Below are 72089 nucleotides of genomic sequence, written 5' to 3'. Positions count from 1 at the left end.
ATTCCACTCCTGGGTATATGCCCCAAAGAATTGAAAGCAAGGACTCAAGAGAGTCCTTGACAACCATGTTCAGAGCAGCATTAGTCACAAGAACCGAAAGACAGAAGCAACACAAGAGTCCATAAACAGGTAAATGGACAAACATAATGTGGTATATAGAATATTATTCAGACTTCAAAAAGAAAGGAAATTGTGATGCATGCTACAATAAAGATGAACCCAAAATGCCATTACGCTAAATGAACAAAGCCAGTAACAGAAAGACAAATACTATCCAATTCCACTTATGTGAGGCATTGAGAGGAGTCAAATTCACAGACAGAAGGTAGACCGGTGGGTACCAGAGGCTGGGGGATGGGAGGAGTGGGAAGTTACTAGTTAATGGGTATAGCCTTTCAATTTTGCAGGATAAAAATAGTCTGGAGATGGATGGTGGTGATGGTTGTAGGACAATGTGAATGTACTTAACAGTACAGAACTGAACACTTCAAAATGGCAAAGATGGTAAATTTCGTGTTACATATTTTACCAGAATTAAATTTTTTAAGACAATATTTTTTTTAAAAGAAAAAAAAAAAAAAACCTGTTCTCAAAGCTAAGCCCCTCTAGAGGAGGGCATGGCAACCCACTCCAGTATTCTTGCCTGGAGAATTCCATGGACAGAGGAACCTGGTGGGCTACAGTCCATCAGGTCGCAAAGAGTTGGACATGAAAGACCATTTAACACTTCCACTTCACTTTCTCCTGTTTAAGGCCACTGGTGTCTCTTAGCTGGTTACTCTTCAGCTTAACTAGTCTTCCTGCTCGAAACCATTCTCCAGAGGACAACTAGAGTGAGGTTCCAACGTTAACTATGAGCATGCATCTGTAGGCCCATATCGTCTCAACTTTGTTTTAGGAAAACTAGTTAACCGGGCCTGAATTTAGCCACGGTGAGATCACTTAATGGGCTGAGATGCTCAGTGACACAAAGTCTGAATGATAGCCACTAACTCTTGCTCTGAGATGGCTTCACGGAGGTGAAGACAGTCCACCACAATGCCACCCTCACTTTGCTGGCTACATCTAAATACCTACCCTCATTCTCTTTCAGGTTTTGCTATGAATTCAACTCTTCTATGGTAGAAAATGATTCACTAAATTGAATCTAACAAAAGCTCTACAATTCTCTTGGCATTTCTCACCCAAAGGAAATGAGTGTAGTTCAGTCACCTGTTCCTTAGCGTGTTTCTGCTGCTCTCTTCTGCGTTCTTCTTCATCTACTTTGCTGATAACAATGTATCGCTCTTTCTAAAAGACATAAGGCAGATATTCAATTTTCTGGAAGCTACCCGACCCGCCTCACCCTCTTGAAATTCAGGTTCTGCCACCATTAGAAGTTATAACTTTTTATCAGTGCACAGTCTTTCAGGGGAAAAACACATTCAAAGTATCTTGAAATGCCACCAAAGTTGAGTTGTTGCTTTACAAACTAGAACTCATCTCCATGTTTCCATGACATTTTCCTATGATTTATTAATTCACCCCAACAGAGTCAATTATAAATATCAAGAGACTGTGAGAGTAAGACACTCCATAATGGACACTAAGATGTTGTACTTGAACATGGATTTCAAAATAGTTGGTTTTAAAATAAAAATTCTATGTAACCCATATAAATTTAAATCATTATATTATATACCTAAAACTAATACTGTAAGTCAACCCTACCTCAATTTAAAAAATTTCTGTATTGTATCTTATTAACATAAGAGAAAAATCCTGGATTTTCCAGTAACTTGTCGGGTAACTAGCATCTTCTTTCTCACACTGCATTCTGGATCAATCAAACACCACAAAATCTCCTGTGTCAAAGTTTGAGATTTATCTTCTAGCAAGATTTAATACATAATCTCTTAATTATACATCTCACTTAAGAACAAGAACCAAATTCTTTTTTTTTTTTTTTAAAATACTGAGTTTATTTCACATGTATATTTTTGTCTCCGCACCATTTCCATCTGTCTGACCACCACTACTACTATTCCTATCATAACATTCCATACATACTTAAAACCAAGCAAAGGGTGGAGTTCCATCTTTAAAAACTAAACAGGCATTTTGGACAACACATTCTTGGCAATGGAACGTGGACAACATTTATCAGACACGGTAGGAAAAGTTCTCACTCTGCATTATAAAAAGGACAGCCAGATATCAACTGTTACAGAAATGAAATAAATTCTAAAATTCTATAGTTCCGTCAAAGGAACCCACCATCAGCCCACCATTACCCATTTCGGTTCTATCACTGCTCTCTGGGAATACATGATGACAGCATGCTTATGCCCCAGATTCTAAAACCTAATTTTAGTGGCCCATGTAACAAGAAGCAATTACTCCAGGAGTACCATGCATACCAGCTTTCTGTGATGATGAGAACACGTACTAACATTTGCATGCTCTCAAGTTTACAAAGTTCAGTTCCATCCACTACTTTTTAAAAAGCCGTGAGACAGTAGAGCTCATCATCACCATGCTCATGAGTGGATTTACAAATGAGGAAACTGAGGCTGGCAGCGGGGAAATGACTTGTCCAATGTCGCCCAGCTCATGCGTATGGGAGTCAACTCTGATTTTCAACTTCCTGATCTGACTGCACTTTGTATTTGATTACTATGGCACTGGTTCAGTGCATTTAATGTTGGCCCTGGATAAGCCTTGGGGTTACCTTTTCAGTTTCTAAAGTCTCAACATGAATGCCTTTGGGATACCTAAAGAAAAGAAAGAAAACGTGCTTATCAATAGATGAGATAATGACAGCTAAGACCCTAAAGTACTTTTAAAACAACTATATAGCTATAATTTCATTACATCAGTTTTATTAAGTATGCAATAAATATCACTACAGGAAGACTGTAGAGTAAGCCTATTCCATAATATTTCAGTTTCCAAATGTTTCCCTAGCTCTGCTCTTAGAATACAGCAATGTATCTCATTTCAAATTAAGTTTTTAGGACTTAGACAGTTTCTGAAATGTCAGGCATCATATAATACAGTCAACACATTACTTCACAGCCAAATCTTGCTTCTAAATGTCACAATGCTTACTTCCTAAGTGAAATTTTGAAGGTCTCTTTAGATGGTTTGGGGCACACACAGGGGAGGTTTGAGATGAGTAACTCTGTGGTAAGCTTGCACAGTAGTTGGCATCTGCCAAGGAGAGGAATCTGGAATCCATAGGGAGTATGTTGCAAGGATAACATGAGAAGAAAGGAGCCTGATCAAATAATAATGGCCCTTTTCCTGGTCTCGTCAAAGTAAATTCACTGGCAGATTCTAACGAAAGAACAAGAACCCCAAACAAAGTCAAGTGCAAACATCCATCTCTCCAATCCTGACCTTCAACTGCTAAGTTAAGAGATTTACTTGAAAATATAACTAAACTAATGGAAACACCTCCGGAAAAAAACACATACAAAATTTTGGACATTATTTCAGGAGATTCACAGGCCTCCTGAAACCCACCCATGGTCTAATCCCTGCTTTAGAAAAAGCATTCACCTTTCATTTAATCTACTTTATTTCAGTATTTCTTATAAAAGCAAAAGTATGAAATTAAAAATTTTGTGTACAATGCTACTGAAATATAGTAAAGAAGGCAGCCTAATATAATTAAGTATTTTAAGCTGCATAAATTAAATGACAAGAATCTAAGTAAAAATTATCCTGTTTCAAAAAAGAAAAACAAAGACCATTCACCTGAGTATTTCCCAGGTCTTAAAGCCAAACTTTATTATATACCTTCAAAGGTACTACACATACCTTCATATACCTTCAAATAATACTTCAATTTAGGATATGCCAAATCGATCATTAAAAGAAAACTGTAAAGCCTTTACAGCAGCTACTAAGAAGCAAGAGCAAATAAATTAAGCGGGTATTTAACTTAAGAAATTGGGGGGAAAACAGTAACAAAATGAAGCACTGCCCAAGAACACAGTATGGTCAAGTCACCAAAACCAGCAGAACATCAAAAATGAAATAAAGGCTAAAAAACTGCTTTTAATTTTTTAATCCTGGGTCCCTCACAGAGCCCTCATGTATAATATAAACACTTACTTCCAGCTCAAAGTCTGATAAATCAGTTTTCTTTGGAACCTACGAAAACAAATGAAAAGGTATTAATTTGCAATCATTGAAGCAAAATTCAAACTGACCAAGCACTGGTTGGGAAAGACCACATAAGTTTTAAAAGAGGCTTCATTAGAAGTGACAAAAAAAAAAAAAAAAAGAACAGAGAGGATGCTTGAGGTGGGAGGATTCCTCACCACCTTTCTTCATCAAAATGCTCTTTACTGGGACTTCCCTGGTGGTCCAGTGGTTAAGAATCCACTTTTCAATGGACAGGACTCGGGTTTGATCCCTAGTCGGGGAACTAAGATCCTATATGCCAAGGGGCAACTCAGTCCACACACCACACAAGCTGCGAGACAAGCCCGTGTGCCACAACTGTGTCCCGACACAGCCGAATCAATGAACTGAACGTGAAAGTGAAAGTCGCTCCGTCATGTCCAACTCTTTGCGACCCCATGGAACAGTTCATGGAATTCTCCAGGCCAGAATACTGAAGTAGCCATTCCCTTCTCCAAGAGAACTAATGAATTGAAAATGCTGTTTATCACTGCTATTATTATACTGCCTTTATAAAAGAGGCAGAAGTCCTTATCAAACCAAAATATTACCTCCTGTGGCTGTATGAAGAGAATTTTAAGTAGACAGATGCATTAAAACACTTCTGTTGAAGCTAGTCACAAAGGAGAAGGAAGGAAAGCAGGCTGTTTCAATTACTGACTCTTTTTGAAACACCGATGCTTTTTACTGCAGAGAGAAATGAAAAGGACAGAAATAGCCTAACAATGGACTCTGGCTCTTCTGAAGTCTTTCTGTATGAAGCACACATCAAGGCTACAATAATTACGCACTCTTGAGCATGTCTTAAGGCAGAGGTGCATAACAGTTTTCTTCCCTCCAGGACAGGACAAAGCACTCATTCAGTGTCTCAATATACCATGCTCCCCACTGCGTTAACACTAAAGTTAGTGCTGAAATCTTGGGAACATACCTATAATAAAAAGACTATTTATGAATGTTTTTAAGAGACCAAGAAGAGCACATGCCAGAAATCATCTACCTTTCCCAAAAAAGAACAAGTGAAATATTCAAGGCAACTGACCCAGTACATGGCTCTAAATCCAAGTTCTTGTCCTCTTCACTTTGTAATAAATCTTCTATTTTCTTTCTGAAGAATTAGAAGAAAAACATGACCATCAGCATCATTAAGGAACGAAGTCATCAATCAAAAGAACGACCATACTCAAAAGCAGTAACATATGACAATGTAATTTTACCAAATCATAACTTTTTAGTTCAGTAAGGCTTAAAATACTTTACTTTGGCAGATTCTTTTTGTCATTGTTATTAATGAGTTAGTGACAACTTCTCAAGGATTCATTGATACAAGTGATTTACATTTTTACTTTCCTAGTCAAGTAGTTTTGTTATTCAGTCGCCAAGTAGTCTATTGTTCAGTCGCCAGGTTATGTCCAAGTCTCAACAACATGGACTGCAGCATGCCAGGCTTCCCTCTCCCTCACCATCTCTCAGAGTTTGCCCAAGTTCATGTCCATTGAATCAGTAATGCCATTCAACCATCTCATCCTCTGTCACCCTCTTCTCCTTCTACCTTTAATCTTTCCCAACATCAGGGTCTTTTCCAATGAGTCAGCAGTTATACTGATAACTAAACTAAGCAAAACCAGACGCTCCTCCCATGGCACATTTGCTTGTCAGAACTTCACCACAACAGAAAAAAAAACACAGATATGTTGCAATATCTGGATGGGCCTCTGCCTCTGGGGGAACAGTGGCTGTCAGGCCTGTGGTCCACACAAGAGGTCTGCCCCCTTGCCAAGGCAGTCTCAGGCCTGGTGACACATGGCAATTCTGCGCACAGTACACAAAACTCCATTTACAATTGACAGCAGATGGTTGGATGGCATCACCAACTCAATGGACATGAGTCTGAGCAAACTTCAGGAGACAGTGAAAGACAGAAAAGCCTGGCATGCTGCAGTCCATGGGGTCGCAAAGAGACGGACACAACTCAGCGATTGAACAACATATAACACAAACTCAGGTATGCCACAATTAAATCCTGCCCTCACATCACCCTCTGTGTGCGCTGTGTGTGGGTATCACAAGCCTGAGATACAGGCATCGATCCTGCCCCAAGACACACGTCTCATCGCACGTCTGCTTTCAGTTTAGGAACTTACACTACTTGGTCAATAAACTTCTTCTGATCGTCAGGAATTGTCACGGGACACTTTGAAGTGTTAGGAGACGTGTAGGACAGAGCACCTGCGCCGTTGGACTGCAAACGCTTCTCATCATACTGCTCTCTTAACTGTCTTTCTTCTTCCTGATTTAAGTACGGAATTCCTGAACAGAATTTTTAAAAGTGTGTATTAGCAGAAGTCACTGTTTATCATAAAAAATTTTGTAACAAACCACAGAGTCTAAAATACTTGGGAAAGACCATATTTGACTACAGCTCAAAAAAAAAAAATCAATGGAAACAGCAAGTGATTTTGAAATGTATGTGTCTTATTTCATTCACTCCATGTGCTCATTCGTTCATTCATCTCTCAATAAATTGTAATTTGGCATGTACACTGTGCCAGGCACCATACCAGGTGCCGGTGAGCTAATGATGAACAAGGTAGATGCGTCCTGCTCTGTAGTGAAGGGAACAACCTTAGGACGACCAAAGAAGGCCACCAGGCAGGAGGACCCAAAAGGTGAGCATGGATCAGACACGCAGGAACTGGGGGAAGAGTATTTCAGGCAGGGAACAGACATAAATGCCCAGAGGACAGAAATGGCTTGGACTGTTCCAGAAACAGTTCCAGAGAAGGAAGCTGTAAGCAGGAGAACGGAATAATGTCAGGCTGCAGAGGATGGGGCAGGATTACACGGGCCCTTAGAGGCCACGGTAAGAATTTACTTATTCTAAGGACAACGGGATGCTGTTGCAAGGCTTTAAGCACAATAATCACATTATCTGCTCCGTTATTTTCATGTACTTTTTTTTTTTTTTTTTTTTTTTTTTTTTTTTAATTTTTTATTAGTTGGAGGGCTAATTGCTTCACAACATTCAGTGGGTTTTGTCATACATTGATATGAATCAGCCATAGATTTACACTATTCCCCATCCCGATCCCCCCTCCACCTCCCTCTCCACCGATCCTCTGGGTCTTCCCAGTGCCCAGGCCGGAGCACTTGTTCTCATGCATCCCACCTGGGCTGTTGATCTGTTTCACCATAATAATATACATGCTGTTCTTTCAAAACATCCCACCCTCACCTTCTCCCACAGAGTTCAAAAGTCTGTTCTGTACTTTTGTGTCTCTTTTTCTGTTTTGCATATAGGGTTATCGTTACCATCTTTCTAAATTCCATATATATGTGTTAGTATTCTGTAATGTTCTTTATCTTTCTGGCTTACTTCACTCTGTATAAGGGGCTCCAGTTCATCCATCTCATTAGGACTGGTTCAAATGAATTCCTTTTGACGGCTGAGTAAAATTCCATGGTGTATATGTACCACAGCTTCCTTATCCATTCATCTGCTGATGGGCATCTAGGTTGCTTCCATGTCCTGGCTATTATAAACAGTGCTGCGATGAACATTTGGGTGCACGTGTCTCTTTCAGATCTGGTTTCCTCAGTGTGTATGCCCAGAAGTGGGATTGCTGGGTCATATGGCAGTTCTATTTCCAGCTTTTTAAGAAATCTCCACACTGTTCTCCATAGCGGCTATACTAGTTTGCATTCCCACCACAGTGTAAGAGGGTTCCTTTTCTCCCACAGCCTCTCCAGCATTTATTGCTTGTAGACTTTTGGTGATAGCAGCCATTCCTGGGACTGGTGTGTAATGTACCTCATTGTGGTTTTGATTTGCATTTCTCTGATAATGAGTGATGTTGAACATCTTTTCATGTGTTTGTTAACCATCTGTATGTCTTCTTTGGAGAAATGTCTGTTTAGTTCTTTGGCCCATTTTTTGATTGGGTCATTTATTTTTCTAGAATTGAGCTGCAGGAGTTGCTTGTATATTTTGGAGATTAATCCTTTTGTCTGTTTTCTTCATTTGCTATTATTTTTCTCCCATTCATGAGGGCTGTCTTTTCACCTTACTTATAGTTTTCTTTTTTGTGTGCAAAGCTTTTAAGTTTAATTAGGTCCCATTTGTTTATTTTTGCTTTTATTTCCAATATTCTGGGAGGTGGGTCATAGAGGATCTTGCTGTGATTTATGTCGGAGAGTGTTTTGCCTATGTTCTCCTCTAGGAGTTTTATAGTTCTGGTCTTACATTTAGATCTTTAATCCATTTTGAGTTTATTTTTGTGTATGGTGTTAGAAAGTGTTCTAGTTTCATTCTTTTACAAGTGGTTGACCAGTTTTCCCAGCACCACTTGTTAAAGAGGTTGTCTTTTTTCCATTGTATATCCTTGCCTCCTTTGTCAAAGATAAGTGTCCATAGGTTCGTGGATTTATCTCTGGGCTTTCTATTCTGTTCCATTGATATATATTTCTGTCTTTGTGCCAGTACCATACTGTCTTGATGACTGTGGCTTTGTAGTAGAGTTCTGAGTTCAGGCCAGGTTGATCCTCCAGTTCCATTCTTCTTTTTCAGATTACTTTGGCTTTATTCGAGTTTTTGTATTTCATACAATTGTGTGAAATTCTTTTGGTCTGTTCTGTGAAAAAATACCCGTTGGTAGCTTGATAGGGATTGCATTGAATCTATAGGATTGCTTTGGGTAGAATAGCCATCTTTGACAATATGATTCTTCAATCCATGAACACGGTATGTTTCTCCATCTGTTTTGTGTTCCTCTTTGATTTTCTTTTCATCAGTGTTTTATAGTTTCTATGTTATAGTCCCTTTGTTTCTTCAGGTAGATATACTCCTAAGTATTTTATTCTTTTTGTTGCAATGGTGAATGGTATTGTTTCCTTAATTTCTCTTTCTGTTTTCTCATTGTTAGTGTATAGGAATGCAAGGGATTTCTGCATGTTAATTTTATATCCTGCAACTTTACTATATTTGTTGATTAGCTCTAGTAATTTTCTGGTAGAGTCTTTAGGGTTTTCTATGTAGAGGATCATGTCATCTGCAAACAGTGAGAGTTTCACTTCTTCTCTTCCTATCTGGATTCCTTTTACTTCTTTTTCTGCTCTGATTGCTGTGGCCAAACTTCCAACACTATGTTGAATAGTAGTGGTGAGAGTGGGCACCCTTGTCTTGTTCCTGATTTCAGGGGAAATGCTTTCAATTTTTCACCATTGAGGGTGATGCTTGCTGTGGGTTTGTCATATATAGCTTTTATTATGTTGAGGTATGTTCCTTCTATTCCTGCTTTTTGGAGAGTTTTAATCAGAAATGAGTGTTGAATTTTGTCAAAGGCTTTCTCTGCATCTATTGAGATAATCATGGTTTTTATCTTTCAATTTGTTAATGTGGTGTATTACATTATTGATTCGGATATTGAAATCCTTGCATTCCTGGGATAAAGCCCACTTTGGTTCGTGGTGTTATGATTTTTTTAATATGTTGTTGGATCTGTTTGCTAGAATTTTTTTGTTTAAGGATTTTGCATCATGTTCATCAGTGTATTGGCCTGTAGTTTTCTTTTTTTGTGGGCTCTTTATCTGGTTTTGGAATTAGGGTGATGGTGGCCTCATGGAATGAGTTTGGAAGCTTACCTTCATCTGCAATTTTCTGGAAGAGTTTGAGTAAGATAGGTGTTAGCTCTTCTCTACATTTTTGGTAGAATTCAGCTGTGAAGCCATCTGGTCCTGGGCTTTTGTTTGCTGGAAGATTTTTGATTACAGTTTCGATTTCCTTGCTTGTGATGGGTCTGTTAAGATCTTCTATTTCTTCCTGGTTCAGTTTTGGAAAGTTATACTTTTCTAAGAATTTGTCCATTTCATCCAAGTTGTCCATTTTATTGGCATAGAGCTGCTGGTAGTAGTCTCTTATGGTCCTTTTGTTATTTCAGTGTTGTCTGTTGTGATCCTCATTTTCATTTTCTAATTTTGTTAATTTGGTTCTTTTCTCTTTGTTTCTTAATGAGTCTTGCTAATGGTTTGTCAATTTTGTTTATTTTTTCAAAAAACCAGCTTTTAGCTTTGTTGATTTTTGCTATGGTCTCTTTAGTTTCTATTGCATTTATTTCTGCCTTAATTTTTAAGATTTCTTTCCTTCTGCTAACCCTGGGGTTCTTCATTTCTTCCTTCTCTAATTGCTTTAGGTGTAGAGTTAGGTTATTTATTTGGCTTTTTTCTTGTTTCTTGATGTAAGCCTGTAATGCTATGAACCTTCCCCTTAGCACTGCTTTTACAGTGTCCCATAGGTTTGGGGTTGTTGTGTTTTCATTTTCATTCATTTCTATACATATTTTGATTTCTTTTTTGATTTCTTCTATGATTTGTTGGTTATTCAGAAGTGTGTTATTTAGCCTCCAGGTGTTTGAATTTTTAACAATTTTTTTCCTGTAATTGAGATCTAATCTTACTGCACTGTGGTCAGAAAAGATGACTGGAATGATTTCAATTTTTTTGAATTTTCCAAGACTAGATTTATGGCCAGGATGTGATCTATTCTGGAGAAGGTTCCGTGTGCACTTGAGAAAAAGGTGAAGTTGATTGTTTTGGGGTGAAATGTCCTATAGATATCAATTAGGTCTAGCTGGTCCTTGTGTCATTAAAGTTTTGTGTTTCCTGTTAATCTTTGTTTAGTTTGATCTATCCATAGTTGTGAGGGGTATTAAATTCTCCCACTATTATTGTGTTACTGTTAATTTCCCCTTTCATACTTGTTAGCATTTGGCTTACATATTGAGGTGCTCCTATGTTGGTTGCATATATATTTATAATTGTTATATCTTCTTCTTAGATTGATCTTTTGATCATTATGTAGTGTGCCTCTTTGTCTCTTTTCAACAGCTTTTTATTTGAAAGTCTATTTATCTGAATGAGTATTGCGACTCCTGCTTTCTTTTGTCTCCATTTGCTATGAAATATTTTTTTCCAGCCCTTTCACTTTTAGGTCTGTATGTGTCCTTGTTTGAGGTGGGTTCTCTGTAGAACAGCACATATGGGGTCTTGTTTTTGTATCGCATTCAGCCAATCTTTGTCTTTTGGTTGGGGCATTCAACCCATTTACATTTAGGGTAATTATTGATAGGTGTGGTCCCGTTGCCATTTACTTTGTTGTTTTGGGTTCACGTTTATACAACCTTTCTGCATTTCCTGTCTAGAGAAGATCTTTTAGCATTTGTTGAAGAGCTGGTTTGGTGGTGCTGAATTTTCTCAGCTTTTCCTTGTCTGTAAAGCTTTTAAATTCTCCTTCATATCTAAATGAGATCCTTGCTGGGTACAGTAATCTGTGTTGTAGGTTATTCTCTTTCATACTCAGGACGGTCCTGCCATTCCCTTCTGCCGGGAGGGTTTCTATTGATAGGTCAGCTGTTATCTTATGGGAATTCCCTTTCATTGTGTGTTATTTTGTTGTTTTCCCTTCTGCTTTTAATATTTGTTCTTTGTTTTTGATCTTTGTTAATTTGATTAATATGTGTCTTGGGGTGTTTCGCCTTGGGTTTATCCTGTTTGGGACTCTCTGGGTTTCTTGGACTTGGGTGGCTATTTCCTTCCCCATTTTAGGGAAGTTTTCAGCTATTATTTCCTCGAGTATTTTCTCATGGCCTTTCTTTTTGTCTTCTTCTTCTGGAACTCCTATGATTCGAATGTGGGGCGTTTCACATTGTCCCAGAGGTCCCTGAGGTTGTCCTCATTTCTTTTGATCCTTTTTTCTTTTTTCCTCTCTGCTTCATTTATTTCCACCATTTTATCTTCTACCTCACTTATCCTATCTTCTGCCTCCGTTATTCTACTCTTGGTTCCTTCCAAAGTGTTTTTGATTCTATTCATTGCATTGTTCATTTTTAATTGACTCTTTTTTATTTCTTCTAGGTCTTTATTAAGCATTTCTTGCATCTTCTCAATCTTTGTCTCCAGGCTATTTATCTGTAACTCCATTTTGTTTTCAAGATTTTGGATCATTTTTATTATCATTATTCTAAATTCTTTTTCAGGTAGATTCCCTATCTCCTCCTCTTTTGTTTGACTTGGTGGCATTTTTCATGTTCCTTTACCTGTTGGGTATTTCTTTGCCTTTTCATCTTGTTTAGATTGCTGTATCTGGAGTGGGCTTTCTGTATTCTGGAGGTCTGTGGTTCCTTTTTTTTGTGGAGGATTTACCCAGTGGGTGGGGTTAGACGATTGGCTTGTCAAGGTTTCCCGGTTAGGGAAGCTTGCGTCAGTGTACTGGTGCGTGGAACTTGATTTCTTCTTTTTGGAGAGCAATGGAGTGCCCAGTAATGAGTTTTGAGATGGGTCTATGTGTTAGGTGTCACCTTGGGCAGCCTGTATGTTGACATTCGGGGCTATGTTCCTGTGTTGCTGGGGAATTTGCGTGGTATGTCTTGCTCTAAAACTTATTGGTCTTGGGTGTGGTTGGATTTCAGTGTAGGTATGGAGGCTTTTGGACGGTCACTTATTACTTAAATTTCATGTAGTCAGGAGTTTTCTGGTGTTCTCGGGTTTTGGGCTTAAGTCTCCTGCCTCTGGATTTCAGTTTTATTCTTCCTGTAGTCTCAGGACTTCTCCAGCTATACAGCACTGATAAGAAAACTTCTAGGTTAATGGCGAAAAGATTCTCCCCTGTTAGGCATACCCAGAGAGGTTCACAGAGTTACATGAAGAAGAGGAGAGGGAGGAGGGAGATAGAGATGAGCAGGAGGAGAAAAAGGGGGACTCAAGAGGAGAGAGACAGATCTACGCAGCTGTCTGTTCCCAGAGTGTTCTCGTATCTCAGACACCTACAAGGATTCACAGAATTGGATGGGAAGAGAAGGGGAAAGGAGGAAATAGAGGTGTTCTGAGGTAGAAAACAGAGAGTCAAGATTGGGAGAGAATAATCTTTAGGTTTAAAGATAGGGCTTCTCTTTTTTTTTTTTTTTTGTAAGGTTATAGTGTAGTGAAAATGAAAATGAAGAGTAGTAGAGGAGTACTAGAGGACTTAAAAGAAATAAGAGAAAAAGAAAAATAGAAAATAAAAGAGAAAACGGAAAGGAAAAAAAAGAAGAAAAAAGAAAAAAAAAAAAAGAAAGAAAAAAAAAAATTTTTTTTCCCCTAATTAAAAAAATCGTAAAAATCTATGAAAATGAAAGTTAAGGAGTAATGGGGGAGTAATAGGGAATTTTAAAGGAAAATAAAAGAGGAAAAATAAAAAAGAAAAAATATAAAAAGAAAAAAAAATTTTTTTTTTTTCCTTACTTAGAAAAAAAAAAGTAAAAATATATCTAGGAGTTTCTCTGGAGCTGTTGCGGTCAGTGTGGGTTCGGCTCAGTTTCAGATAGCTCCTCGTTCCAGCTTACACTTCTCGATATCTACAGGGCCCTTCCGGTGAAGTCGGTGTTTTCTACAGGGATTTAAATCTGTTGCACCAGTCCCTTCTGAAGCGGTTCCCTTTGTTTATTTGGCTTCTGTTTGCCGGTCTCTTCAGAGCCTCATTTCCGCCCTGACACAGGCGGGCGGAGGTGGACTCTTATTCAGTTAGCTAGTTCCGTTGCGCTGCTGGGAGGGGCTGACGCTGCGGGGATGGGCTGGCGCTGCGGGGATGGGCTGGCGCTGCGGGGATGGGCTGACGCTGCGGGGAGGGGCTGGCCCTGCGGGGGCGGGCTGGCGCTGCCGGGAGGGCCTGACGCTGCTTTCTCCATCTGCGCTGCTCAGGCTCCCGGCTGTTCTATATGGAGCGCGCCCCGCGCTGCGCTAGGTTCCAGCCCTCGGGTGTTACACAAAAGCGCCGAAGGAAAAGCTGCGCCTGCTCTCTGTGCCTTCCCCGTCAGAGCGGTCCAGGCAGCGAGGGGCTTGATGGGCGCACTATCCCCAGGTGTGGCGCACTCACTCCCTTCCGCGGACCTAGTCTCAGTTTCCGCTGGCGCCAGTCGGGTGCGCGCGCCTTCCGCCCTCTGCGTCCCCAGCCCCAGTCCCCGCCCGCGCCGGTCGGTGCCTGCGCCCTGTGTCTCGCCGCGACCTTCCCCTCCCCCCTGCCTCCTGCCTCCGGCGGGGCTGGGCGGGTCCGCAGCCTGCGACCTCTTCTTGGGACTTTCTCCGTCCCTTTGTTCTGCGAACAGCCGGCAGTGTGTTCCGGCCGGTTAATTTTCTCTCTTTTGGTCTCCCACAGTTCAAGTTGGCACCTCACAGAAGCTCCCTCCGATTGTCCTCAGGGCCCTCAGGCCCGGACCCTAGCCCAAGCAAGGCCGCCTAAGACTCCCTTCCTGGGACGGGTCTCCGTCCTTAGCTCTTTTGTCTCACTTTTTATCTTTTATATTTTGTCCTACCTCCTTTCGAAGACAATGGTCTGCTTTTCTGGGCGCCTGATGACCTCAGCTAGCGATCAGAAGTTGTTTTGTGAAGTTTGCTCTGCATTCAGTTATTCTTTTGATGAATTTGTAGGAGAGAAAGTGGTCTCCCCGTCCTACTCCTCCGCCATCTTGGCTCCTCTTAATGTAGTTTTTTAAAGTAGTTAAATTTATCAGTCTTTTCATTTGTAGGACTTGCTCTTTGTGTCTTGTTTTAAAATCCTTCCCAAACCTGAGGGCATAAAGATATTCTCTAACATTTTCTCCTAAAATTTTAAATGTTTACCTTTAACATTTTAAGTCTTTAATCCTTCTAGAATTGGTTTCTGTCTATGATACAAGTAGTAACCCATTTTTTTCCAATAGAGACAGCCAATTTCCTAACACTTTCTATTGAATACTCCATTTTTCACTACAGCCTGAAATATGCCATATATCCTTCCATGTACAAATGGGTCTATTTCTGGACTCTCTTTTCTGTTTCATTAACCTGTTTATCTCTCCATGAACCAATTCCACATTATTGAAATATTTGCACAAGATTTATAGTAGAATCTGTTTCCCATCTCATTATTCTTCAGCAATATATTAGCCATTTTTAATTCTTTGCTTCTCAATTTAAATTTTAGAGTAAGTTTTTCAAGGTCACCATAAACTCCTTTTAGGTTTTTTACTGGAATTTTATTGAACCTAATTGATTGGAGGAAAAATTGCTTTTTAATATTATTCCTTCTATTCTTGAAAATAATATGACTCATCTTTAAATATCTTCTAGTAAATTTTTATTATTTTCTCCATAAAATTCCCACATATCTTTGGTGAGGTTCATATCTAGGGACCTTTTATTTTGTTAGCTAATATAAATGTTAGACATTAAAACTTTGTTTTTTAAACTATTTGCTGTTGATATATAGAAACACATATGATTTTTGTATAATAGTTTTGTAACCAGCAATCTTATAAAATTCTCTTATTAACTCTAATAATTTTCTATAGGTTCTTAGAAGCTAAACAATCCTATCATTTGAAAATAATTACAATTTCCCTACACCCTTTCAAATTCTGTATTTTCTTTTCTTGGCCTGTTATTTGGATAAGATATCTAGTACAAAGTTGAACAGAAGTGTAATAGCATAACTCTTCCCTTTTAAACAGAATGTTTTTAACCGATCATCATTAAATATTGTGTCAGTTCTTCACCAGACCCACCTCTTCACAGTCTGCTCTGTGATGCCAAGGCTGGGAGCCTATTAATACATACTACATTTCCCAGACACCAACTTTTTGTTAGACTGCCAATGAGAGATTGGAAGGCAAGAGAGAGGAAGACATGACTTCCTGTTTTCCAGTTCCTGTTGACATTCCTCCTACAGATGACAGCTTCAGCTACTAAGTAAGACTCCTGACAACTCAAGCACTAACCCCCAGGATGCCCCCTCAGTGAGCGAAGCATTAGTTCTGCAGCACCACCTCTCAATCGCTGACTGTACGGGCCCCTTTTGAGCCGGAAGGTGGCCTTACTTAGAGATATTAAGATATGCAAGCATGTTAAACAAGTTGAGAATATTCCCTCTTTTTCTATTTCTAAAATAGTCTAAATGTGATTAATAATGTTTTCCTTAAATGTTCAGTAGAACTTGCCAGTGAAGCCATCTGGCATGGTGTTTTCTTTCAGGGGCAATGTTGAACTACTGATTTAACTTCTTAAATCGTTATAAGACCATTTAGGTTTTCTATCTTTTCATAGAAAGAAAGACTCTTTTGAGAATTTGTGTTTTTCAAGAAATGTGTTCATTTAAGCTAAAAAATTTATAGGCAAAATGTTTTTCATCATGGTGTTAAATTTTCTTTTTAACCTGTACATCATCTGTGGTGATAGTCTCTTTTATTCTTCCAAATATTTTCTTTTTGTGCCTTCTCTCCTTTTTTAGTATTCTTCTCAGAGGTTTGTCATTTTATTAATCCTTCAAAAATACAGTTTTGTCTCTTTTGATACTTTCTATGATATCTTTGTTTTCTATCTATTATATTTTTATAGCAGATATCTACATGCTATCTGCTATATTTTTACAACATGTGTGCATTCATGACTATATTTTTTTTCACAGTACTGTTTTGGCTTCATCTTACAAATTATTTGCTTTATGTTATTATTTAGCATTTTGTTTTTATCATAATTTCTTCTTTAACCCATAAACCTGATTTGGTTTTTTTGTTTGTTTTTTTCATTTATTTTTATTAGTTGGAGGCTAATTACTTTACAATATTGTAGTGGTTTTTGCCATACACTGACATGAATCAGCCATGGATTTACATGTATTCCCCATCCCGATCCCCCCTCCCACCTCCCTCTCTACCCGATCCCTCTGGGTCTTCCCAGTGTACCAGGTCTGAGCACTTGTCTCATGCATCCAACCTGGGCTGGTGATCTGTTTCACCCTAGATTATATACATGTTTCGATGCTGTTCTCTCGAAACATCCCACCCTGGCCTTCTCCCACAGAGTCCAAAAGTCTGTTCTGTACATCTGTGTCTCTTTTTCTGTTTTGCATATAGGGTTATCATTAGCATCTTTCCAAATTCCATATATATGTGTTAGTATACTGTATTGGTCTTTATCTTTCTGGCTTACTTCACTCTGTATAATGGGCTCCAGTTTCATCCATCTCATTAGAACTGATTCAAATGAATTCTTTTCAATGGCTGAGTAATATTCCATGGTGTATATGTACCACAGCTTCCTTATCAATTCGTCTGCTGATGGGCATCTAGGTTGCTTCCATGTCCTGGCTATTATAAACAGTGCTGCGATGAACATTGGGGTACAAGTGTCTATTTCAGATCTGGTTTCCTCTGTGTGTATGCCCAGGAGTGGAATTGCTGGGTCATATGGCAGTTCTATTTCTAGCATAAACCTTTTTTAGATTTGTGTTTTTTTAATTTTACAAGATTATGGGTACGATATTCTACCTATGTCCTTTAGACTAAGATTGTCAATTACATTGCTAACATCTTCAATTTTGATTTTTTTATCTGCTTAATTTATTAATTACTGGGAGAGAGAGGTTATAATCTCCAACTCAGCTACCAGATACGCCTGGCAGCTCGACCTCTTTGTCTTTTTGCCTTTCTGTCAATTCTGCTTTATATATTTTAAAGTATGTTGTTAGTGTGTATCAGCCGAGAATTTTCATATCTCCATGGCGAACTGAACCTTTGTCATTATGTGAAAACACTCCATCCTAATAATAAATACTCTTTATCTTAAAGTCTCTTTTGTCTTACTTGATATAGTATATCCTCTTTCCTGATTCTGTGAACTTTATTGTATTTATCAGTCTACGTAAGGAATTGAAATGGTAGCCATATCCCAGTCTCTTTGATCAAGAGGCCCAAATGACTCCGCAGCTTTTTCTCTCCTTGCTAAAGCAGATAGTGTCCAAATGAGTATGGGTGGTTTCTCCTTGCAAGTACGTTCTAATAATCACCTTTGCCCGCGTGGCAACAGGCAGACTTCCCTCCTCCACGCTTCCATTCGGTGGCCCTATAGCAATCTAGATGCCAATATCCACTATGTTACAAATGTAGGCATTGCTCCATTATCGCTGGTGACCAAATTATCACTGTCTGAAAGCTGCATTGGATGAGGTTCCATCTGCTCTGAGTAACAAGGCCCCTAAAAGGGTCCTATACTTACAGTTGTCTTTTTTATCAATTAAAGCATACAAATAACCTCTTCAAAATATCTTAAGTTGAAATAGTATCCTTTTACTAACTCATCTATCAAGATTATTATCAACATAAATCTACTAATCTTACCGAGTAAGATGGCTACCATACCTAATTAAATGAATGTGTTAGAAGATAGTTGACTGAAATCTAAATCGCCTTGGATATCAAAAAGCTATCTTCTAATCGTGTGTCTTCATGGTGACATGCAGTGAGTGTAAGGCATAGCAGAGATGACATAATAAAGTGGAGGGGAAAGTATGCTTCAGAACAAAGTCTCAGTTCTCTGATTTGGCAGCTGTGTGACCTTGGGCATGTAATCTCCCTTTCCTAGAGTTCCTCATCTGTAAGATGAGGATAAAAAGATATACCTCAAGGACGTCCCTGGTGGTCCAGCAGTTAAGACTCCGCACTTCCACTGTAGGGGCACAGGTTTGATCCCTGGTTGGGGAACTAAGACCCCACATCCACACAGCCAAAAAAAAAAAAAAAAAGATATATCTCAAAAGGCTGGTAACGGACCAGCTCCACCCCTTGCCTGTCTTTACTGAAACAAGTCCAGATTATGCCTAAGCAGAACAGCGCAGACTTAAAAATCCAATGAAGTCTTGCCAGGCCCACAGGACTGAACTATTAGCTGACACTTGATTCATCAAATTTTAAGTTAAAAAACAAAAAGACTCTGCTGGTATTCCTCAATGCTAAATAAACTCCACACTCACGTTTTTTGAATTGATAAAGCTAAAACAACTAATAGCTATGACCTGGCCTGAAACCTTGGCAGCTTTAAGTTAGGATTCAGACGACGTTAGAGAGCGACACCTGCTGGCAGCCTGAGATACTGCAGCCCACTGGGTCTTTGAGAGAAAAGTGAGGCCCCTGAAAATCCTTCGTCCCAAAAGTGGTCCTACATTCATACGGGGGGCAGTCCTCCCGCCCATCTCTCGATCACCCCTCCATAACCGAGACCGGCCTGTCTGCCTCCCAAACAGCTCTCAGAGTCTCCCACCTTCCACCCTTGGTCCCCATGCTCACCACCCATCCCAGTCCAAGCCGCCACCATTAATTACCTCCTGGATTCCAGGAACGACCTCCTCAGTGATTCCCCAGATTCCAGGAAGGACCCCCTCAGTGATTCCCCAGATTTCAGTCTGTTTTCCACTGGAAATTGTCCTTTCTGTGTGGCCTTTTTTACACTGCACCGTTATGATCCTGTCCCTCCCTACACAGCAGTTTCTTATGAAGAGGTTAATCTTTTACTGAGTTACCAGATTTTTCTATTCACCACGGCCGTCCTTCCTCCCCCCAGCATCATCTCTCCACACGACTTCCCTCCGCTCTCTGCTCCAGCCGCAGTGAACATCTCTCAGGTCTGGTCACCTCACACACACCCCCTGAATCCTGCTCTTCCCCCCACGTCCTATTATCCCCTTCACCTTACATCTCTTCATCCCCATCCCACTCACCTAGCTCTTACTCACCCTTCGCCTTAACTCTCCTTCCCCTGGGAGGACTTTTTTGACCTCTCTAGAATGGATCAGGTTCACTTGCTCTAAATTTGAAACTGTTGTTCACCTGATAAGCCTGCTGTGTAATTGTCAGCCACGCCCTCTGGAATGCAAGCTTCGTGAGGACAAACAGGTTACTATTTTGTTCACCGTGACAACTTCAATACATGGTACAGTGCCTTAGCAGAAACTTAATAAATATTCGTTAAGGTGTCGAACTGAATTGAAATCTAATATATATTCAATTGAACTACATAAAATCGCCTTTCTAAGGTCAAAATGGTCAAGTATTGACAAGAATATCTGCTCACCTAATAAATGCACCTAATAAATGCTGTCTCTTTGGGAGAAGAAAGAGGCCTTAAACAATGGATAGACTTACTGAAAAAAAATCAATAAATGTCTTTCTAAAAAGGTACTTCTAGATTTTCACTGAAATCCATATCCTGGGCCATATGTGTGTGCATGTTCTGTCTCTTCCGTCGTGTCCCTCTCTTTGCTACCTTATAGACTGTAGTTCACCAGGCTCCTCTGTCCATGGGATTCTCCAGGCAAGGATACTGGAGTGGGCTGCCATGTTCTCCCCCAGGGGATCTCCCTGATCCAGGAGTTGAACCAGCGTCTCCTGCATTGTAAGCAGACTCTTTACCACTGAGGCACGGGGTAGCCCATCCTGGGCCATATACATGACTAGAAATCCATGAATTCGGAAAGTGACCTTCAAAAGGAAAAACCAAACGTCTGTACTAGCCCTTAAAAACGCAACTACCAAAAGTTAATTTTCTGACCTTCGTGAGTATTTTTGCTAAAAACGACCTTCTGACCTCACTGTGCCAAAGTGCCAACCATAATTGGCCATGCGCACAAAGGAGTTAAATCTAGAACATTTCCCATTCTGCCAAATGCTCATTGCAGCTGTTACCTTATCCGTCATTCAACATGTCTCCCAAGTGGACATCGTCACTCATCCTGTCCAGCCCCGGACCATTTCCTTCATCTGAACAGGCAATTCAAAAGAAGCAAGCCTCTGCTTAAATAAATGCATCTGTATTTCCTCTGGAATTTGTTCATACTTTCAGATAAACAAGCTCAGTGAGAGAGAACAGGGTAACAGGCTCCAGGACAAAAGAAAGTCTGTCAGGCAGATGTTGCTCTGTGCGGCCGACTATGCCTTAAAAGCTTCACATAAGACTAACAGAAGGCAGAGGGCCAGGGCAGAAGGGAAATTTTTTTAGCCTATTTAGTGCTTTCTCTACTTTTAAATGAAGAGGGAGCCTGGTCCAATTTCCAGGTACAATGGATTCCTCACAAACTTTCAGCGATTGGGATACTTTTATGTATTATAGTCCATATTTTAAATTCCACATTTTAAATTATGTATTCTTGCTAAAATATACTGGCTTTCTACCTCTGTTTATTACTGTTATGGCTGAAAACAGATTTTCTTACTTAACCTCCATTCCCTGGGTCTTATTGTTCCCCAAATAATTATCGTTTATGCTAAAACTTATCCCACTTTCTTCCCAAGGGAAGGATGTAGAAAAAAAGAAAGACGAGCAAGGCAAAGCCTTGGGGGTCACCAACATTTAGAGGCTGGTTAGAGATGGAAAGGCCAGTAAAGAAGATGGAAAAGTAACAGCCAAAGTAAATCATTAAATTGTCCTAATTAATAACTTAAAAATGAAACCATCTAAATGTCACAAAATGTCATATATTCAATCAAGAATAGAATACCTGTGTAAATGAAATCCATGAAGACATTAAAATGATTATTAAGACCTGTGTTTATTGACTTTGGGGGATAGTTATGAGACATTAAATGAAAATGTGAGTCTCAAAACAGCATATATAATATGATTTCATTTTTTTAAGTTAAAAATCTGGAAAGATATATGCCAAAATGATAGTGATAGGTTTTTGCAAATGTTCTGTTTCAGGTTTTCCTACAAACAACATGTATTGTTACACAATAATAAACTTCTTTTATTTATTTGGTTTGGGTAAGGACAGAAAGGGCTTCCCTGGTGGATAATAAAGAATCCCCCTGTCAGGGCAGGAGGCTCGGGGTCAGTCCCTGAGTAAAGAAGATCCCTTAGAGAAGGAAATGGCAACCCCCTCCAGTATTCTTGCCTAGGAAATCCCATGTTCGAGACTGGTGAACTATAATCCATGCATGCATGCTCGGGCACTTCAGTCCTATCCAACTCTTCGAGACCCTATAGACTGTGGCCCCGGAGAAGGCGATGGCACCCCACTCCAGTCCTCTTGCCTGGACAATCCCATGGACGGAGGAGCCTGGTGGGCTGCAGTCCAAGGGGTCGCAAAGAGTCAGACACGACCGAGTGACTTCCCTTTCACTTTTCACTTTCATGCACTGGAGAAGGAAATGGCAACCCACTCCAGTGTTCTTGCCTGGAGAATCCCAGGGACAGGAGCCTGGTGGGCTGCCGTCTATGGGGTCGCACAGAGTCGGACACGACTGAAGCGGCTTAGCAGCAGCAGCAGCAGACTATAACCCACCAGGCTCTCTGTCCAACTGGAATGGGTTGCCATACCCTCGTCCAGGAGATCTTCCCGACCCAGAGATTAAACCCGAGTCTCCTGTCCTGCAAGGGGATTCTTTACCCACTGAGCCACCTGGTAAGCCCTGGACTATAGTCCATGGGGTCGCAAAAGAGTCGGACATGACTTAGTGACTAAACAACAACAACGAAGGATAGAAAAGGTCTCTGTGCCTGCAAAGTTAAGGGCTTGTCCATAGCAATGCCCTTAAATTTCAACCATGGAAGTTTAGCCTTGATTAGTCTTAATCTCCCTCACTGAGCCTTACATTTCATAGGTTGCAGTAGAAGTAACTAAAGTTAGGAAAGTTGGTAAAAATTTAAAATGCACCCATATCCTCTAAGAGGATAATATTTTATACTGGCATTTTTCAGATATTTTTAGTCACAGAAGGTTTATTTAAATTAAATATTTTAGGAAATCCAAAAGTAGGCTAAAATAGAACTACTGCAACTGAGGGGAGTAAGGAGAAAGTAGACCCCAACCGGTCTGAGTTCCCATGGGAAGAATAACAACAACACAATAATAAGAGAGAGGCAGTATCGTGTAAGGGACAGAGCGTACATCCAGGAGCAGATTGCCTGGGTTCCAGTTCTGGCCCCACCGCTAACCAACTCCGCATGTTTAAGCACTTACTATCCGCCAGGCAACGCACTAAGTCCTTTGCATGTAGTGTCTCAGTTAATTATCAGAGGACACAGAGAGGTTGATTAAATTATTCTAGATCCCACAGAAGAGCAGGAACCTGAATGCTGGCATCTAATTTCAGAGCCCATGCTCCTTTTTCCCCTTTTTTCATTGACGTATAGTTGATTTACAATGTTGTGTTAATTTCTGGTATTCAGCAAAGTGATTCAGTTGTACCTGTATGTTCTTTTTCTCCTCCAGTATGGTCTACTACAGGATGTAGTTCACTGTGCCACACAGTAGGACCTTGTTGTTTTATCTATTTTATATGTAGTGGTTTGAAGCTGCAGGCTTTTCTGTAGTTACACTGAGCAGTCATTATAAGTAATTGGAAACGACCCGGAGAAGGAGCAGAACAAAAACAGGTTGTCTCCTCATAGTATTTTCATCTGTAGAAGGGCTCCAAGTAGACTTACATCAACTTCATAAATCCTGAGAAGATGAAGTTTCACTATTGTATTTAATTAAGCTCTCTTACAAGTTCTCATCTCCCTTCTAAGCAGAAAGAGGGAACGAGACATTTTAGTTCAAGCCTATAATCTCAGTCCAATGCTCAGATCTGAACAAAGTCCTCAGATAATTTGATGTCTTTGGGATAAATGTTATGCACTTTCCAGGTGGCACTAGTGGTAAAGAACCTGCTTGCCAGTGCAGGAGACGTAAGAGACACAGGTTCGATCCCTGGGTTGGGAAGATCCCCTGTAGAAGGGCATGGTAACCCACTTCAGTAGTCTTGCCTGGAGAATCCCACGGACAAAGGAGCCTGGCAGGCTGTGGTCCACAGGGTCACAAAAAGTCAGACAAGACTGAAGCGACTTAGCATGCACAGGATAAATATTCAGGTTTTCAGATGTCCTTGCTTCTTCTCTTCCCCAAAATGATGTTCAAGGAAGGGGAGGAATCCTTGGTTCCAGACGGTGTCCCCTGCTTCAAAATGCCCAGCCTGGACTTGTTCTGAACTGATAAGCTTTAGGAAGCAGACAGCTGCTGGAGGGTTCTAGTGTCTCCTGCAGAAGACCCTAGCTGAGCAGCTCCACCATGGCCGGGTGGTTCTCCCTGGCTGACTCGCATGAGCTCTGCCACATCCTTCCTCTGGCTGCCTGTCTATGTGGCCAAAGCGGGGTCGCCTTCCTCTTGTACCAGATGCCAAGGCAGGCCCTATGACTCTCATTCCATTTGGTCCCCTTCCCCATCTGGTCAGGGGAGGCACATGGCCCCTCCTCAATCTCCTCCATACCCCAGAACTTGATGCAGGAAATGCCTGGGAGGAGGAGATAATCCAGTCACCTTCCAGAGTCCCAAGACTAAAATGAACCATCACCCTGCATCCTGGTAGGTAATGACCCAACATACCCATATCCCACCTGCCTCCTTTTTTTCTTTCCAAAATCCCTGAAGCCAGGAGAGGTGAATTTTTATTTACCTCCCTTTCCTCACTTGCTAGGACTTGCCATCATCGCTTCTTCTCCTCCTCCCAGATTCCAGGCTCATGGCTAAACCTTCCTGGAGAATAGAATTCAAGAGAGGAAAAGATCATCTTTACCAACTAACAGAAACCAAATTTGAAGTTTTATCATAAAGATGAACCTCATTATTCTGCGGAGAAAAGATCACTACCAAATTCTCAGAGAGCTCTCTTAAAACCAGGCAAGCAATGATTTGAGGGTATCCTTGTATAAAGTCAACACAAATGGCATTTGAATTTGCACATAATTGGGGTGCATAAGTATATCTATAGCAACAAGATGTGCAAAACTTGTGAATCCCCTGACTCGGACCACAGGAGAACAGAATGTGACTATTATGCTAATGGGCTCATTAATATCATGAGTACAATTAACAAATGAAGTTGATTATCACTGGCAAGCCTTCATTACAAAGAGATAAGCTACTGTGCTCAACCGCACAAGTAACTATTTTGCTGTGTTTGTCCGGAAGCATTCTTTTCATCTTTGCTCATTTATTACTGTTAAATGGATAAATGCCTGGGAATGTGGGCTCAGCTCATTACTTATATATATTACCTTGATTATAATTTGACCTCATGCACATTTCAGTTAGAAGAACCCTACAAAATATCACTTCTATTTATAATACAGCCGCATCCACCAAGTCTACAGAGAAATAACATCCTAATTGGAAAGAATAAAGGTTACCTTTGAGCGTAAACTGCACATTCATTTAGTCATCGATTTTATTCCTTTCTAATTATTGGTGGTTGTGCATCTCCTAGTAACTGAGATAGAGCTGTTTTTCCTCCTAACAACTCCTGAGAAATGGAAACCCTAATGATCAGATAAGTGGATTGGGAGGATATAGTTTTAACAAGCAGTTTATTGGGGCCGTCGAAAATTAAGAAATGTGTAGGATTCAAACTTTAACTTCCTTAAGTTCTGTGGCCAAAGGTCTGCTTTTACATCACTTCTTCTCTATCTGTGTCATTAGATATACATCTTCTTTACAGTTCAGAGTAAAATAATGTTGCCAATACACCCAAAATTAAATATGCATGCTAAGTCTCTTCAGCCTTGTCCAACACTTTGCGACCCTATGGACTGTAGCCCTCCCGGCTCCTCTGTCCATGAGATTCTCCAGGCAAGAACATGGAGTGGGTTGCCATGCCCTCCTCCAGGAATCTTCCCGATCCAGGGATTGAACCTGTTCCTCTTTATGTCTCCTGCATTGGCAGGCAGGTTCTTTACTAGTAGCACCACCGGGGAAGCCCTAAAATTAAATGCACATCTTGCCAATGGCAGTTTCTCTTGCTACCCATCTATAAGCAGTGAAGACATGGTTTGCAGCTGTGGGTTTTGAACTCTTTGAAGAAAAGAATAAAGTCCATCTCCACTGGGAAACTTCCCGATCGCCAACCCTCAGCACCGTCCTCCTGCACAGTCACCTAAGTTGTCCCTGCCCATCTCATCCTGCCTCCCATTCACCGAATCACCCGCTGTATTAGTCTGCTCAGGCTGTCGTAACAAAACACCACAGGCTGGGTGGCTTACATGGCAGACAGACACTTTCTCGCAATTCTGGAGGCAGGAAGACCAAGACAAGGGTGCCGGCATGACTGGGTTCTGGAGAGAGCTGTCTCCTCAGCCGGTGGATGGCCGCCTTCTCGCCACATCCTCCCGTGGTGAAGAGACGCCTCTGAGGTCTCTTCCTCTTCTCATAAGGGCACCAGTTCTATCAGATCAAGGCCCCACCCTTGTGACCTCATTTAAACAATCACCTCCTTACAGGCTCTGTATCCAAGACAGTCACACAAGGCTTGGGGCTTCCACATATGAATGGAAGGGGGACACAATTCAGCCCACACCTCCTCTGGCCTGGCATCCTTAATTACAATCGATACCCTGAGTGGGGAGATTGGCTGGTAGGGAGCAAGGCTCAGCCAACTCACCATTTTTGCCATTTGGCTCCTGAAATAACTTCTCCAGATGGCCCCTTGCAGAGATCAAGACATAAATTTCTCAAGGAAATTGTAAGGGTTGATGGAGTATGGAAGGTGTCAGTTAGCCAAAAGACTTAGGTGTGATTATCTGAGCAAAAAATGGCTCTGACTGTGGAAGGGTGAACACAGGGTTACACTTCAGAGTGGACTGTCACCTGCATCCTAAGATCTGAGAAGCACTGGCAATGTCCTCTAAAAATATTTCTCTCATTGGCCTGATGCTTTCAGCATTAGAGATGTATTCCATTGGCTTAAGGAAAAGAGGTCCAATGTAGCTCTCAGTTAATAGAACATGGAGGAAGAAGAAGAGACTGTTTCTTAATTTTTTTTTTTTTTTTTTTGTAAGAGCTTCTAGGAAAGGAACAGCATTTTGCTCACCTTTGAGCCCTCACTTCACCTACCATGGTGCCTTGCACAAAAATGGTGCTCATTAAGTATGTCTTGAGTGACTGCATATTATCCTGAAGGAATTGAATTTCTTTCACTCCCACAAGCCAAATGCTGAGCAGAAACTATTCTCTTCACTGTTCTCTATGTCTCTGAATATATTTGCCCATTTCATTTTCACTTACTGAGCCAAACTGAATGTGAATGCCATACAAGGTCAAGCAATAAAACCACCTAAGCAGTCACATATTAATACTCACTTATTCCTAGACTTCTCCCCACTTTGTGAATATGTTAAATAGAACACAAGTTAGTTCCTACTTGGTGTGGATCTGTATAACTGAAAGTCACTGTGGGCCACAGGATAATCACAACCATTCACGTTGCAAATAAATCTACTCTTTAGCATTCTAACCACTGATTCATTTATCATATTTTCTGGTTGTTTTTATATCGGACAGCTAAATGTTCTGCCTTCTTCAGTTTGGGGCATTGGAAAAATATTTCTGTTTTGAAATTGCATCTCTTAGCTAGAGGAGTTGCTACTACAAAAGAGTGGACAATTTAACATGGCCAGAAGAAGGTCTTGTCCCCAAAGGCACAGACTTGGTGTTTCTGACGGGGAGATGGGGCAGCAGGAGAAGGTGTCAGGCCATGGCCAAGGGGAGGTGATGCTCGGTGACTTGGACCCCATATTGAGCTGTTCTCTAAATGCTAGTTTTTGACCCATCTGGTTGAAAGGAAGGAACAGAATCTCCCTCAAATTAGCTTAAGAAAAGCATCTCTGTTCAAAAGGTATATCTCTTGGGGAATCCAAGGACAAAAATAGGAAAATAGGAAAATCAGGACAAAAATAAAAGCAGACCTCAGAGGACAAAACCAGAGCTTGTTGGGGACCCTCTGCAGCACAAGTTTCCTGATCTTTACACCAAAACCACAGTAACAATGTCTGGGCTCTTACTTCTGTCTGTCTCTGTGACTTAGTCCCTTCAATTGCTAAGTGTGGCCCTGGGACACACATCATTGCATCACCTAAACTTGTCAGAATGCAGAATCTCAGGCCCTACCCCAGCCCTACTGAACCAGGATCTTTTAGCAAGATCCTTGGGTGAGGAAAGAGCGAGAGAGAGAGAGATACATAGAGAGAGAAATGATATAATAGGCGGGCTCCTCGGCAATGGACTGACCATCCCTGAGGCAAGAGGTCACACTTGGCTGAATTATCTTTAGGGTGTATAAACCAAAGGCCATGAACAAGAAGAAAAGAGAGGCACGTCAGGCAAACTGGCTTCCCTGCATGTTTGAAATGCGTTTCTGAGCTCAGCGGAGCCCGAGTACATTTTGAGTGTTTCGACCCTGAGAGTCTCCACTGCGGGCCGTTTCCACCTTTGTGCCCATTTCCTGATTAGGCATCTTTGTCTCTCAGGTGACAAGCAATGTCAAGTGTCATTAGCAGAGTGAATGTTTGTGAGCACTGCGGTCCCACCAGAAAAATACATTCAACGCACACAGAAAATGAAAGAGAAAAGGGAGCTCTTTATAATTCTCACCACTTCAGTGATGCAGTAATGAGCTCTCACCGCCTCCTTTTTTCTAAAATCCAAATCCTTCCAGAGCAGGGTGTGCACTGATGCTTTCATCTTGGGTGGTGGTTTCTATACCTGCAGGTACGGAACGGGGCTCGATGTCATTTTCTCCTGAGGGTTTAAACCTAACTTGAGGAGGCAAGCCTGTGGGTAGCTAATTAATAGATTTTTTTTTTTTTTACATTGCATGTATCTGGAATTTTCTGATTAAATTTCTGAGCCAGTTAAAAACGAGACCAAAAAATTAATAAGCGTTTTCTTCCTGCCTTGTGGAGTTGAAAACTGGCTGGGGAAGCCCCCAGGCAAACTTCTGAGTTGGGAGACATGCCATAATAGAGTGGAAGGCTGTGGGCACAAGGGTTCAAAATAGACACTGTTCTCCCTCTTTCTCTCTCTCTCTCTCTTCCTCTCCCTCTCCCCTCCCCCACCCAATAAAGCGCTAATCTCTCTGTATCTGTGCTGTAGTTTTCAGCACACAGAAGCTTTTTTCTTATCTACTAACAGCCAGAAATACAGAACCCTCCTCCTCCCCACACCCCAGGATCACAGAATTTCTACTCTACCCCAAAAGTCCACTTATTGTGTCCTGCCAGTCAACACACATTCAATGGCTCCTGCTCCCTGGGGACAGACAGCCTGCATCCTGCCTTATCCTCCTGGGGCTCCCGCCCTGAGCACACCCTCTCTTCTTATCAGAAGAGACATTGGCAACTCACTTTTGTTAAGAATGTTCAGAAGCAACCATGCGCTAAAGGGAGATTAGGACCTAACAGAGGCTCTCTCTATGATGTCATTTTTATAAATATAAGGAGTCAGAGGGAAGAGAGCTTCAAAGAAAAAATGTACTAAAATGATGCCCAGAACAGCATCTGCAGGTTAATACTTTTTCAAACCATGTGGTTCTAGTGGATGTTCCCAACATGTCCCAAGAGGAGGGTGCCTGACCCAAGATGGGCCAATCATAACATCTCCATCCTATCTCTGGGATTGGCCCAGGAATAGACGTGTGACCCAAGTCAAGCCTATCAAAATTTTATTCTGGATTTTTTTCAAACCTGAGAGGTGGAAAGAGTCCTTCCTCTCCAGTCTTGGAATGTAGATATGCCAGGTTGGAACTACAGCCACAACGACCCCAGGCACACGAGAAGCCAGTCTGAGCAGACGAGGTGATGCTCAAAGAACCCAAGCAAGGCCGAGCAGGAGGAGCCCTTGCCACGCCCGAGTCCCTGGGGCCAGCCTCCCCCAGGGCCCGCTCTGGTCTGCTTTCCCTAGTTCAAGCTCCGTTTCTTTCATTTGCTACCAGGAGAGTAGGAGGTAACAGGTCCAGGACCTCCACTGATGCTAGAGATGCCCAGTGAAACCCCGCCCTCCCTTGTCAAACAGAAATGCTGCCTTATGAGCAGGCAGAGATGATAGAATTGTAAAGATCTACATCACAAGGCAACAGAAGATTTGAAGGGATAAGAAAAGCTGAAGAAAAACCAAAGACAACTGTCCGAACATTTTATGTCAAGATCAAATTGCCATTTTACACACGTCTCTATCATGAACGGAATATGCCTAGATTTTTCTACTTATATGGATTACACACGGCACACTCACCGTCACGTCACCCGAGAGCATTCAGTAGTGAAAGTGTGTGTTAGTCCTCAGTCGTGTCCAACTCTTTGCAATCCCATGGACTGTAGCCCACCAGGTTCCTCTGTCCGTGGGATTTCCCAAGCAAGAATGTGGGAGTGGGTTGCCATGCCCTCCTTCAGGGGCTCTTCCTGACCCAGGGATTGAACTCAGGTCTCCTGCATTGCAGGCGAATTCTTTGCCATTAGGTCCTTGCCACTGCAGAGGATAGAGGGCTGAACTGAACATCCCGTGAGTTCAACAGAGATCATGAGTCAGCAGAGAACATTGACTTTGGTGACCAGTCACTTAACTCTGCGACTCTGTTTTCTCATCTGAAAAAGGACTTTAATAAAGAAGGAAATTGGTGGGGCGGGGAGAAGCTGTTAGAACTAATAAATAGGGACTTCCTTCGCAGCCAGTGGTTAAGACTCCACACTTTCACTGCATGGGGCACAAGTTCAATGCCTGGTCAAAGAACTAAGATCCCACATGTTGCATGGTGCAGCCAAAAAATAAAGAAAAAATTTAAATAATAAAGTAAATTTAGAAAGAGCTGATAAACTCAGCAAATAGCTGGATATAAAGTTAACACACAAAAATCAGTTGCATTTCTGTACACTAACAGTGACCAATCTAAAAAGGGAATTATAAAAATAATTTCATTCAAAATATTATCAAAAAATAAAATACTTAGGAATTGATCAAGTAGGTGAAAGATTTATACAATGAAAACTACATAATATTGCTGAAAGAAATTAAAGAAGACATGAATAAATGAAAACATCCTTTGGATGTGATAACTTCATGGATTGGAAAACTTAATGTTGTTAAAATGTCAGTATTACCCAAAGCAATCCACAGACTCAGTGCAGTCCCTATCAAAATCCTAAAGATATATTTTTAAGAAATAGAAAAATCCATCCTAAAATTTATATGGAATCTCAAGGGAGAGTAAACCCAGGTTCATGCATTCTCAGGCCAACTCCAAGCCAGAACAAACCCTTTTACAAAAATTTCTAAGGGACTTACAGCAAAGATGTCTAGGGCTATTTCATCCCAAGCAGGCTTCACAATTTATTATAAAACCAAATTTATTAAAACAGGATGGCACTGGCCTAAGACTCAAGATACATCCATAGTTTAGAGAAGAAAACTATGAAAAAAATCTTAAAAGTTAATGTGGGGACTTCCCTGGTGGCCCAGTGGTTGAGAGCCTGCCTGCCAATTCAGGGGACACAGGTTTGATCTCAGTTCCGGGAGGATCCCACATGCCATGGAGCAACTAAGCCCACATGTCAGAGCTCCTGAACCCATTGCTACAACTACTGAGGCTGACAAACCTAGACCCCATGCTCCGCAACAAGAAAAGCCGCTGCAATGAGAGGCCAGTACGCAGCAACGAAGACCCTGTGTGGCCAAAAATAAAACCAAATAAATACAAATAAATTGTTTTAAAAAAGAATTAGCATGGCTTATTCCATAGACTTAGGTATAAATTCAGTTACAGCTCTTCTACTTTTCTAACTAACTGCTCAATTTCCCACCTGTCTATTAGTGAGAAATTCATAATCTTCTTCAGATTTTCCTTCATTCCAGCCAAATTGCTCAGGAACTGCAAAGGCCTGTAGCGTCCAAGAGAACTGGGGTTCAGTCTGCTGCCCTCATCCTAGCAGAACAGGAACTGGGTCTAATCAAGTCACTACTTCCATTGTTTCTCACTGTAATACAGTAGTCTTACTGAAAAAAAGATCCTACGTATTTTGCCAGCTGTTGCTAGCCCACTGCTACAATAAGATTTTTGTGGATCCAGATTTCTGCATAGGCAGCTTCTTCAAAGAATACTCTTTGTGCTAAGTTCAGTCAAGAGCACCAGGTCTCTTGGGGCTCTCAAGACTGCGGTTCCTAGTGGTCTGTTTTTTCCATTCTCCTTAGAGCCACCTTCCAGAGTACCAGATAAACACTTAGTAGATTAGAAGGAGGCTGAAGGAGGTAGTAAATAATAAAAGACTTTTGCTGGCTTTTGTCCCCAATTTCTAGGAGGTGGCCTCCTAAATCTTCAGAATTTCCTGATGATAGGAGTGTCTTTGTTATTCATGGTGGGTCCATCAGACCACGTGTGACTGTTTATGCTAACAAAGTGATTCCCAGTGGACCTCTAAGGTGACTGAGAATGGGGGCTGGCCATACCAGAAAGAACCAACTGTGTGATTAGAGGGTTGAGCTTTAAAACACATGATGTTAGCCCAATCTCTAGGTAGGGAAGGGAGACTGGAGATTTAGCCACATGTCAATGATGAAATCAACCATACCTATGTATGACACCTTGATAAAAACACCAGAGCATGGTGAGAAATGGCCATGGACCTCTGAATTTGCAGCTGGTGCTTGAAACTGAGGGCACTCTTGTAGATGACTGTGCTTTTAGCTCAAATAAATAGAGGACTTAGAATAATGCAGGCTAGAAAATGTGGCAATAGAGGTGAAAAAAAGTGGACAGGTTCAAGAGATGTAGAGTGAAATCGATAGGACTTAATGATAGATATTGTCATGTACAATCCTAAAATGCAAATTTTGAAAAAACAATGAGTTATCAATCTTACTGTTATAGAAAAAATTTTAAATAGAAATTTTAAAAAACATGGTTTTTTAAATCATAACCAAATAATACCTCTATGTATCACTGCATAATAAGGATAAGGAAAAGCAAATAACTCTAATCTTTATTTTCATGTGCACTATTTCACACAAATCACATCAGTCAGGGACTAATAGATATAACTTCAGGGAAAACAAACTATAAACCATAATAGAGATTTGTTATTTTTTAAGTCATTAACATTATAATCTCGTGTCATCTATCATAGGACTTGTCACTATCATACAAACCTCAGAACTGTGCCTAATTGACTGAGTAGAAAATAGCTTTGAATTTCTATCTCCCTTTTTCTATGGTTGAAATTTAAATCAAGCCAGTATTACAGTGCTCATCAATGAGCTTGCCCAAAGGAAAAACCTTAAGAGAAGCTTATATAATGAAAGAGCCAGCACAAGAGCCAGAGGAAAACAGGGACCCCACTGCCCAACACCACCGACAAACGAAACCTGTAACCGTGGCTCAAGAGCTTACTCTGTGCTGTGAAGTTGCAAAAAATTGAGGACACAAGGTCTTTAAACTGCAGAGGTCCTGGGACTCCCCCTGGTGGTCCAGTGGCTAAGACTCCACTCTCCCAGAGCAGGGGGCCTGGGTTCAACCTCTAGTCAAGGAACTTGATCCCACATGAGCAACTGAAGATCTTGCATGCTACCGCATGCCACAATGAAGCCTGAAGATCCTGCATGCCACAAGTGAGACCCCACGACAGCCAAAGAAATACATAAATATTTTTAAAAACACTTTACTTCTGTCAAAATAAAATCAAAGCTAATAGTCCTCAATGGCTTTGAGAATCAACTGGCCAAAGAGGCAGATTGTCACATGTGTCTATATCCCATGGATGCAATCAACAGGAAAGACTGGAAAGGAAGGCACTTGAGAAACTGTTTCTCCACAATTAGGGGCATGAGGAACTGCAGCGAAAAGGAAATGTGCAGCTTTCTTTAAACATCTGTATTTCTGTCCCTGAGTAACCCGGATGTCTGCAAACCGCACCAGCCTATGAGGTCACAGTAACAACACCACCCACACGTTGCTGTTTCCTAGCCCGGTGTTATTAGGCTATGCAGCCGCCTCTGCAAAGCCTCACCCATTCTGAGACTCTCCGCGTGTTGTTATGCTCAGACAGAAGTCTGTTCATACCCCCCTGCTCCAAATGTCCGCTGTCAAAGAGCCCCTTGAGAGAGGAGTCCTGACCCTGCCACGGCTGCCCATGGCCTCAGACTCTGAGGGCCACCCTGGGAGAATGGCCTCATGACACCCAGATTCCCAACCAGGAGCAGCTGGTTCGCCAAGGCTCGCAACATCCTTCATCGAAGTGATCCCTTCTCTTCTGCTGTCTCCCTCCACTGCTGCCTAAAATACCTTTTACTTACTCCCAGAGTCAGACCAACAGCGACAGATGGCCATGCCCATCCCAAGCCACAAAGCCCTCGGGAGCCCAAGCAGGGCTCGGTTCTGTGCAGAGACACGGGGAATAAACTGAGAGAGGGGGGGATGCAGTAAAGTACTAACACTGGATGAACCTGGAAGACAAAGCTTCTATATCTATTCATTGTTCTAGGATTCCCATTTTTCCGTAGATTTGAAATATTTCAAAATAAAAAGTTGAAGGAACAATTTAAAAATAAAAGGACTACAGAAGATAGAAATCAAATTGCTTTAATGATTACATCCTCAATATGGTTCAATATAGGGCTTTCAAGGTGGCTCAGTGGTAAAGAATCCGCCTGCAATGCAGGATATGCGGGAGACATGGGCTCAATCCCTGGGTCGGGAAGATTCCCTGGAGGAGGAAATGGCAACCACTCCAGTATTCTTCATTTTTTAATTGAAGGATAATTGCTTTACAGAATTTTGTTGTTTTCTGTCAAACCTCAGCATGCATCAGCCATCGGTATACATACATCCCCTCCCTTCTGAACCTCCCTCCCGTCTCCCTCCCCACCCCACCCTTCTGGGTTGATACAAGCCCCTGTTTGGGTTTCCTGAGACATACAGCAGATTCCCCTTGGCTGACTATTTTACATACAGTAATGTAAGTTTCCATGTTACTCTTTCCACACATCTCACCTCTCCTCCCCTCTCCCCATGTCCATAAGTCTATTCTCTATGTCTGTTTCTCCATTGCTGCCCTGTAAATAGATTCTTCAGTACCATTTTTCTAGATTCCAGATATATATGTTAGAATACTATGTTTATCTTTCAGTTTCTGACTTCCTTCACTCTGCATAATAGGTTCTAGGTTCATCCACCTCATTAAAACTGACTCAAATGTGTTCCTTTTTATGGCTGAGTAATATTCCACTGTGTACATGTACCACAACTTCTTCATCCATTCATCTGTGGATGGACATCTAGGTTGCTTCCATGTTCTAGCTATTGTAAATAGTGCTGCAGGGAATAATGGGATACGTGTGTCTCTTTCGATTTTGGTTTCCTTAGGGTATATGTCTAGGAGTGGGACTGCTGGGTCACATGGTGGTTTTATTCCTAGCTTTCTAGGGAATCTCCATACCATCTTCCATAGTTTACATTCCCACCAACAGTGCAAGAGCATTCCCTTTCCTCCATGTCCTCTTCAGCATTTATTGTTTGTAGACTTTTTGAGGATGGCCATTCTGACCGGTGTGAGGTGATATCTCATGTGGTTTGGATTTGCATTTCTCTAACCATGAGCGATGTTGAGCGTCTTTTCGTGAGTCTGCCGTCTGTACATCTTCCCACTCCAGTATTCTTGTCTGCAGAATCCAACGGACAGAGGAGCCTGCTGGGCCACAGTCCGTGGGGGTCACAAAGAGCCGGATAGAACTTAGCAACTGAGCACGCACCTGGCACACACATACAGTTTATATTCATTAAAACCGGAAATGGTGACGGCCTGGCGAGGGCAGTGGCGGTGAGCGCAGAAGCTGGATTTGAGAGAGAGGTGTCTGGCTGGAAACAAGAGGAGGTGATTTATTGGCTACGTGGGATGAGGGAGGGGGGAGTCAAGGGTGACACTATAAGACGCAGGTTGGGACAGATGATTCAAGAAGAGGACAACGCATGTGGACACGGAGCAGAGGACGCGGGTGGGAGGCACTGGGAGATCGGGACTGAGGTACGTGCAGAGTCGTGCGCAAAACACACAGCTAGTGGGAACCTGCTGTATAGAAGAGGGCGCTCAGCCCTTGCTCTCTGGGGGCCTAGAGGGGCGGGGTGGGGGGCGGGGGCCAAGAGGGAGGGACTGCATGTGTGCATGTGGCTGGTTCGCTTCTTGGTGCAGCAGAAACCAGCACAGCATTGTAATGCGACTCCACCCCCGCTCAAAAGTTAATACAAGAAGAGGACAAGAGATCAATTCTGTTTGCACAGGACATCCAGGTGGGGGTGGTCACAGGACACTGGACCATGAACTGAGCTGAATTTGTGAGGAGTTAGGAGCCAGGAGAAGCGGGAGCTGGTGCATGCATCAGGTCCTCCACAATAAGGGAGAAGGAGAAGGAGAAGAGGGGGAAATGAGGACAACCCACTCAATGAGGCTGAGGGGAATCCCTCATTTCCAAGACAAATCCCACACTCTATGTCGTCTCCCTGTATAATTCATTCCTGGGCAAATTCCACTCCTCATTAACATTTCTTCTTTCCTTAGATTGTTTTTTTATTATTTCAGTTTTATTATGCTGGTACAAAAGCCAAGTATTCCTCCTAATAAATGGCCTTTTTCATCTGTTATATCACCCAAATGAATTCAAGCGCTTATAATTAGCAAGGTTTACATAACAGGTATAATTTCTTGATAATAAAGTCAGGCCATTATCATTGGTTTTTCTTAATGGGAGCATTTTCTTTTTGAAATAAACAGCAGGCATTAACCAAAGATATCTGGATAGTAATAATATCCAACTCTGATCATAACCCGTTTGCTACTCTCTTGAAACTAATCATAATTCTACAACAAAATAAAAACATTAGGGGATTAATAAAAGCCATTTTATCAGACAAGGCTCATTCTTCTTTAGTGCTGTATTTGTCACACAAGGGGAAATTACTTTATTACATGGATAGCAATGCATTTATGACAAGGCACTTGAAAAATAAGTCTGACACTCATTTTGAAGTGAAATTCCATTTCTTAGTAGTCAAAAGCCATGCAGTCATCAAAATCCTTTAAAGAGAAAAAAAAAAACACTGCATGCTTTTAGTGCTTTTAAGGGCTTTGTTCTTAAATAAAAGGACTTAGTAGGTGCAAGTATTAACAGTTTAGACTGTTGATAATGGTTTAAGTTAAATCAGAAATGAAATTCAGTACTATGGTCATACCAGACCAAAATAATTAGGCAAAAGAAAGGATTTTTTTTTTAATTAATCAGTAATGTTATATAGGCAAGCAGATGATTTCAAGGAAGGGGGAGAGGAGAAAAGCCACTCCTTCACTTAGAAGATAAATGGATAAATCACTGGTCTCGTCACCTATGTGTCACTGGCTTACCCCACCAGCTGCTTAGGAAACTCCAAGGCTCTGCAGAGTATCAGCTACCCCACCCCAGTTCCACCCTGAACAAGTATGTCTATTCAGGATGGAAGAGACTACCTATCAGAATGCTCTCCAATTTCTCAGTACAAAGTTGTAACTGGAAAGCATCTGCCCAGCCTGTAAAACCCAGTTCCCACTCCTTTTGCACCTACGTGGAAACTCATAACCCATTCTCACTGTGAAGTGTGCCGCTTCTGGACCTGGGCTTTTAAGAAGGCAGGCGTCTCTGCTCCATACTCTCCTTCTTCCCTCCTCCACCAGCTCGATGCAGATGACAACTAGGTCCAAGGGAACTGCAGAATCTCCAGATGGAAGTCTCCTGGGCCCCTGAATCAACACATGGAGAACCATCCACTCTCCACTGGCCTACATGTGAACAAAATAGAGATTCTTATTGTGTCTGAGCCATGATGCATTTTGGGTGTATATGTTGCAGCAAGTTATCCTCTGTAAGATACCAGAGATGATGTGTATGTGCTGCTCATAGACAAGTCAAATCCACTAGCCAGTCATCTACTGCGTACCGTAGCTTTATTCTCTCCATCTTCTGCTCTATTCCTTGAACATGAGGCATCCCATTGTCAACTAGGTACCACTGCATCTACTGGGCTTCACTCCTCGTGACCTCAGTCGGGCACATCTGCCACTTCTGCTGGGATCTCCAGACTGGCTGCCACAGCCTCTGAGCACCTCCGCCTCCACTGGTACTTCTGCATAGTCCGGGTACCGCGTATGCTCTGACCTGACACCACCACCCTTTCTGCATGCTGCTGCCTCTCCAGCTAGAGCCCATAAAGTACTGAAATGCCTCCACGTTTTGTGAGGATATATAAGTGAGAGGGGCTTCGCAGGTGGTTCAGTGGTAACAAGTCCACCTGTCAATGCAGGAGATATGGGTTCGATCCCTGAGTCTGAAAGATCCCCTGGAGAAGGAAAGGGCAACCCACTCCAGTCTTCTCACCTGGAAATCCCATGGTCAGAAGAGCCTGGCAGGCCAAGGTCCATGAGGTCGCAAAGAGCTGGGCACGACCTAGTGACTAAACAACAACAATTTAAGTGAGAGTGTCTCTTTCTGTTTCAAAGTCAAACTCATTTGACTCCAAGCAACTGACAGAGAAAACCCAGTTCATGGTGGCTTAAGCAATTAAAGCATTTTCTTACCTAATGTGACAAGAAGTCCAAACGTGCTGAACGCCAGACTGGGTGCACAGCTCCCCAACACCATCAAACACCTTATTTCTTTCTGTCTTGACTTGGTCCTTCTCCTCTGCCAGCTTTTCATTCTTAGTTATCACAAGATAACGGCCACCAGCCCAAGCAGTATATCCTCATACAACATCAGTTGGGTAAAAAAATAGGAGACGTTTTTCCCAGAAGCCCAACTGCAGATATCTCCCACCACAGCATTGGCCTTACATACTTAGCCACCCTGACTCCAGAGAGCACTGGAAAAGGAAAACCCTGTCGAAAGGAATGAGATTGGCAAGGAACTTCCCCGGCAGTCCAGTGGTTAGAACTCTGGGCTTCCAATGCCGGGGGCACGGGTTCAAACCCTGGTCCAGGAATTAAGCTGCTGCATGCCCCACAGCTCCGGTGAAAAAATTTTTTTTAAAAAGGGAATGATATTGCCATTCATGACCAAAACCCATCGTGATTTTAGTCCCTAACTTGGCGCCACTGCCCCCGCCCCCAAAAAATTGCGTTTACCAAAAAGGAGGGAAATGGCGATTGGGGGTGGAGAGGCAACCCACAATGGCTGCCGGATTCTGATACCACCACACTGCGTCCCACACAGGCAGGGCAGTCGAAAGCGTCTCCGCCTCCTGTGACCCACACCTGTGCCCCTGGGGAACTGCCCAGTGGTAGACATCTGCCCTCTATGTTCACACACACATTCGCTGTGTCCGTGGTTTTGACAGTGGGTCACCCATTATAAGCCTGACTCTCTCTTAATATGATCACCCACCTGGTCGTAAAATGGCTTCCTCGCAGCAGCACCCCGCCAGTTTGAGAGATGCGCTCACCATACCTGTGTGTGCTATACCTCATAATAGTCATCATTTGGGCTCAGGCCACGGATTACCAGCCCAGTCGTTATCACCTCATTTTTGCCTTGACAGAGCTGGGCTTCAAATTGACAAGCATATCGTTTTTGACACATAGAAAAAACACTGGTCAGAATGTGTTAGGAAAAAAACAAGCCTTCTCCAAAAAGAAAATATCACTGGAGTTCAAGTCGCCTTAACAATAAACACTAATAATGACAACAGATTGTTTGTTCATTATTAACCGCATTTAACTGTGAGACAAATCAAAGATCGCCATAGGGAACACACGACTTGTTAGGAATGGTATGTTTTAATAATTCTGAGAGAAAAATTCTAATTCATCTACAACGTCAAAGGGTAACATTTCCCAGGGGAAATGAAATTAATCATAGCAAAGGAAAATGCGACTGAGTTAAATGCATTTTTTTTAATGCTATTAATACTTTTCTTCTACTTTTCTGAGTGAATTCCCAAAGTGATGGGCCCTTGTTGGCGAAAAACTCCAGCACAATCTGAGATGAGGCTGTCTGATCACCCATGCTTCCTATTTGGGCCAATTCACAGGCCTTTGAGATAAGACAGCGCCACTGACACTAGGTGTCCAATAGTGAGAGTGAATTTTTTAAAACACATTATCTATCGAGGTGGTAACAGGTAAGATGTCTTCGGGGCTTCAGTTTAGGTCGGTGATTTCTAATCTACATAAATTTCCTTGGAACTGACTGCAAACTAGTTAAATGGTTGGCTGATGACAAAAAGACGAGGAAAATAATGCATGCATATCAAGCAGCACAAAAGCTTTGGAGGGGTTTGTATCTACTCTGTAATTATGTTGGCGCATGGGAAATTAAAATTCTGGTTGGCCTCTCCCTTCGCTTTCTCCCTCCCCCCAGGCCCCCTCATCTTGTCCCCAGTAAATGAGCTCTTGGAGGAAAAGGTAGTTTGAGGTGGAAGAAAGCAAAGAGAAAGATGAGAGAGCAGGATGAAAAGACAGCCCAGCGAGGCCTCCCTGTTCCCCAGCGAGGCACGGGGCTCGCACACAAGCAGGAAAGGCTGTTTTAATTAAAACCTGTGGTCGGCTCAAGGAAGAAAGTCGTTCAGATGAATAGTTTTCCGCAGACATCCCTCATTACAGCTTGCACTTTGGGCTGTTTTTGTTATTTCTCTAGACCAGGGGCGAACAGGGACAAATCTAGCCCATCACCTGTGTTTGTATCGCCCTCAAGAACGGTTTTTACATTTTTTACATAAATATCTACATATTACTCCCAGGTTTTCCTCTTAGCCTGCCAAGTCTAAAACATTTACGCTCTGGCCCTTTAAGAAAAAGGGTTCCACTCTGTCCTCTAGTTGAGACCTCCAGGGGGCAGCACTGCTCAGTACATGCCTTTTCTTTTTTTAATCTCTTGGATTCTATAATGCCTGATGGTTAGATTTTTTAAAGTTCCAAAAGAGAATCCTGAATGCGGGAAGACATGAAAAAGAAGAAGAAGAACCTAAGGCTTACAGGTGCTAATTGGCTGGTCAAAAGTCAGTAAAGGGAGACCCAGCCGACTCCTACCTTGGAAGAATCTGTGTCCCAACTTGGAGAGGATAGTAAGAAGTTTTATAGTAATGGTGCAAAGAGGGTGTGATCAGCTTGTGGACGTCCATCTGATGGATTGGTGGTGAGGTAAGTAGGAGTCAGCATCACCAACCTTCAGGTTCCTACTAGTCTGGGGTCTTAAATGCTTGTGGGCAGAGTACCATCCTTAATCCGTAAACTTCTCCCACCTGTAGTGGGTTTCAGAGATACTGTAGCTCAGCTGCAAAACAGCCCAAAGATACTGTTGTGTGTATCCATTGATAGGGAAGGGCTTCCCTGATGGCTCGGTGGGTAACGAATCTGCCTGCAATGCAAGAGACACAGGAGACGCAAGTTTGATCCCTGGGTTGGGAAGATCCCCTGGAGAAGGAAATGGCAACCCACCCCAGTATTCTTGCCTGGAAAATCCCCAGAGGAGCCTGGCAGACAGGCCACAGTCCAGAGGGTTGCAAAGAATAGGACGCGACTTAGCAACTAAACACACTTTTTGATAGGGAACCAGGACCTTGCCCTAGAGTTGCACTATTGTTTCTCTTGACTGTTTCTCCCTGGTCTCCCTCCTTTCCCTAATTAGCAACTGCTTGAATATGCCCATTGGGATTCAGGGAAGGTCATGGAGGCTGAATGAAGACTGTTTCCAAAAATCAAAAAAACAAGGGATGCGGGAAGGCTTTGCACCCAGGAGCTCCACAGGACCCTGCAGAAGTGTACCTTGATGAAGAGAGGCCAATGCATTTAAAAACAAACAAAGTAATCTTATTCCTAAAGAGAGGTACAGTTTGAGACTCAATCCCTGGGTAAGTGACAAATCTAACATTGCCCTAAAAAATATATTTATGATTATACGGGCCTTTGGAGAGGCACTGAAAAACGTTTACAGTGAGGTTCAAAACTGATTTGTGATGTACTTAACGGTAAACTGAGAGAGGAGAAACACATTGAGAAAATAAAATAAATTCCTTTCATTATGTTTACTAAGAATTACACCAGTGAGAAAATAATTTGCTTGGTACATTTTATGCCCACTTTGAATGTCTCAAGTGATAAGAGTTTCTGACGCTTTCCTTGGGGGAGGTGGGGGCTATCCCTAAGCTAATACTTTTCATTGTCATTCATGTTTTCTAAAGCAATAGCTCAAGGTCTAAAAGGTTTACTCACCACTCCACACAGATGCTGAATTGAAACCTTTCTAATAATACCCAAACTGTATTCTAATTTTTTGCTATGCTTTCAAAAGCTTGGGGATATAAAACCTTGACGTGTATATTTTAACAAATATTGATGCTTTCTTTGGAATTTGGGAGGCAAGTGTCAATGGACTGGATATAACTAAATGAATTGGATATAACTAAACACTTTGACCTGTCCTCTGGGCAGTTGTAATTAGCCTAATTCTATTGCATAGGTGAACTGTGCCTTTATGTTATCTAGACAGTGTTAGAGAGAAACCCTTCATTCCTTTCCCGAGTGCTCTTTTGAAAGTCTTGCTGCTCTAGTTAGTTCAATGCTATTTATTTTTACTTGTGTTCATTACTTTAGTCCTCAGGAGTAATGTTCAATGTTTAGCAACAATAAATTTTATTTCCCATGTGACAGTCTGGTTACAAAGCTGATACAAATCCCTCTAAATCTTTTGTGTCGCCTAGTATGCATTCATTATTTTCTTCATCTTTTTGTCACCAGCCAACCATTTAACTCGTTTACAGTCAGTTCCAAAGTAATTTATGTAGATCAGGAATCAAGAGGAGGCAAAGCCCTCCAGGCATCTCACTGGCCCTCTCAGCTGAGGATTGGGGTCTTCCTCTATCAAACCAACCCCTCATCCACCCTCTTTAGAGCTGTTGGCTTTAACTTCCAACTTCAGAACACACACTCTCTAATCATAATCAATCGACCAACAATTATTTATTTCTATCCATGTAATGCTCTCCTAAGGAGTTGCTCTGGGTAAAAAATAAATAAATAAAACCAAAATAAATGACAGCAGATGGCAAAAAGGCAATATGAAACAAGTGATTTTTCAGAGTTGATTTAAATGCTTAGCTAAGCATTCCAGAAAGTCTTGTCATTTCAAAAGTGAGTGTTGTACATACAGGGTAGAGGAAATCAAGTGGTCCTCAACTAAAATGTCTCTCGGTGTTAATTTATCAAAGGGCGGACCAAGACAACCTACGTTAAAATATATTTTGACTATTCAAGCTGTTTTGGACAGTTTTTAAATATTACTCCTGTAAAAGTCAAAATGGAATCAGTATTGCTAAGAGAGCTCTCTAAAATGGAGTTGAGAGGCTACTGAGAAAGTGTGAATGTACACATCTCAACCGGATGGTATCTGACCTTTTTTTTTTTTATCAACAACTTATACTGCAAATCACATATCTCATAGAAAAAAAGAACAGGGCATCAGGTCAGGTTGTATGAAAAATAACAAAATGCAGGCTTGGCCTGGTTGCTCTGTTAACACCTGGGACAGGCTCTCCCTGACATCCGGCTCAGCAGCAGCCCTTGTCGGCTGCCGCTTGCCAGACGCATCCGGGGCACAGTCAGCGCGGCCAGGGGCCATCAGGAGCAGCGGCTCTTCCTGCGGGAGGTGTGTCTGCAGGTTTCACAGCCGCAGGAGTTTCCAGTGGAGCAGGAGCACTTGGAGCCCGTTCGGAGGAGAGGGCAGGCTGGGGGTCCAAAGCCAGAAAGCAGGCTCACTTGTCTGGTGGGAGGTATGTTGGACCCTAGGAACCCAGGTGCCCAGTTATCTGGAGTCTGACCTTTAGGCCACATCATCTCATCACTGGCAACCAGGACATCTACCCAGTGTTCCATAGACTCAAGATACGCATCAGACCTTGACTCTAAAATAGCTCGTGACAGCCAATTTACTGCATCCTTACCCTGAAACAACTCATGGCAGCCATCTCTTAAGGACAAATATTTCCTTCCCTGTGTCAGAGTACAGTCTCATGGGTTTTGGCTTTGTAAGCCTCTGACTCTTTCCCTTTCCCAGAATGTTTTCATTTTTCCCTAAATCTGTGTCTCCAGAATTACAGTTCTTAAGATTCCAGATAAAGCTCTTTTCTTATTTGCAGCCTTCTCCACTGGGGGAGGGGGTTGTTGCTGTTGTTGACACTCCAATACAACAAAAACTCCTTGTCCATTTAGGTTATATCAGATATGGACAATGCCGTTTTCTCTAAGGTAAAGTCAATCATCAAATATTTTTTGAGTTCAGTTCAGTTCAGTTGCTCAGTCGTGTCCGACTCTTTGTGACCCCATGAACTGCAGCATGTCAGGCCTCCCTGTCCATCACCAACTCCCAGAGTCCACCCAAACTCATGTCCATCGAGTCGGTGATGCCATCCAACCATCTCATCCTCCATCATTCCCTTCTCCTCCTGCCCTCAATCTTTCCCAGCATCAGGGTCTTTTCAAATGAGTTAGCTCTTCTCATTAGATGGCCAAAGTATTGGAGTTTCAGCTTCAGCATCAGTCCTTCCAATGAACACCCAGGACTGATCTCCTTTAGGATGGACTGGTTGGGTCTCCTTGCAGTCCAAACGATCCTCAAGAGTCTTCTTCAACACCACAGTTCAAAAGCATCAATTCTTCTGTGCTCAGCTGTCTTTATAGTCCAACTCTCACATCCATACATGACCACTGGAAAAACCATAGCCTTGACTAGATGGACCTTTGTTGGCAAAGTAATGTCTCTGCTTTTTAATATGCTGTCTACGTTGATCTTAACTTTCCTTCCAAGGAGTAAGCGTCTTTTAATTTCATGGCTGCAATCACCATCTGCAGTGATTTTGAAGCCCAAAAAAATAGTCAGCCACTGTTCCCACTATTTCCCCATCTATTTGCCATGAAGTGATGGGGCCAGATGCCATGATCTTAGTTTTCTGAAGGTTGAGCTTTAAGCCAACTTTTTCACTCTCCTCTTTCACTTTCATCAAAGGTTCTTTAGTTCCTCTTCACTTTCTGCCATAAGGGTGCTGTCATCTGCATATCTGAGTTATTGATATTTCTCCTGGCAATCTTGATTCCAGGTTCTGCTTCCAGCCCAGCATTTCTCATGATGTACTCTGCATATAAGTTAAATAGGCAGGGTGACAATATACAGCCTTGATGTACTCCTTTTCCTATTTGGAAGCAGTCTGTTGTTCCATGTCCAGTTCTAGCTGTTGCTTCCTGACCTGCATACAGGTTTCTCAAGAGGCAGGTCGGGTGGTCTGGTGTTCCCTTCTCTTTCAGAATTTTCCACAGTTTATTGTGATCCACACACTCAAAGGCTTTGGCATAGTCAATAAAGCAGAAGTAGATGTTTTTCTGGAACTCTCTTGCTTTTTTGATGACCCATCAGATGTTGGCAATTTGACCTCTGGTTCCTCTGCCTTTTCTAAAACTAGCTTGAACATCTGGAAGTTCACAGTTCATGTATTGCTGAAGCCTGGCTTGGAGAATTTTGAGCATTACTTTACTAGCCTGTGAGATGAGTGCAATTGTGTGGTAGTTTGAGCATTCTTTGGCATTGCCTTTCTTAGGGACTGAAATGAAAACTGACCTTTTTCAGTCCTGTGGCCACTGCTGAGTTTTCCAAATTTCCTGACATATTGAGTGCAGCACTTTCACAGCATCATCTTTCAGGATTTGAAATAGCTCAGCTGGAATCCCATCCCCTGCACCAGCTGTGTTGAGAGCCACTGTTTACTCTGTCTTATGTTGAGAGCTGTAGAGACTGTCATAACTGGACTCAGAGAAGTGGTGATTGAAGACCGCTTAATACAAAGTTGTCAACGAGAAGGCCACATCCAAAAGGACGGCAAGTGCGGAGGGAAGGAGAGGTGTATCTATGTCTCCCTTTCCCCTCCCTTTTTATCTAAAGCTCTCCCACCCACCAACAGTGTTGGGAAAATTAAACCCGATGCATTAGGACATGGGTACCATTAAAACTTTTGGAGCAGGAATAGAATAAAGCCATTTTCATACCGTTTGTTCGTGGGGTTCTCAGTGCAAGAATACTGACATGGTCTGTCATTCCTTTTCCAGCAACGAAGCTAAGACACTTACACCTTGGAAGAAAAGCTATTACCAACCTAGACAGCATATTAAAAAGCAAAGACAAAGTGATGTATAGTCAAAGCTATGGTTTCTCCAGTAGTCATGTAGAGATGTGCGAGTTGGACCATAAAGAAGGCTAAGCACCAAAGAATCAATGCTTTCAAATTATGGTGTTGGAGAAGACTCTTGAGAGTCCCTCCCTTGGGCTGCAAGGAGATCCAACCAGTCCATCCTAAAGGAGATCAGTCCTGGATGTTCACTGGAAGGACTGATGCTGAAGCTGAAACTCCAATACTTTGGCCACCTCACGCGAAGAGTTGACTCGTTGGAAAAGATCCTGATGCTGGGAGGGATTGGGGGCAGGAGGAGAAGGGGGTGACAGGGGATGAGATGGCTGGATGGTATCACTGACTCACTGGACATGAGTTTGAGCAAGCTCCGGAAGATAGTGAAGGACAGGGAAGCCTGGCGTGCTGCAGTCCACAGGGTCGCAAAGAGTCTTAGTGACTAAACAGCATCAACAAGAATAAGGCCATAGAAACAAGAGCAACCAACTTTTCTTGTAAGCAAGGCCTTGGATGGCATTTGCAAAGCTCTGTCCAAATTTTCTATGGCTCTATTGAAGTAAGCTCCCCGGCCCCCCCAGTCCCACCACACACACACACACAGAAAACCCTTGCTTCCAAATGAGATTGTATCTAGACCATGTTCAGCAGACTCATGCTTTATTTAGCCTCTCTAAAATTACATTATTAAAGAAAAAATCTTTGAAAAGCTCAAATTTATAACTGTGTCCTTTTAGAAATTAGGTCATGAAAAGTTGAGTCAAAACAAAAGATTCAGGACTGCCCAATCCAAAGAAATACAACCAAAACCTTCATCAAGGGCAAACAAAAATTCACCCAAACAGAATTATGGTGACGGGAAGATAAAACCTATATGTCAGATTTTCTTACTGAAACAATTGGGATATTTTGGAATTTTATTATATTTGACCATCTAGTCATTAGTTAAATATGTAATTTTTTAATCCACCATTATTTTACCATGTCTTCAAGTTTAAAACAATATTGTGGGTCATGGTTTTCTTTTGAGTTAGTAATTAATCTGTTCCTATTGGAGCTGATTTTCCACACCTCTTTTCATACTGGAAGTTTCTTTCCAAATTGTTTCATCTTCTGGACCATTCTAAATGGCAATAGCCCAAGCTTCATTAATAAACACCTAACAGCCCTCTCACCTCTTCATCAGGGATGCTCAGGGTCAGTGTCGGGGGGATGTGTGCATCTTTTCCCAGCTCCTCCGCTTTGATGGTGACTCGGAGCAGGCAGACTCCCTGGGCTACTTTGCATGTTAAAGGTAGCGCTGGCAGGTGTCTGGTTGAAGATCTAAAAGCTCCTCTCTTGTGTGAGAAGGGCAAACGCTCCTCAGTGACATGAATTGACAATAAGAAGCATATTCAATAAACTGCAATAACCCTTTGTACCCACTTTTTTAAGCCAGAAAACCTGTATTAGAGAAAGTTTGGACCTAATGTTTTCTACTGGGTCACTCTGCCCTACTTGCCTTGGTTGTCAACATAAAACCTTTTCACATGTCCCTGCTTCCTGATTCCAGCAAACAGAGGCAGAAAATTCCAAGTCTGGTTTTTTAATTATTTTTTCAATTCTTTTCAATTTCTAATTCCACTTGCAGATCACTCACTTGTTTTTTACACAGAGCAGAAGTGCTTGAATTATGCATAAAACCTTTTAAAAGGCATTTTTTCAGATAAAGCACTTTGTATTATTAAGCATTGTAAAATTATTATTGCACATCACTTTTATTATGTAGCTCATTTTAAATGGGCCAGAATATTTTAATCATCCAAGAAAAACCATAGTTTATAGCTTAAAATTGAAAATATATCTGCACATTTTTTCCGTAAAATATGCATGCATGATTTTCAGCTCCATTTAACTAATGTGTTTTGGAAATATGTTACAATAGTAAATGCAACAAATCTCAGTTGAGGGGAAAAGAGTAATATAAAAAGTGTGATTAATAGCAATGTATACTTTTTTCATTTTACAGAAGTCCCTATTTTGAAATATGAATCGTTTTACATAGATAACCTCTGTATTTCTGTGCCGTTTATCTAAACTGTAGTATATTACAACCCTGGGTGCAGAATTGCAAATTACGTCAAAGAAACAGTCAAAACAACATAAATTCCCCATAATGCCCTTGCAAAGAAAACATTGCAACTGTTGAAGAATTAAAGAGAAATCAAAAAAAGTCAGATAATGCCTACAGCCTGGATCTAAGTAGGATCAGAAATGTAATACACCTGCAATGATATTATTGAACATTATTTCTTAATTGAACCAGTGATGTAAAAATGAAAACTGTGAGGTCATTTGGATTAATGATCTTCATAGTCAGCTCTTGGTAAGCACCTAAAACATGTATGGCCCTGTATGTAAAACACATTTCCTAGATGGCATCACTTTTCTCAGATGTAACTTCACGGTAAAACTGAGCCAGTCTTTAAAACGTGCATTAAAAAATTTGTATGGGAGCACATTTCTGTAAGGCAAAATTGGTTTGTTTTTTCTACTGTAAGAAAGAGAATCACTGTGCGCAGTATAGGAGGTCTAATTTTGTGGTCTGCATGACCGGGTAGTAGCTAGAGTTTTCAGCTCCACCACACATGTCATGAATAACAATACGTTGAATTTACATAGCTATTTCCTCAGTGGAATTCCAAGACCACATAATCTCATTTAGACTCATAACATCTCTCCCAGGAACCACGAAGTAGGAAATATGTCCATTTTAAACAATGGAAAAGGAGGAGACATATAGAGATTGAACCACATCTGGCACCAAATAGATTAGAAAATATAATACTTTCCTAATAATGGCAGAACTTCCAACAATCCACTCAGAGAGACTCCAAGAGTGCAGACCCTGCTGACCACGTGCACGCACCGTACTTTCGCAGTGACCAGCTCAGACCACTGCTGTGAAACAGACAAGCCTCAGTGTTGGGAGAACCAGACTTACCCATTTTCAAAACTGACCCCAGCACCCTTCCACACCCAGACCACTACCAACTACCACCCCCGCTCACACCACCTGTCCCTCTCTCAGGACTGTGCATTATCGCTTAGTTGTGTATGACTGTGCCCCCATGGACTGTGGCCCGCCAGGCTCCTCTGTCCACGGGATTCTCCAGGCAAGAAGAATGGAGTGGGTTGCCATGCCCTCCTCCAGGCGATCTTCCCAACCCAGGGATCGAACCCAGGTCTCCTGCACTGCAGGCAGATTCTTTACCATCTGAGACACCAGGGAAGCCCTGCGCCTTCTATTAACAGGGCCCAGCGCTCATCCCTTGGTTCAGCCCCTAATGGCTCTGGTCTTCCTAGACTTTGGCTTGTGCAAACTAGATCTTCTTCCCTGCTATTCCTATGGATCAGCGTATCTAAACACAGGACTCTCCTCCTCACCTTGGACTTCTGGGCCTCAGGTCTCCGTCCTGACTTCTCCTTCCACATGGGAGCTGTTGATCATCTTTCAGCCCAGCCTGAGACTCAACATTCCCACACATTACTCCATAGGCTAGACGCTGGCCAGCCCACCCGCAGTCTGGATCCGCATGGCCCCAACCGCCACTTGAGGGCAAGCAGGTCCTGTAGCAGTGGACTCTAGCATGTTCTACACGACTCTGAGGGCCTGAACACAGGGCTAAGGAGGACAGAATCACAGACCTGGGCCCCAGGCAGCCTTGCCAGTCCGTGGCCATAGGTGTACCGCCCAGTGACCAGCCAGCAAAGCATTATAATCATCTTCACATTCTTCAACACAGAGGGGACATGAAGGCAATTAGTGGCTGGACAAACAGCTCCAAGATGTAGGTTCTACAAGCAATGAAATGTAGCAAAATATTAATACAATCTTCCTAGGAGATGCAGCATTGAGTAATCGTGGTCTTCTTGCTCAAAATCCAGCCCGGGGCCTGTACTGCTCTTGTAATCATTTACATTACCACCAAAACAAAGCAAAAGACTAGCAGCGTGGGGGGGTGGGGGGGCTTTTCTGCTGAGAAACAGACCAGTTTCCTGAGACGCTCATCTGTTGTCAGTGAGCAACTTGCAAACCACTTTGCGACAGGCAAGATACTGCCTCTCGGGAAGGTAGAGAGGTCACTTTGACTGTTTGACTTGGCCTTAAAAATTATGCCCCATAAATGCTGATATTCTTCTCTTGCTGCTGATCCTCCCTGGCCATTTCCTGACTTGGTTCCACCTTGTTCTTATAGCCTCTCACCGTCACTCCAGCTGGTTACCAGTGAGCCTAGCCCAGGCTGAACCAATTAGTTCCTCACCGTTTGAAAGTTCAATGCCCTAGTGCTCTGGTCAGCAGCCTCTCCCAACTGAGCAATTGGTTTAAGTGATTTTTCAATCATCACTGTCCATTTACACTCACTCCTGACCTCACCAACCAAAAAGCAAAAATCTAAGAATTGTATGTTTCTTATATATTTTTTCACTGAACATCCATTTCCCTTATTTTTTCTTCTATACATAATTTTGTTCAGTATGGAAGTGAACCTCGCTGAAAAATTCTCCTTCCTGGACTCTCCTGCAGTTAGGGTGGCCCTGAGACACAGTTGCTTTTTTTTTTTTTTTTTGGTTGCACTGAGTCTTCATTATTGCTCAAAGGCTTTCTGTAGTTGCAGTGAGCAGGGGCTACTCTCTACTTGCAGTGCAGGGGTTTCCCATTGTGGTAGCTTCTCTTGTTGCAGAGCACAGGCTCTAGACTATGTGGGCTTCAGTAGTTGTGGCACACAGGCTTAAGTTGCCCCCAGGGCATGTAGAATCTTCCCGGACTAGGGATCAAACCCATTTCCCCTGCACCCACAGCAGACTCTCAATCACTGGACCACCAGGGAAATCCTGAGACCCAGGTCTTAACTCTAGGTGCAGAAGGAAGTCTTTGGAGAGAGCATCCCTTTCCAAACACCAAAGATAGACTTAGAGGCAAAAAGGCTGGGCACTTCTTCTTCCGGTATAGAATGTGTAGTTGGAGCTAGAGATAGAAAAGTGAACTCACAATCATTAGGCAACACACCTGAAGACAAACACTAAGGATGGCAGAAGAAGGAGGGAAGGAGCTAGGACTCTGATGCATTGTGTGGGTGCTTCCCCAGCCATGGACCGCCCACCTCTGGACTTCTTATAAGAAAAAATAAATAAAACCCCTGTTTGGCTAAGGCACTACAGTCAGATATCTCTATTCTTCTATTACTTGTAATCAAATGCCTTCCTACCTTATACTTGCTTTCTTTGCCCATGGAATTTCTACCAGGCTGGTCTATAATTGTCATATCCTAATAGTCAAAGCTCAGGTCTTATTTTCACACATCCTGGCTTTTTAATTTTTAGCTGGAAACACATGAAACATTTGACCTATAAGACTAAAGCCCCTTCATCTTTTGCAAAAGCACAGTAATGATGAAAATAATAATATTTAAGCATGAATACTTCAATTATACACCCTGGCTTAAACCAAGGGAACATGAAGTAACAAAAAAAGCAAATCATTTCATCAAGATTTAAAGAAGAGAAGATCAAGGTTTACATCTTCTCTTCATTACTCACTATTTGTACAGACATGAGCCACCCACCTAACTCTCCCCAAGCTTTGGTTTCCTTGTCTATAAAATGGAGATAACAATAATGTCTACCCAGACGGTTGCCTTTGTCACTCAATGAAAAAGCAGACATATGAACAGTAATAGTTATTATTGACTGTAATAATTATCTAAGAGTCTTTTCATCATGTGAATAAAAATGCATTTTGACCTATTTTCTTTTCTGAACACATTTTCTACAATTTTGATAATACCCTCCCCACCATTTCCAGAAAAAAAGATAAGGTAAAGGAGTTAGAAGCTATCTTTCCTGTGAATGCTCAATTCTAATTAGAATCCTAAGAAGGACTCCTCCAGCTGTGGACTGGATCTGGGACACATTGATACTCCAGCCCACGCCAGTGAAGCACAAAGAGCAGATACCCTCCCCCATGTATGACGTAAAAGCCAAGCACCCAAAGCCAACTAAAACCAGAAGATTGGGAATTTTCTAGTGAGCACATTTTTTTCTAGTGAGCACATTCATTAAGGGGGATTTCTTTCACTTTGCATACCATGAATTCATCTATTCTTCACCATGCCTTAAACAGAGATTATCCTCTACGTTATATGAGTGTATGCCATATTACTACAATTTTTCGGAAAGTATAGGAAAAGCAAAACGTATCTGTAAAATTTGTCTTTTCTCTTCCTCCTTTTATTTTTCTACTTATTAATAATTGACCATAAATATCCAGAAACTACAAAGATTCAGGAAGAATTTGATATATGTCTTATAAATTTACAGAAGAAAGTACCTGAAACCAAGGACTCAGGGATTCTTAAGGACGCTGAAAAGCAGCGCATGTTTCTAAGAATCTTCTCACAATGACAACAGCTCTCCTCAAGTTGTCATTGTCATTTCCATAATGCTTAGATCCTGAGATTTTAAAATGCGTGGATTGTCTGCAATATACAGCGCCGCACTGGTGAGGGCTACGAACGCTTCCTTGTAGAGTTTAGGCTTTTGTCCCTCCTGTCGAGGTTGGTCAGTGTCACTGTCTGCATTGCCGCCTGCGTTTCATGCAGATCTGGACGTTAACTTCTGTACCAATTTCTATGAATACTCATCGCAACCTTGTTGATCATCAAGCCTGACAAGGTTAAACTTGAGAACGTGAAAGTCGGCTGAAAGCAGATTGGAGAACTGTGCTCAGAGAAGTGTCTGGATGTTCCCAAGCCTGGGAGGAGAAGGTGTTAATGCCTCTCCTAGCATCCCTGAAGCCTGAAGCCAGCCCCCGGGCCTGGTCCCCAGCTCTGTTCCCCCTGGGGAACTGGCCCCGAGTCCAATCCTACCGCCTTTCCTGCCCCTGAGTCACGATGCTGTGTGAAGGAAAGCAGGTCATTTCGAGTCTCGGACAGAGGATATTTGTGCAACTGTTTACCTTCTCTAAAATGCCCTTGCTTTTTCTGCTTACCTGCTTTAAAATGTAAAAATTACCAACAATGTATGGGTACCTTCTCAAGTTTCTGGGCTAGGGGATAGAAGAAGCTAAACAGAATGACTCCTCCCCAGAGCAACTTGTTATCAAGAGCCTTCAAAATATCTAGATCCTTCAGCATGACCATCCCCCACCTACTCTGCCTCCTCCAGTTACGGACTATACTTGCCTGTTCTCTTGATACCAGTCCCTGGATGAAACACTGTTTCATCCAGCTCTACTACCGTACTTTTCAGAGTACTGTGCTGTAAGATTATACATGGGGTTTTTGTTGTTGTTGTTATTGTCTATTTTTATATTTGTTTGGTTTTTATGTATTATTTGTGTGAAAAGTATTATGAACTTATTACAGTACAGTACCATAAAGCTAATCATGTGAGTTGTGTACCCAGGCTAAACTTTGTTGGACAAATAAGCAAATTGGACTTAGGAATGTGCTCTTATTTGTCCGTATGTTTTAATTATCATCCCCATTTTATAGATGAAAAGCCCAAGGCACGGAGAAGAAAAGCAAATGCTTTGCCCAGGATTCCACAGCAAGTGAACTACGAAGTGGCAAAGCTGGGATTTGAACCTCAATAGTCTGCTCTGACTCTCCCCAAGGGAGCCCCATGATCTTGGAGATGGTGGAGGAGGGGAGGTGACAAGTTTTAAGAGTCCATTTTGGTATACATTTCAAGCCACGTTCACTAACCAAGCTCTTAGAGTAATGAAGCTATTTGGTTACTGCAGTTGGACTCCTGTGTCTATTTCTCAATTGTTTCAGAATTTAGATGGAAAGGGTTGCAAATTGCTTGCTCCCTCAGAAACCCCAACACTAACCTTGTCCACTTTTACTGAAGTAGGATAAAGGATTGAAATTAGATAACCCCGTCTTTCCAATTTACTCCAAACTTAGCTCGGTTAGGGAGCATTCATGCTTCCCCTGTCCAATGACTAGACTTTCTTCCTCAACACTTGGACCATCACTGTATCAAGGACTCCCTAATTTCCTTGGTCCTCCTGCAGCCTTACCCACAGCTCAAATTTCTTATCTAATCCAGGTTTCCTTCCACTATGAGTGAGTAGAGGAGGGTGGGAGTCCCTTATTGATGGGTTACCCCAGATTCTCTGAGGGGCCACACACCCAATTACACATCTTACCCACCGTTCAAGTTCCAAGTGCACTCCTCTTACTCCATGAACACACAGCAGCCCACTTTGTTCTCTCACCCCACTTTACACGTGTGTGTGCATATGCTTAGTTGCTCAGTTGTGTCTGACTCTGCAACTGCTTAGATTGTAGCCCGCCAGGCTCCTCTGTCCATGGGATTCTCCAGATGAGAATACTGGAGTGGGTAGCGATTCCCTTCTCCAGGGGATCTTCCCAACCCAGGGATTGAACCTGGATCTCCTGAGTTGCAGGCGAATTCTTTACCATCTGAGCCACTAGGGAAGCCCACTGTAAACCTATACTCTAAAGCAAAAGCTTCCAACAATTATTTATTGGGTACCATTTGCTCCTTGGAAATACCATTTGAAGTACCCTTTGCTCTTTGGGAAGAAAAGCTATGATGAACCTAGACAGCATATTAAAAAGCAGAAACATTAGTTTGCCAACAAAGGTCCATCTAGTCAAGGCTATGGTTTTTCCAGTGGTCATGTATGGATGTGAGAGTTGGACTATAAAGAAAGCTGAACACTGAAGAATTGATGGTTTTGAACTGTGGTGTTGGAGATGACTCTTGAGAGTTCCTTGGATTGCAGGGAGATCCAACCAGTCAATCCTAAAGGAAATCAGTCCTGGGTGTTCATTGGAAGGACTGATGTTGAAGCTGAAACTCCAAATCTTTGGCCACCTGATGCGAAGAGCTGACTCATTCGAAAAGACCCTGATGCTGGGAGGGATTGTGGGCAGGAGGAGAAGGGGACAACAGAAGATGAGATGGTTGGATGGCATCACCGACTCATTGGACATAAGTTTGAGCAAGCTTCAGGAGTTGGTGATGGACAGGGAGGCCTAGCGTGCTGCAGTCCGTGGGGTCACAAAGAGTCAGACAAAACTGAGCGACTGAACTGAACTGAACTGAACCATTTGAAGTGAACTGGAAGTTGCTCAGTCATGTCCGACTCTTTCCAACCCCAAGGACTGTATAGTCCATGGAATTCTCCAGGCCAGAATACTGGAATGGGTAGCCTTTCCCTTCTCCAGCAGATCTTTCTGACCCAGGAATCGAAAAGGAGTCTCCTGCATTGCAGGCAGATTCTTTACCAACTGAGCTATCAAGGAAGCCCAAGTACCATGTATGCACCTAGAATTCAGCAGCAAAGAAGAGACAAATGTGGCTTTTCTGTGGCTGGCCTCACTTAGAATTCACTCAGCCCAAGTTAAACAGCTGTAAGGGCATATGAATCTGTATTTTCCTCCTCTAAGTTCCAGACAAGCTGACTGCCACTCAGGACTAAGCCAGAAATTTTTGGAAAAGTTTCTTCTATGTTCGAAAATAGGAAGGCCCATATAATTATCCAGTAGACAATGATTTCGATTAGGGATTTTACCTTAGTTCTTGGATAGCTTTCATGGGGTCTACAAATCTTCTGATGTTGTTTGCAAATTTTTTGTGCATATACATCTGTGCATTTTACTCTGGAAAGGGTCTTTAGAATCTCCAGACCTCCATGAACCAGGTAAGGTTAAGAAACCATTGCTTTAGAGCAACTGTGATGAACGAACTCCTAAGGGAGAATCTGGGAGGATTTCTTCACACTCTGAGTCCTGGGGCTCTGGTCAAACCACTAAAGCGACATGAAGTCAGCTGGATGCCAGGGTACTGTGGGTACAGAACATGCAACACTCTGGGTACCGAGCCAGGAGCACTATGGGTAGTGAGCCCATGAGGTCGTCTGTCTGTCCTTCTGCACAGCGACTACTGAAGGCATTTCCCTCAGGCTCTCTCTCCCTCAAAACTCCTCTTTCCGCTCTTCAATGTAGGGGAAGAAAGAGGTAGACAAGACATCACACACTGAGAGCATAAAAATCTGTGATTAAAATCTCCCCAATCAAGAAGAGGTGAAGTTTTCCTTTCACTTTATATTTTAACTTAATAAAGTAAAATTTCAAAACTTTAATGTAACTATATTATAACTTAACTTGTAGCACAAAAATAGTAACGAGGCAATGAAACATTGTCAGTCTCTCAGTTTGAAGAGTCTTTTTTCAAATATCCTGGAAAGTTGTAGGGCCATGTAAAAATTCATAATATAATGATACACTCATCATAGCTACAACAAGTCATTCCTTTGCTAAAATAAGGTGCTTATGTTCAAGTTTGGATAAATTTAAAACATAACTCTCCCACTTTCCTCAATCTTCTGTATTTTTCACCTCCTTCTCTGAATTTAAATACCCACCTTGCTATACTTCTGTTGCTTTCTTAGAATGTATTTTTTTAATTGATAAACATATATATCTCAGAAAGGGAGAAAGACATGCTACAGTTTGCACAGAATTTCACATGCCAAAACACAGCCTGGGGTTTCCTTTTTAGTCTTAAAAAAGTGAAATATTAACTTTCTAAGTGAAAGCTTCTAGAAGGGTAGCTTGACATTTATACACAATGACACCCTAAACAACTCACCAGGGGAAAAACAGTCGCAACCCACAGCTGGTACGAACTGCCTGCAATTCAAAACGTTCTCAAAGCTCTTCCTTAGCAGGACCTACATCTCCTAAAACAATCAACTTGCCAATCTTTCTTTTAAGGTTTTGGGTTTATAGGATTGACTTGGAGTAAATCTGTGATGGGATGACAGAGAGCATGGTGTCCCTTTCCATTGAGAGCTAATGTAAGAGAATTCACCACACGGAGGTGGGCCACAGGGCTTACAGACTGGCAGCAAACTTCGTCTTCAGGAGAGATCGCCTTTTCTCTGATGGCCTCTTTGGTTATGAAAGATCACAACAGCGTGATCAAGGCCAAGACGGTGAGAGAGCTGAATTGTTCCACACATTTTAATGAAAGGAATGTTGAGTTTTAAGAAGAGGCTTGCAGATTAGAGAGGCAAAGAGAAGAGAGAGGGAGGAAGAGGAAACTGGCAGTTGGCAGAAGGCCAGGGAGCTGGACTTTTCAAAACAAGAGGGGAAAATATTCCGTTTTTAAGTCATCTGTTATAGGTATTTTGTTTCAGTGCAATTCTCATTTTTAACCATAAAATTTTTATGAAATTCCCTGCTTTTGTGAGCGGTATCTGAGGTAAATGGAGGAGAAGTCACCTTGCTCTGCATTTTGATTGACTCAGGACATAAACGAGAGGACAGAGACAGGAGTGGAGACAACAGTGAATTAGAAAATTCTGAGAAGCAGGAAACAGACCCACACATGACTAAGAAGACCAAGTTCTCCCCTGGAAACTGTCAGAGGGATGCTGTGTCCCTTGGACTTTGCCAGACAAGCAGAACCACCACGCGGGATTTACGATGGGGATCGCCCCTTATCCAATAGTGTGAGCTGCTGAGGAATTCTATGGCGGCTGTTGGTCTCCTTGACTGTTGTGGGCTTGAAGTCTCTATGGAGCTCAGGACCACCAGTCAGGAGGAAGAGCTGGGCATGCAAAGGGGACAGCAAGGACAAGCTGGACCCCTCACGCCTTGTCACCTCTGACCTCAGGGACACAGGTGGTCTGCAGAAGGAGCTGGTGCTCTTCACCACACATACAGACCCACACATACACCTGGCCCAGGATTCCGAGCAGCTGAAGGAGGTGATCTAGCAGGAGCTGGAGGAGTTATGGGTTTGGCTGCTGCCTTGTACCACCAAGATGTGCCAAAGGATCAGTGACAACATGCCTGAAACCCAAGGGTGACTGGTGCCCCATGCTGACCTTCAATAACTAGTGGCTAAAGACCCTGATGCTGGGAAAGATTGAGGGCAGGAAGCTAAAGGGGCAACAGAGGATGAGATGGTTGGAAGGCATCACAGACTCAAAGGACATGAGTTTGAGCAAACTCCAGGAGATGATGAACGACAGGGAAGCTGGGTGTGCTGCAGTCCATGGGGTCTCAAAGAATTAGACATGACTTAGTGCTGACAACAACAACGATGGGCAATGGTGAAAGGAATCACTCCCAACTTTCACAGTGTTTTCCTGGACCCATGGGTCCTAGTAATACAAGAAATAGCATCATACACTGGTCATTGATTTAAAGCATACACCACATCCTGGAGGGTTGGATCTTAACATACAAGGTGTTGCTATCCAGCTGGCATGGAAACTAAATCTGCAAATGGCTAGTCTGGCATTCTAACAGACCAGTGACCTCCGGACAATGAGGGACACAGTTAGATCAGTGAATTTCATTAGCACGGGTCCACGGCTGCACTTCAATTACTAGTAAATGAGTTCCTTGGTCAGGAGGAATGCTGTGGGAATACCTTGACATGAATCATACTCTGCAACTCCACAGATGGTGGTTTTGGCAAAAGCATTAAGGGTAAGGAAAACAAGTTCATATCAGGAGTGTCACTTCCAGTAAGAGCCAAGTACTGCCTCTTCCAAGATGGATGTGGTCCAATGTACAATAATCAACCCATCCCCAGGTCTCATCCTCCTGGGGACTGATGCCATGTAGTGGGGCTCAGAGTTGGTCTCTTTATTGGCTGGTTGGGCATTCAGCAGTGACTGTAAACAGATCAGCCTTCGTGAGCAGAAGTCCATGTTGTTGAGTTCATATATAACCTCCATCTCTGATGCCATGGCCATTTTGTTCATGAGCCCGTTGGGCAAGGATGGATTGACTAGGGAAAGAACCTGACTGACGTCCACAGAGTAGGGCATCTTTTCCATCTGATTGTTAAGATTCTCCTCTACTGAGGTTGCTCTTTCATGATCAGTCACATCTTCATGCCCTATGACCATTCAGAAAGATCTATCCACACCCCTCCTTGTCATCAATTTTCCAGTTGTGTTGCTTCTTAGGCAAACACATTTCAGCCCATGACACTGACCATCTTATCAAACCATTAGCCATGGTCTATGAATCAGCATGGGTTTTCCAGGTGACACTAGTGGTAAAGAACCACTAGCGATGCAGGAGACATAAAAAATGTGAGTTCGATCCCTGGGTCAGGAAGGCCTCCTGGAGGAGGGGATGGCAACCCACTCTAGTACTCTTGCCTGGAGAATCTCATGAACAGAGATCCGTAGGGTCACAGAGAGTCAGACCCAAATGAAGCAACTTAGCATGCATGCATGCATGCATGAATCAGCAAAGAGCCATATCTCAAGGCATCTCTTCTTCCAGGAAAAATGACTAGATGTACTCCTTGAATTACTGTCCAACAATAAGACTTTCCTTCACTACTGTACTTCAGAGCCACCTCAGAGGGGGCTAATAGTATTTACTGAGCTATCTGCTTTGGTTTGGACCACATGTCATACAGATCTATAAACTAGGCCTGAATTTTATTCTTCCTCAGTCAACTTTAGTCATGGAGAACTCCCTAAGAGGCTGCTCATGTGAGTTGAGAAGGAGGAAGCAAGATAGCAAGAGTCAGGGCCATCGGCATCTGTGCCACCTAGTAAGGCCTAGTTATAAGCCATAAGCTGTTTCTCCAAAGAACAATAGTCATCTACAAAGGATAGCAGAGTTCTGCTCCAAAATTCTGAAGGCAATATATGCTGTAGTCCACCTGCAGAGGCTGCCAAGGTGCCACATACATCTTGATCTACAGTTCAGTTCAGTCGCTCAGTCGTGTCCGACTCTTTGCGACCCCTTGGACTGCAGCACGCCAGGTTTCCCTGTCTATGATCAACTCCTGGAGCTTGCTCAAACTCATATCCATCGAGTTGGTGATGCCATCCAACCATCTTGACCTGTGTTTTCCCCTTCTCCTCCTGCCCTCAATCTTTCCCAGCATCAGGGTCTTTTCCCATGAGTCAGTTCTTCACATCAGGTGGCCAAAGTATTGGAGCTTCAGCATCAGTCCTTCCAATGAATATTCAGGACTGATTTCCTTTAGGATGGACTGGTTGGATCTCCTTGCAGTCCAAGGGACTCTCAAGAGTCTTCTCCAACACCACAGTTCAAAAACATCAATTCTTCGGCACTCAGCTTTCTTTAGAGTCCAACTCTCACATCCATATATGACTACTGGAAAAACCATAGCTTTGGCTATGCAGACCTTTGTTGGCAAAATAATGCCTCTGCTTTTTAATATGCTGTCTAGGTGGGTCATAGCTTTTCTTCCAAGGAGCAAGCATCTTTTAATTTCATGGCTGCACTCACCATCTGCAGTGATTTTGGAGCCCCAAAAAAATAAAGTCTTTCACTGATTCCATTGTTTCCTCATCTATTTGCCATGAAATGATGGGACTGGATGTCATGATCTTAGTTTTTTGAATGTTGAGTTTTAAGCCAGCTTTTTCACTCTCCTTTTTCACTTTCACTGTAAAACTCTTTGACTTTCACTGTAGATCACTTTTTGATCTACAGAGACATGTCAGATACCATTGGATCCACTAGATCACATGGCAGGGTGTCCTACACGGCAACCTGGACTTATTTGCAAAGACTTCTCTTTTGCTAAGGGATATTTTGGCCTATTTCTACAATCACTCGAATATACACATGCTATACAATCATTTGGGTTCTTTTCCTCCACTAATTTAGAACTTAAGTAAGGAAAAATGGACTCTTGCTGTGTGTTCCTCAAACACTCTAACATATGGGATGCGGGGACTCTGGCTTCTCTGATTTAAATGTATAAGGAAAGGGTGGCTCCCTGAAGCTGGAGCTCCTCAGGACACCCAGTGACACGTGTAAGATAATCTGACGTGTGTAAGACATAGGTCCTAAAATGGAGGGAAGGGCCGAACAGTGATGACCCTAAGACTACTTATCTGATGCCAACTATTTATCAGAAAGTAAAAAATACAGTTAATTATCTCTTTGGTCTTTCTCACTGCACTAAGCATCCAGTTTGGCTGATGGGCCCATCAGTCATTTTGGTCCCACAGCCTATAAATAACAATCCTATGCTTCCATGAAAAGAAGGGCCTTCCATGAAATGGAGAAGCATTTTGACTATGTGAACCCTGTAATTTCAAACTCTTTGCTGCTTATCATATTTACTTTGTATTCATTCAGGCCAACCTGAACAGAAATGCTAATTTAACCCAGTTTAAAAAACAAAGCGGACAGAGATTTCGCTTGAAATGGGATGGTTTTTATTCTTGTCATCTCTGCCTCGGACACAAACATTTAATATTTAAATGTTACTCCCTGTGAGATCTGGACTTTCTGCATTTTGTGGCTATGACAGGATTCAAATTTGATTCCATCTTGTGTGAAAATATCATTTCAAAGTGTGTGCCCCAGGAGAATAATAACAAACCCAAGTCTTGGCATTTTTTAAAATGGACTTTTTTCAGAGGTCTCTTAAAATATGATTCATCCTGTCTCCTTCTAGACACCAGGAATTCAGTAGTGATGCTTTTCATTTTCTCCCAAGCTTAGTTTGAATCTGTTACTAATGACTTATGGTAAGCAGAATGATTAATTGCAAAATGAAGATTATCGTGTCTGCATTTAACACATTAATTATAATATTTTATAATATGTTAACCTTGCCCTTTTATTCTAAATTTAAATGCTACATTAATTGTATCTAATTATAATTAGACTAGTTAAAACCTATCTGTTGTTTTCCTTTGTTATTAGTATAATCCTAAAAACACCTGCCCACCATCTACTAAACACTAGGGTTGCAGTGATTAACAGCAACAAATCCTGTGAAATCACTTTTTATCCTTAAGCAGTCTGAGTAAATTGGGCCATTAAAATATCTTCACTTAAATGCTACACTGCTCTGGAATGTTTCATAAGGTTGCATAAATTCTGTCACTTCGCATCCCATAATTCACATAATATGACAAATGCAGTGCAGAGTTTAACCACTTAGCATCCGCGACTGACCGTGGCCTGGCAAAGCTTAGTGGGCATGTTGTTCACTTAAAAAATGTATAAAATTATGGTTTTTTCTATTTTTTATTTAAATATATTTTTTCTTAATTTTTACAAGGTTGTGTTTGTTTCTGCCACAGAACAACACAAATAAACCGTAATTATACACACACCTCCCTCCCTAGCCTCCCTCCCCGGCCTCCATCCCATCCCTCCAGGTCATCACAGAGCACAGACCTGGCTCCCGGCGCCACACTGCACCTCCTCACCAGCTCCCCATCCTCCACCTGAGAGTGTGCTTATGCTGATGCTACTTTCTCCATCCGACCCCCTCGCTCCCTCCCTCGCTGTGTCCACAAGTCTCTTCTCTACATCTGTGTCTCCATTCCTTCATGCAAATAGGTTCATCAATATCATTTTTCTAGGTTCCATATATATGCATTAATGTACTATATTTGTTTTTCTCTAACTTACTTCACTCTCTATAACTCACCTCACCTCACCAGAACTGACTCAAATTCATTCTTTTTTATTACTGAGTAATATTCCACTGTATACATATACCACATCTTCTCTATCCATTCATCCGTCGATGGACATCTAGGTTGCTTCCATGTTCTGGCTCAAAATGGGAGACAATAATTGCAAATGAAACAACTGATAAAGGATTAATCTCCAGCATATATAAGCAGCTCATACCACTCAATATTAGGAAAACAAACAGCCCAAACAAAAAATGGGCAGAAGACCTAAACAGACATTTCTCCAAAGAAGGCATATAGATGGTCAATAAACACAGGAAAAGAAGCTCAGCATCCCTAATTATAAGAGAAAAAGCTACAATGAGGTATCCCCTTACACTGGTCGGAATGGCCATCATCAAAAAATCTACAAACAATAAATGCTGGTGAGGATGTGAAGAAAAGGGAACCCTCCTACACTGTTGGTGGGAATGTAAACTGATAACAGCAGTTATGGAGAACAGTATGGAGATTCCTTTAAAAACTAGGAACACATCTACCATATGACCCAGCAGCCCCACTACTGGGCATATACCCTGAAAAAACCATAAGCAAAAGAGACATATGTACCCCAATCTTAAAATAGTGATTTTAAGATTTTCCTTAAAGAGGATTTTCTTGTTTGGGTTCTCCCAGACATTTTTTTATAGTGTCTATTGTAATAGTATTCAAATGACATCCTGAAGGAGAACTGACTTTAAGCAAATCTACTGGGTAAGTTCTATCTTTTGACACATGGCAGAATGACCAGCTAATTCACACTTTAATTAGAGTTGGCTCTTTTGCTATAGACCATTTATATGACTAAAAAGGTAATTAACAAAAATGTAGAAACATTAAGAAAAGCACTATTATGCCTCTATCTAGCTTTTGTTTTCAAAGTTTGTTATGATCAGAAACATAACAAACATTTCTGCTCTGTGCTAAGTAGTCCAAGACAGTGCCTAGGAGCAAGATTTCTAGAGTCAGACTAGATTTGAATCTCAAATTCACCACTTTACTTTGTGACCTTGAGCCAGTTACTTAATGTCTCTGCTCTTAATTGTCTTTATCTGGAAACTGAAAATCATAAAAACACCTAGCTTGTGGGGTTTTCCTGAGGATGTAAGTGTAAAAGGTTTCGAACAGTATTTGGCCTATGGTAAATATTAATGTTAGCTAATGGCTCAGATCATGAACTCCTTAGTGCCAAATTCAGACTTAAATTGAAGAAAGTAGGGGAAACCACTAGACCATTCAGGTATGGCCTAAATCAAATACCTTACAATTATACAGCAGAAGTGAGAAATAGATTTAAGGGACTAGATCTGATAGACAGAGTGCCTGATGAACTATGGATGGAGGTTCGTGACATTGTACAGGAGACAGGAATCAAGACCATCTCCAAGAAAAAGAAATGCAAAAAAGCAAAATGGCTGTCTGAGGAGGCCTTACAAATAGCTGTGAAAAGAAAAGAAGCGAAAAGCAAAGGAGAAAAGGAAAGATATTCCCATTTGAATGCAGAGTTCCAAAGAATAGCAGGGAGAGATAACAAAGCCTTCCTCAGCGATCAGTCAAAGAAATAGAGGGAACAACCAACTAGATAGGAAAGACTAGAGATCTATTCAAACAGTTAGAGACCACCAAGGAAAACATTTCATGCGAAAGCATGGGCACAATAAAGGACCAGAAATGATATGGACTACAGAAGAAGACAGAGATATTAAGAAGAGGTGGCAAGAATAACCAGAAAGAACTGTACAAAAAAAAGATCTTCACACCCAGATAAATCATGATGGTATGATCACTCACACTCACTTATAGAGCCAGACACCTGGAATGTGAAGTCAAGAGGGCCTCTTAGGACAGATCACTACGAACCAAGCTAGTGCAGTGATGGAAATTCCAGTTGAACTATCTTCAATCCTAAAAGATGATGCCTGTTGAAAGTTGCTGCACTCGAATATGTCAGGCAAATTTGGGAAATTCAGCAGTGGCCAGAGGACTTGGATGAAAAGGTCAGTTTTCATTCCCACATCTGAAGAAGCAATGCGCAAAGAATGTCTCAAACTTTACCACCAATTGCACTATACTCACAGCTAGTTAAAGTAATGCCAAAACTCTCCAAGCCGGCTTCAGCAATGTAATAACCATGAACTCTCAGATGTTCAAACTGGATTTAGAAAAGGCAGAGGAAACAGAGATCAAATTGTCAACATCCCTTTGATCATAGAAAAAGCAAGAGAGTTCAAGAAAAACATCTATTTCTGCTTATTGACTATGCCAAAGCCTTTGACTGTGTGGATCACAATAAACTGTGGAAAATTCTGAAAGAGATGGGAATACCAGACCACCTGACCTGCCTCTTGAGAAACCTGTATGCAGGTCAGGAAGCAACAGTTAGAACTGGACATGAACAACAGACTGGTTCCAAATAGGAAAAGGAGTATATCAAGGCTGGGTATATGTCAACCCTGCTATTTAACTTTACACTGCGCAGAGACATCATAGAAAGCTGGGCGGATGGAAGCCACAGCTGGCATCAAGTTGCAGGAGAGAAATACCACATAACCTCAGATATGCAGACTGACACCACCCTTTTTATGGCAGAAAGTGAAGAAAAGAACATAAAGAAGCCTCTGCATGAAAGTGAAGAGGAGACGTGAAAAAAGTTTGGCTTAAAGCTCAACTTCAGGGAAACTAGTTCATTGGCATCCGGTCCCATCACTTCATGGGAAATACATGGGGAAACAGTGGAAACAGGTGTCAGACTTTATTTTTTTTGGGCTCCAAATCACTGCAGATGGTGATTGCAGCCATGAAATTAAAAGATGTCTTTACTTCTTGGAAGGAAAGTTATGACCCAACCTAGACAGCATATTGAAAAGCATAGACACTACTTTGCCAACAAAAGGTCCGTCTAGTACAAGCTCTGGTTTTCTCAGTAGTCTGTAGGGATGTGAGAGTTGGACTGTAAAGACAGCTGAGCACAGAAGAATTGATGCTTTTGAACTGTGGTGTTGGGGAAGACTCTTGAGAGTCCCTTGGACTGCAAGGAGATCCAACCAGTCCATCTTAAAGGAGATCAGTCCTGGGTGTTCATTGGAAGGACTGATGTTAAAGCTGAAAATCCAATACTTTGGCCACCTGATGTGAAGAGCTAACTCATTTGAAAAGACCCTGATGCTGGGAAAGATTGAGGGCAGGAGGAGAAGGGGACGACAGAGGATGAGACGGCTGGATGGCATCACCGACTCAATGGACATGAGTTTGGGTAAACTCCAGGAGCTGGTGATGGACAGGGAGGCCTGGAGTGCTGTGGTTCATGGGGTCGCAAAGAGTCGGACACGACTGAGCGACTGAACTAAACTGAACTGAATGATATTTTTTTTAATTTTTCCCTTTATCTGAAGAGCTTATAATTGCGAGTCTCCCATTCAGCATGCCTGAGGAAGGCTCTTTTCCACTTGACAGTTATCCCTGTAATGTAACAAGAAGAATTTGTTTGTATTTTAGGAAACCATCACCTCCAAAACATCTGCGGTGCTTCTGTTTTCAGTGGTTTCAGATGAACCAAGATTCTATCAATCGTTTCTACTATGGTATGACATGACATGATTTTTGCAAAGAATGAACTTTCATTCAGAAGTGACACAGACCTGCTTCCTCTCTTCAAGGAATCCTCATCCTAGTGAAAGAGTTAAAATGTATTATCAGCAACTGTAATAGGAGTAGAAAGTAACAGATGCCACTTAAAAGGCAGTAAATAAGACTTATGGAAACCCCGGTCACATGCTTCCTCCTTAGGCTGGAAATTTAATCCAACTACACTCTTCAACTTAAATTAAGAATAATTATTGCTAATGGAGTTGTATAGACTATATCATGGGGATAAAACTTTCACACTATATATTGGTCAGAAAAGGGTAGTTTGTAGTGCAGGGACAAGCCAAAAGCTGCAATAACTTCTAAGAAGGAAGTCTCCTCACTCACCATAAATTGACAAAGGAGTTCTGCCCATCTTGGTCCTTGACATGAGCTCCATCTCATCACAAGCTTCCACAGGGATAAAAGGTAGAGGTTATTTTTTAATTTTAAAAAAATTTTAAGAACCTTCCCTCGTGGTCCAGTGGTTAAGAATCAGCCTGCCGATGCAGCGTACACGGTTCTATCCCTGGTCCGGGAAGATCCCACATGCCTCGGGGCAGCTCAGCCCGTGTACCACGACTCCCGAGTCTGTGCACTCTGTGCCTGTGACGGCGACAAGAGAAGCCGCCGCAGCTGGAAGCCCGTGCGAGGCAACTAGAGAGGAACTGCTGCTCACCGCAACTAGAGAAAACCTGCCCACAGCAACAAAGACCCGGCACCGCTAATAAAAGCAAATAAATAAAATTAAATAATAATAACAACACATTTTAAAGCATGACTAGTCATATGTCTTAACATTTCTGTCTGGAACAGTCCCCCTCCATTTCTGCACACATTTCATTTGTCAAAGTGAGTCACATGGTCAGAGCTTAACAGGGCGAGACTGCCCGATCCTCCCCTCAAGGGGGCCACTACAAGCCTGTGACCCAAAACATCAACCACACCAAGACTCAAACATCAAACGAAGAAGTAACCCCATTTACTTTCTAGCACTGATCTCAAGACCCTCTGGAGCCTAGTTCCCAGTGACGGGATTGCTGTCCAGGATTTCCCTAAAGACCTCTAATTACTTTTATTAATGTTTATTTATTTACTTATTTATTTGGTTGCATTGAGTCTTAGTTGATGGACACAGGATGTTTAGATGCAGCATGCGGGGTCTTTTTAGTTACAGCATGTGGGATCTAGCTCCCTGACCAGGGATCAAACCTCTGGCCCCTGCATGGGGAGTGCAGAGTCTTAGCCACTGGACCACCACGGAAGCCCCACTATCATTGCTTCCCTAAACTCTCATCCATCATTGGGCCAGGTCCTTTGCACTTTTCCTCTCCAACTCTCTGCTCCTTCCGAGCACTAAGGGCAACCCTCCAAATCTGGGGCCACTGATATTTAAAGAGAAGCTTCTAGAATTTAGAAAGGATGTTCTTTTCAACCAAGCCTGGCTTTCAATAACTGCATTGCTGTCTTTGCCACCTGATGCAAAGAATTGACTCATTAGAAAAGACCCTGATGCTGGGAAAGATTGAAGGCAGGAAGAGAAGGAGATGACAGAGGATAAGATGGTTGGATGGCATCACCGACTCAATGGACATAAGTTTGAGTAAACTCCAGGAGTTGGTGATGGACAGGAAGGCCTGGTGTGCTGCAGTCCATGGGGTCGCAAAGAGTCAGACATGACTGAGTGACTGAACTGAACTGAAGACAGATTGAGGGCAGGAGAAGGGGATGCCAGAGGACGAGATGGTTGGATAGCATCATCGACTCAATGGACACGAGTTTGAGCAAGCTCCAGGATAGTGAAGGACAGGGAAATCAGGCATGCTGCAGTCCATGGGGTCACAAAGAGTCAGACACGATTTAGCAACTGAACAACAACAAAGACAGTATGTGCGAAAAGTTTTGTAATGTATAATAAGCTTTAAAAGTGTAAATCAATGTTAGTATAGAATTACCACTTTTATTGCATCTCTAAAACTGGGACCCTTGCCCTTACTTGGCGATTAATAGAACAGAGTAGCCAGGCTATGTCCGTTGGTGTCACGAAGACTTGGGTTTAAACCTGGCTCTGTCACTTACCAGCTGGGACCCTGAGAAAGGGTCTTAACCTCCCTCGGGCTCAGTTATCCCATCTGTAAAAGGTAGATAATAAAACCTCTTAATAATATCTCAGAGGAGTCTTATAAGGATAAATGTATACACAAATCATTTAATGGATGTATGACATTGTGTGTTTTAGAAAGAGCTCAAGAAAGGGCCCATTATTACTTTTTATGACTTTATTTTTTACTTTTGTTGATGTCACACTTTGCTTCTCCTGGATCCTTACTCAATAGTCCAAGAAAATATACATTTCTGGGCACCCAAGCACTCTCTTTTGAGAGTACACTTCATACAAGTATTGCAGAAAGAGGTTTAGTTGACAAACAATAGGGCCTCTCAAAATATCAAGCATCATCTATCTTTGAGAACCATTAAAAGCTAAGAAGCAAGGGTGGTTGTATGAGTCCAGCCCACAAAGCGTCTCCAGCGCCATGATCAACCTTTGCTCAACAAGCATCCGGCAGTTCTCAGCCTTGTTACACCCACTGCCACACCCGTTATGGATGACCTTCATGGGACCACTAAGTGTGAGGGCTTTGGCACAGATGGACTATGCTCCACATGGTTTACATTCCCCCTTCTCCAGCTCACATCATCGCGTGAAGAAATAGTGAGTCCCACGTCCTTGTATGACCTTGTTGTACAGATCACTTTGAGTTTGCTCTAATTCCTAGTAAGTGATTCATTTCAAAACTTTTACCAGAACTTTTATGGGAACTTTTATTAATCACTGTCTCAATGGACATGAGTTTGAGTAAACTCCCGGAGTTGGTGATGGACAGGGAGGCCTGGCGTGCTGCAATTCATGGGGTCGCAAAGAGTCGGACACGACTGAGCAACTGAACTGAACTGAACTGAACTGATTATTAATCACAAATTGCCTGTGACCCACCTCACAAAGGACAGATCTCAATTGGGAACTGCTGCAGGTGAAGTGCTGCTCCAGGTGAGAGACACTGAAATTAGTTAAAAATATTGATGCTAAGTGTTATTAGTGGAAGTTGCAATAACCTTACTTATCCTATCACCTGTATTCACTTATGTTATAATTTATAGTCCACTTTTAAAAATCTGTTTAACTACCTAAGTTTTTTCTTCAGTGATCCAAAGTATTTAAAAGGACAGCATGTTTCAGAAATAGTTTATTACATTTTCTTATCTCAAACATTCTTCATGGAGCTGCTCACAGTTATTTTGAATATCATGAATTAACTGTCACCAAGCTTTTATTACACACTTTTCAGTAGGCATGATTTATAAAGTGACTTGTGTCAAAATATGTTCCCACGTTTTCTTTATGTAGTATAATTAAGATTGAAATATTCACTCACCACCACATGTATGCCTATGGAGTTCATATTTGTGGCTACTTCTAAAACACTTAGATGAGAAGGAAGTAAAAATGAAAGATACTTAATATAAATGGTTATTCTCAAGACACACCGCCCATATTAAAGCGTCTGTAGATCTGGTGCTCATCTCAATGGGCAACCAACAGATGGAGTGTTCTGTCTGTCATATTAGTTTGGAGTCTCTAAACGTGCCTGGGGGAATTCCATTACTTGCACCAGCTGTACCGGTGACCTTCTTGCCCTCCACTCGCCAGATTCAGAATACAGGAGGCAATTTTAAGCATGATTCTAAAATACAACATATGCAAATATGACTGTACTTGACATATTTACTCTAGTGCCAAAAAGAAAAGTCCTTTTCACTTTAATCCCTGGAATCATGGGTTTTCCATCTTCTGAGTCTTTCTGCAAAAAGCCTTTCTACACTGGGAAAAATTTTTAAGATTTTTTTAATACCTATGGAAGGGATTTTTTTCTGGGGCAAAACTTGATGAAGAGTTCTTATCAAACAGAATTAAATAATTAAAAGGTAGAATTTTGGAGACATCTGGAAGGTACTCTTAAGCTAGAAATGTCTTCCTTCAGAAGGCCTGAAGGTTCTCCATTAATTATGTGCTATTTGGGGTTCAGCAGTCTCTGTCTGGGAGCCCTTTTTGTAAAATGCAAAAAGGAGAGCCAGGATTGAAACTCAGTTCCTTGCTGCAACACTCTTGCACTTTTCCCCTACTATATACTGCTTCCATTAGAGGATGGTCACTAACAAGAAAATAAGTGGGGTTTTCCCAAGTGAGAGAAAAAAAATCAGTACATGAAAACACTGAGTCAGAAGAAATGAAGACACAGGAAACGGTGAAAGGACACGATAAGGAAGCTGGGAGGTGTCGAAAGACTAAGGCCAGGGCTTCCCTAGTGGTCCAATGGCTAAGAATCCACCTTCCCATGCAGGGGATGCAGGTTCAATTCCTGATGGGGAAACTAAGGTCCCACATGCCGCAGGATCTGAGCTCCAAGCCGCAACTACTGAGCCCTCATGCAGTAAACGAAGATCCTGCATGCCTCAATGAAGACACAGCCAGATAAACAAATATTTAAAACAACAAAAAGAATGACGTCAACTGCAGTTTTGCCTCGAGTGGGCCTTCACTTGAGCTTGACTTCTAAGAACCCTATCTACAATGTCACCCGGTAGAAACCCACACCTTCAAGACCTCCTGTCTGAAATTTCAGTTCAGTGCTCTCTGCTTCTTTAACGTGTATTACAATATGTCAGATCAGATTAAATTAGAAATGGAACATCCAGCTATTTTTACCTGCTGCCTTATTGAGTGGGTTATAAAATAACCTTCCAAAATATCGCAGTAGTGATGAGCACCCGTAAAAGCAGTTTGTTTACCATTTCCCACTAAAAGGAAAAGGGCTTCTTGGATAAATTACTCATTCCAAGAAGACCTTTTGGACACAAGCTTCAGCGATGAATGAATGTGCGTCACAGGTAAATAGAAGCCCTTAAATGGGTCCCCACTGGCTTAAAGGAAATCAGAAAAAATGGTAACTATAATGGGTTGAAACTCACCAGTGCTAGGAAGCACTGAAAAAGTGGAAATGCTGTGGAGAAAGGAGGAGGAGATGCATTGGTTAAAAGAAACCTTGTGAACAAAGAATCAAGTGCACTGTTTTATCCTTGCTTTTAGCCCTTGTTTCAAACAAACCAACAACAAGAAGACATGAGGACAACTTGGATATGGACTGGACATCCAATGATGTTAAAGAACTGCTAGTTCTATTGAGTGTGATCACAGCTCAGAGGTTATATTTTAAAAATAAAAATAAAATAAACTTACCAGAAATGCAAACGAAAGTATTTACAGGTGAAATGACCCAATTTCAGGAATTTGCTCTAAAATGCTTTAGCCAAAAACAAAAAAAAAGTCGCGGTAAAGGAAATAGATGAGGCAAAATTCACCACCTCTCTATTTGTTGAATCTGGCCAATAGGTATATGAGTTTCACTTTACTAATCCTTTACTTTTTTATTTAAAATACATATTTATACTTTTATTTAAATTGTCTTTAAATTAAGTAATTATTTAAAATGTATTAAATTGTAGCTAAAGATTTAAATTTTTACATGGGGCTTTTTATCCATTGTATTATTATACCTGTGTCTACGTAACACCGGAAAAGGGAACTGAGAAGAACCTGGTGGTTGCCGGCTTGCACGATGAGTACTGCTGACCCTTGCTTCCTGGTGCTCCCACCCCTGCCCAGTCCCCTTCCGCTGTTTCAGGGCTGGTCTGGGTCACCAACAGAACCAATGGGATGATGCTGTGTGACTCCTAACACTAGATAATAAAAGATATGTCTGCTTCTGCTTCGCTCTTTGGGTCGCTCACTCTGAGCGTCCTGAGGACACTCAAGTGGCTTTACGGAGAGGTCTCTGCAGCATGGAACTGAGGCGTCCAGCCAACAGCCTACCCCAGTTTGCCAACTGTATGAATGAGCCATCTCG

This window comes from Cervus canadensis, chromosome 25 (genome assembly GCF_019320065.1).
Source record: "Cervus canadensis isolate Bull #8, Minnesota chromosome 25, ASM1932006v1, whole genome shotgun sequence".
Classification (NCBI taxonomy): domain Eukaryota; kingdom Metazoa; phylum Chordata; class Mammalia; order Artiodactyla; family Cervidae; genus Cervus; species Cervus canadensis.
Note: the sequence above shows the minus strand (reverse complement) of the source record.